The 72,089-nt window shown below is 42.5% G+C and overlaps 2 protein-coding genes across 3 annotated transcripts in view; both read left to right on the top strand.

The window, feature by feature from the left end:
* The first annotated feature begins 12,144 nt into the window (after window positions 1–12,144).
* On the top strand, window positions 12,145–53,764 carry LOC310794604 (serine/threonine-protein kinase 38). Of its 2 annotated transcripts, none has more exons than XM_083656591.1 (14): window positions 12,145–12,173; window positions 13,745–13,877; window positions 17,608–17,659; window positions 23,100–23,222; window positions 25,320–25,403; window positions 25,906–26,029; window positions 33,805–33,959; window positions 36,283–36,394; window positions 36,599–36,660; window positions 40,455–40,572; window positions 43,086–43,209; window positions 46,572–46,667; window positions 48,029–48,123; window positions 48,224–53,764. In XM_083656591.1, the coding sequence occupies exons 2-14, from the start codon at window positions 13,747–13,749 to the stop codon at window positions 48,361–48,363; spliced, it is 1,416 nt and encodes a 471-aa protein (XP_083512717.1). In that variant the 5' UTR covers window positions 12,145–12,173; window positions 13,745–13,746; the 3' UTR covers window positions 48,364–53,764. The 2 variants fall into 2 exon arrangements, with proteins under 2 accessions (XP_083512717.1, XP_083512718.1); XM_083656592.1 differs by having other exon boundaries at window positions 36,283–36,385.
* Window positions 53,765–58,442: 4,678 nt separating this feature from the next.
* The window catches only part of LOC310795011 (DNA damage-regulated autophagy modulator protein 2-like), a gene marked incomplete at its 5' end in the record, with an annotated part of 17,232 nt that continues 3,585 nt past the window's right edge, over window positions 58,443–72,089 (top strand). Inside the window, 5 exons of the mRNA XM_083657033.1 lie at window positions 58,443–58,573; window positions 60,276–60,343; window positions 61,564–61,706; window positions 70,700–70,877; window positions 71,599–71,648. Coding sequence (XP_083513159.1) covers window positions 58,443–58,573; window positions 60,276–60,343; window positions 61,564–61,706; window positions 70,700–70,877; window positions 71,599–71,648 — 570 coding nt within the window. The remainder of the gene's footprint in view (window positions 58,574–60,275; window positions 60,344–61,563; window positions 61,707–70,699; window positions 70,878–71,598; window positions 71,649–72,089) is intronic.

Below are 72,089 nucleotides of genomic sequence, written 5' to 3' on the forward strand. Positions count from 1 at the left end.
AGGGATACACACACAAATGCTGCATCAGGTATCAATGGGTTAAAGGTTGCCGCTAAAGCTTTGATTGGCTGAATGGGAAGGATGTGGCCAGCTGTGATTGGATTAGCAAAACCTCCTACCTACGCGCCCTTAATCAGGTAGATGCATAACACCTGAAGGCGAGAGGGAAATGTGTAAGTGAGAACATTACAGTGACTCTTCCTGAAATTACATTTAAACTTCACGTGCATGACGTCACAAAACAGACATTTGACATCTTGGCATATAAACCAAAGGAGGCACAAGCAATTCTCAGCCCACCAAAAATGTTAATGTCTGCACAAATAACCAAGCAAATATTAAAAGAAAAAAATCTATATCTTAGTTTAATGTAGATGCAAAGGAACATGCAATCAGCCTGCCACAAAACGCATCCCAGTTAAAGACCTAAATACCAACCTAAATTGACATGAAAAACAAATTGCCATGCGCTGTGTTTGCATCCCTATACTTGCTCAGTTCTTTGTACTGTTTCATTTCTCAAGCACATTTGACAATGTGCCTGTAATATGTGTTTCCCCCTCTATACATTAGTTGGTCTGTTTGTCTTTGCTTGGCTGCAGAAGCCCAGAGATTACTCCAGACCTAAGCCCCTTTTACACAACCTGTGAAAGCCGCAATGACTGTGGCATCGTTACGCCTCGCCTCCTGTGTAAAAGTCACAGGAACGGAATGGAGTGTCATTTTGTTACGCCTTTCGTTCCGCCAGTGGAGGTAGTCATAGCCCCGAATCGACGTCGGGGAAGACAGATCGAAGCTCAGCTCATTCATTAAAAAAGAAAAGAGGAAACCACCTCACACAGCAAGGGGAAAGGCATAAGTGAAAGTAAAAAAGTAGCCTATACGATCCATGACTGCAACAGTGCCTACAGTTTATGAGTAAGTAGGTTAGGCTATTCACAATCTGGGACTCTGGGACAGCTGTACCTTTTTTTAGGCTTCCTGTACAGCGTGAATCTTCCGCCCGGGACTTCTGCCTCCGCGCAGTGCCCTTTTGGGTAACACTTTACAATAACGTACACAAATAATGTAGTAGTTACTAGTAAACTAATCATTAACTAATAGTTAGTTAATGAGTAGCTAATGAATAATTTGTCATTAGTCAATCACTAGTTAATTAATGAGTAGGTAGTCATTAGTTAATGATTAGTATCTAAGTTCCTGAGTAGAGTAGTTTATCATTACTTAGAACATGGCTCTCTTGAATACTCGATTCTGATTGGTCAATCAACAAGATTCACCGGTCATTATTTCTCGACAACCGACCGCTGCTCTGCCACACCTGGATTAATCAGTTGATAAGAGCATTTTGTCTGCAGACACTACTAATTAGGCCAACCAGTTGCAGCTGTGGTGTCTTGTGTGCCAATTACGAATGAAACCGCTTTGTCGTTGAAAACGCTATTAAAAAATCTATTTGAATAATTATTTTTGTCAGATTACTGAAATAATTTAGTTGTAGGCCGTGTTCTAAGCGGGATAATGTATAGTGAGCCGGTGATTACTGGAAATAATGACCGACAGGTGAATGATTAAGCCCTCCGCTGCGCGTCGGGCTCAATCATTCACCTGTCGGTCATTATTTCGCCAGTAATCACCGGCTCACAATACATTATCCCTTACTTAATGATTACTAAATGTCAGCTCGTGAATATAGTAGTTAATCATTAGTTACTGATTATTCGGTCAGTTCCATGAGTAGAGTAGTTAATCATTCGTTAATGATTAATAAATGTCAGTTCATGAATATATTAGTTAATCATTAGTTACTGATTAGTCGGTCAATTCCTGAATAGATGGTTAATGATTAGTAAATGTGAGTTTGTGAATATAGTAGAGTAGTTAATCATTACTTAATGATTAGTTGATGATTATTTTGTAGGTATATCAAAGCTGTTCACTCCAAAGAGTGACTCATTCGTTATTACTTAACACCACTTACCTTTATCGTTCCCCCCTCAAGTGCTGCTCCAGAGTTGTTACTGCATGAGTACTGAATCATTACTTAATTATTACCTGACCATTAGTTATTCTTTTTGTGTACCCTATTGTAAAGTGATGCATCATACTAAGTAGTTAATGAATACGGAATCATTACATATTACTTACTTGACCATTAGTTACTCTTTTTGTGTACCCTATTGTAAAGTGGTGCATCATACTCAGTAGTATTGAATCATTACTTAATTATTACCTGTACATTTGTTGCTCTTTTCGTGTACCCTAATATAAAGTGAAAGATCATGTCCTTATCAAATAAACACTTCAACACAGACTTGAACCCTCAGCCCCAAGATTGTTAAGTTGTAAGTCTGGTTCTCTACCATCTGAGCTAACCAGACTGTTGTTTGGTAGACCCATACTATGGATCTGTAGAGTCGGAGACTAAGTATTATGTTCTAGCCACATACTACTTTCTGTTCAAGTACTTATAGTTTTGAAGATATATTCCACCCAAATACTACCTTCTCTCCAAATACTTATAGTTTTAAAGGTATATTCCATCCAAATACTACTTCATGTCCAAGTACCTAGGTATGTTTCAGCCAAATACTACTTCTGTCTAAGTACTTGTGTTTTAAAGCACAGAATATACCTGCAAACCTATAAGTACTTGGACAGAAAGTAGTATTTGGGTGGACTATACCTTCAAAACTATAATACTTGGTCTCCGGCTCTACAGATTCATAGTATGGCGAAGCCCTAACCCCTCCCACTTTCCCCTGATGTCGCGGAAGTCTTTGTTTAAGCTGTAATTCCTCAAATGCCCACTTGAGGCAGGACTCAGTAGTCCCGTTGTTCCTGTTAAAATGCCCCACTTTGTAACAGTAATTAAACATCTTTACAGCCTGGCCCGAAACACGGTTTTGGTCTATATAGCTAATTTCACCTTTTCATAACATCTGTGGGGGTAACATATATTTTATAACTCGCCCGTTTACATTTGATAGGGGTTTAAAGTTATGCATAATTAAGGGCATGTCCGGGTGAGTGACTGGCAATGCTCTGCTGCGGCCACAGCCCAGCCTGTTTGCTGTGTACTGTGGCTATGCTAACGTTAGGCTAATTGTCTGACCTGGCGGTCGCGTTTGTGGTGTTGCGGTCTTTTTGTCAATATTGGACAGTAAATATGTTTTCTTGCGATACAGTTGGTTGTATTAAACGAATGATCCGGCGACATTGCCGTGGACATTGTGTTAAAGGAAATTAATTCCTGAATTCTTAGCAGCAATTTGTTTTCAAATCGACCAAACATTGGCGGAAAAAAATGCATTCTGAAAAAAAAAACAATTTTTCACATGAGTGGGGCACGCGCAAAATAATACCACCGTGACGTCACGATGTACCAAATCTCCCATTCATTTGAGGACACACAAAAAAGCACGTTTGAACCCATAGAGGGAACTTATGCTGCTGAAAATTATACAAATGGTAACAGTTTGGTCTCAAATGTGGAAATGTTGACCAGAATTCTTCACACACCACCCCCAAAGTCATATATATACTGTAGGTTAAAAGCTGAAAAAAAGTGTTTTGGGGGTAAGTTACACAAGTACCTGAATCGGAACAAAAAAAACGACCCAGAGGTGTGAATACGCCCTAAGACTCAGGACTTCCTTTGGTGGAGAGTGCATGTGTTACACACACATAAGCCGTTTTCCCACATGCGCTTTGTACCGCTAAATGACCGGAACGTGGTCTAATGCCTGCATGTGTGAAAGTTGTTGTGCCGGTATAAGCGTGACCCCGTCGTCGCGGACATTTCACCAGTTTCGAGCCAGTCAGAAGAGCGGTATGCGCGATAAGGAACACAAGTATAGAACGGGTCCAGTCATTTGCCGCGACACCGGTCCTTGGGCGAGGTGTACACACGTTGCTTAACGTTCACTTCCAGCGTGCATCATCTAATCATTCGCACACATCAAAGCAAACTACTTCCACATTTCGCTTCGTGCATTTGCTTTCTCTACATACATACAAGCGTTAGGCAGCTTGCAAGCCTCTGCCATTCTCGCTGTGTCTGTCCTGTGTGGCTGCTGCGAAGTGCGGAGGACTGAGTGAAGGACTGGCCTCTCTCGAGCAGAGAGGGGAGGGGCGAAATCGTCTGTGTTTATTACGCTGGCTTGACGCTGCTCTTAAGTCAAACGAGTCAGCAATATTATCAAAAGAGTGGACGCCGGCTCCATGTTTGTTTTTTTGTTTTTTTCTGACTGGCCTCAGTGGCCTGCAGCACAGTTTATACGTCATGACCCCAGGCCACTCTCCTCCGCCCCCTGTCCCCCGCCCGCTCCGCCCTACCCCACCCCCCAACATACCGGCTATTTGACGATTAGATTCCCACATGCGAGCGCTCAGGTGTGAAGGGAAATGTCCGATATTGACTTACAGGTAATTTTCCGGTACGCATGTGGAAAAACGGCTATACACACACACACACACACACACACACAGACACACACACACACACACACACACACACACACACACACACACACACACACACACACACACACACACACACACACACACACGCTCACAGAAAGAGAGATAGAGACATTTTGTGACAGCCTGGCCACATCCTGCAGTATTTTAGATAGATCTCTAAGTCAGGCTTCAGGACTCATCACTGCACACTGTACAATCTAGTAAGTAAGTAAAACTGTATTTATATAGCGCCCTTCACAGCACAAATGCACAGAGTGCTTTACATAGGTAAGAAAAGCAAGGCAAGGAAAACAATACAGTGCAATAAGACAATAGATTAAAAAAAACCAGCGAGGTACAATAAAAGCATAGGATAAAACAACAGATACAAGTAAAAAAGCAGTGATTGATTATCGATTGCCAAAGGCCTGTCTGTATAAGTGAGTTTTGAGTTGTTTTTTAAAAAGGCTTTGTGATGGGACGGTTCGCAGGGCCAGGGGGAGGGGCCAGGGGGAGGGCATTCCAGAGCCTTGGGGCCGTCACCCCAAAGGCTCGGTCCCCTTTAGTTTTGAGTTTGGTCCTGGGGACCAGGAGCACCTGGTCGGATGACCTCAGTGACCGGCTGTATGGGAGGATGAGGTCTGAGATGTAGGAGGGGGTGTGGCCATGGAGAGCTCTGTGAGTGAGAATGAGGAGTTTGAAGTCTATTCTGAAATGTACAGTGCAGGGCGGCAAGGATGGGGGTGATGTGACATGATTTGTTTGACTTAGTGAGCAGTCTGGCAGCGGCGTTTTGAATTAACTGGAGTTGGTTGACAGATGATTTGTTGAGACAGGAGAACAGTGAGTTACAGTAATCGAGTCTGGATGAGATGAAGGCATGTACATTTCCAGTTCAGTATGTGATATGATGGACCAGAGTTTTGCACTATTTCTGAGGTGAAAGAAACAGGTGCGGGTGAGGGATTTGACATCTCTGGAGGCGATGTTGTCGGCGGCTATGATTAGCACCTCGGACTTTGCAGCGTTAAGTTGGAGGAAATTTCTCCCCATCCAGTTTTCGATGGCAGAGAGACATTCTAGTAAAATTGGGAGTTTCTCTAAATTGCCGGGCTTGAAGGAGCAATACAGCTGGACAGGCCCGTATCTAGCCTGCCACACTAGGGTGGGCTGGTAGGGGGCAACTTTGGCGGTAGGTTGCCAGAGGTTGTGGGTTCGGGGATGGGGATTAAATTGCATTATATTCAGTGGCGCTGGAAGTAGGGGAGGTCCGGGACGAATGAAGCACTTTTTGTTTTTTTTGTCATTGTGTAAAGATTGTTTCAGCTGGAGTTAGAATATTTTTATGTAAGCAACCTACACATGTCCTCTGGCAATACCAACCGTAGTTTCGTTCCATGGGTCAATACATCAGACGTCATCAGATGGCAACCAGAAGCTGCGCAATGCTTAATTTGTCCCACAGTGAAGGGACAAATAAAGCACAGGCAGGGGACTAATGTAGCAGTTGTGAAAAAGGCACAAAAACAGCCAGGTAACAATTTTTTTCTGGCATTAATTCCTTCATCTTTTGGTCATCTAAGAAACTAAGTATTATGAAATACATTTTAGTATGTTATATGTTGCAAATTAATATAATTATAACTTCTATCTATATATTTTGCTGATGTGATGTGATCAATATTTTACCTCCCTTAAATGGCTTATCCAAAGAAATATTTGAATGTGTGCATTTTTTTGCCCTCTGTCCGTGGTCCTCTTCCTTATGCGAGGCATTGTCCTGCAAGCACAGATACATGCATAGCCTATTCAAGGCAATTGGAGCAAAGTGCTTTATTTGTCCCCCGCGCGTCTCCCTGGATGAAAGCTAAGCTAACACAAAGGATATGCTAACATTACACACAAAACAATCATTGAGCTGTAGTCTACCAATAGGTCTAACAGATGAATAGCGTTAGCAGCATTAAATAAATAAATTCCAACACGCTAATAGAAAAATACACAGTTTGCAATATTTTACTCCCGTTTGAAAATAAGATGAAAAGGCAACGTTTTTGCGGATATCTCCGCCATCCACTGACTGGCCGAGCTGAAATTTCACAGGAAGTGAGGTACCAGGAAGTGTAACATGGGGGAAAAAAATCGTCTTCCTGAATTTCGTCAAAGATAGTATATGAGGACAAGCTCACTCCGTCCCCCTGCTTAATTCGTCCCGGACCTCCCCTACTTTTAGGTAGGAATGGACTCTCGGTGCTGCCTGCAAGGGCAGCGCCGAAGAAAATTTGAAGTTTTTTGGACTTTCATCCAAGAATATTTAATTTTAAATTAACATTAGGATTATACTGTTGTGATGTCATTATTCAGTATCTTCTCCTTTTCTCACTCACTTTCATGTAACCACCTGCTCTCCCTTTAGTCGTTTTACACTACAACAGACAGCAACACAGGCATAAACACTGAACCAAATTGTTCCAGTAGGAGTCACCATTCTGTTTTGGGTCCCCAAACTGTAAGTAGGAACTTTCACTCAGGTGACAGGCCAGTGTTTACATTATTATTGTCAAAACTATTAGCAAACTATGTACAAACTAACTATTTACAAAACTATTGCTATTATTTCCAAGACGTTTAGTCTTATTCAAATTCAAACTGAAAAGTGACAAAGAAAACTACTTTGAAAGCAGGTTGACTTACCCTAAAAATAAATAAAAATACTTCATCCAGTTTAAAATAATCAACTCCATAACATTTCTTTTCATTGGATGATCTTATTTCTCAAATCAAATTAAAGACTAGTGCAGTGAGACTTAACCATAGCTAAAAACTATTTGCCATTTAGCCTTCAAACCTATATTTACAAGACTTTTAGTCTTATTCAAACTCAAACTGAAATTAAAACTTTGAAAGCAGATTGACTTTGTTACCCTAACAAATAAATAACAATCCTTCATCCATAGTTTAAAATAATCAACTCCATAATATTCTTTGCATTGGATGAGCTTATTTCTCAAATCAAATTAAAGCTATAACTACTGTTAGGTGCCCTAAACTAACTAACCCAGTGGTCTCCAACCTTCGGGTCGCACCCTAAGTCAGAGTCCTGCACCGGGTCGGGGTTCCGCGGGGCCCCGCCGGGTACCCGCAAAAAAACGCGGGGGGCGGGTATAAAATACACTTCTGTAAATTGGTGGGTCGGGCGGCGGGTAAAAATTAATAAATGCGGACGGGCGGCGGGTGGAACAACGACAACGTATGAGCCTTGTATGTTTTTCTGTTGCACTCAGATGGAGGCAGGGGGTGTGTCTGGCAGGGGGGGTGTCTGGCAGCTGGTCTGACTCGAACAGGAGAAAAGTTTCTGATGCACGTTTTCGCAGTTTGTTTACATAACCGGCATCGTTTCAAGTATGCGCATACTGTGCAATGTGTGACGCTATATGGACTGCACAAAACATTCAAAACTCAGCTGCGGTCAAGGTGATTGATTGGAGACAATACGAGTCGGACAGATAATATAGTAGGCTAACGTTAGCTTCCAGTCAAACATACACACTGGCTGTTTTCATAGCAACAGGCAAGAACATGTCATGGATGGATAGCGTGAAAGTGGAGAGGTCTCATCCCAACGTGGATTTACGTTCCTCCAACAGCAATCATAAAGGCAGTATGGATTATACCGGACATATTGGAAATAGCTGGTAAGTCACTTTGCTTGCTGTAACTGTCTGTGTGTCTGATAGCAGAGCTATCCAGCTGGTTAGTGAGCTAGCAGCTGCTAAAAGCTAATTAACGTACATCAGCTGACGAGTCTCGGCCAGAAAGACTGCTGTTCGCCTCTCGTGTGAAACGGTGGCAGTTTCATTAGGTTCACTACAAAATGTTTGCACTGCAGATTAACGGTTATTATATATATGCGGTTCCGGGTCGGGGGGCGGGTCTCATGTCTGCGGGGCGGGGTGGGTTGCGGTACTGATTGATCATATGTGCGGGTTCGCGGAGCGGGGTCGGTACTGCACGTCGCGGGGCCGGGCGGAACCGGGTCTTGAAAATCAGACCCGCGCAGGACTCTGCCCTAAGTGCGGTCGCCTGGAATTCAAAAAGGGAGATACAAAAAAAAAAAAAAAAAAAAAAATTTGGGGGTGGGCAAGATTAATTTTTGCCCTGCCCCCCCCTAGAATCGGCCCTGCAGCTGGATGTCCTCTGCGTAGCAGTGGTAGGAGATACCTGGGAATTTGCTGATGAGAAAGGCCAGGGGGAGCATGTATAAAGCAAAGAAAAATGGCGCAAGGACGGCACCTTGAGGCACGCCACATGAAAGGGCTGAGGGGACGGACTTAAAAGGGCCCACAGCCACAGAGAAGCTTCTCTCTCTGAGGTAGGAGGCACACCAGATATGCCCACCCACTCCCTGAGTCTGTCCAGCACGATGGCATGATCGACCGTGTTGAACGCTGTGCTGAGGTCCAATAGGACTAAGATGGAACATTCCCCATTGTCAGCTGACATCAGGAGGTCATTTGAGACTATGGTCGGATGGTTCTCCCTGGCTATACGCAGGATGCAGCATTGGTGTATTTTAATGTCCATTATTACAATTTTGGGTTGGTTTCCTTTGTATATGTATCGATACATGGTGTGGTGGGTAGACTGTGCACTTCTTTTCCAGGTTATGTTCACGCCCCCTTAGGAGACTGTCAAGCCAATGAGGTTTCGTAACATTGACAGAGAGCCAATCACAAGCTGACATTTAGGGGACCGGACGAGTGCCATTTCATACTATTGGTGGATAAAGAAAGATAAGCACAGCACTCCAAGTTAAAATAATTTATTGCCACACGGACGTTTCGGGCCAGCCGCCCTTCTTCAGCGTGTAATGGCAAAAAAACACAGGTGATTCACCTTCACCCTAATTAAGGATCCAAGAGTCAGCAGGGGGAGTCAACAATGTAGATATACAGAATCAAGACACATGAGAATGCTTTGTGAACATCAAAGTTGAAAGTAAATGGATATACTTTACAAAAAATATATACTTTACAAAAAAATAAGAGAATTAGTATGCTTTACAAAAAACAAGTAAATGATATCTCCTCATTCAATCCATTAGGAATGAGGGTATGGAGGGAATGAATCCAATAAGTTTCCCTCTGAAGGAGGATTTTGTCTCTATTGCCCCCTCTCCGTGGCATATTAACTGTTTGCCCATGTAGTGCAAGTCGCTCAAACTGTGTTTTAAGCTGTTAAAGTGTCTAGCAACTGATGACTTCTCATCATGGTTGCGTATAAAACATTTATGTTCACAGATTCTTGTTTTTAACTCACGTTTTGTTTTACCAACATAGTATATAGATTACATAGACATTTTAACAAATAAACCACATATCTCGTGTTACATGTGATCCTGCCTCTCACCTTAATGTCAGCACCAGACTTAGGATGAGTGAAATGATTTCCCTTGAGCATGGCATAACAATGTACACAATTATGACAAGGAAAATTACCACTAGACAAGTTAGAAAGAGAAAGAAAATTACTTTTACTTTTGGGCAGATCTGACTTAACTAAAATACTATTGGTGGAGCCTGGAATGAGCTATCTCTATTCATTCTGCCCTGTTTCTTCTCTGTCTTTCTTTAATCGTTGTTGTCGTGCATTAAAACTAAAGTTACGGGCTTGTTTTGAAAATGTAAGGAGTAGAAAGTACAGATACTTGTGTTAAAATGTAGGGAGTAAAAGTAGAAAGTCGTCAGAAAAATACATACTCCGTAAAGTACAGATACACGAAAAATCTACTCAAGTACAGTAACGAAGTATTTGTACTTCGTTACTTCCCATCTCTGTCCGTCGGGCACGTTGTGGGATTAACGTGGGCAAAATGGCCGAGAGCTTTAGATTAGCTAAGCTAACGCTAAGTTACATTACATTACATACATTACATTACATACAAGTTACTGATGTTATCAGACATGATAGACATTAAAAATATAAATCAGGGTTAGGGTTAGGGTTTGGGTTAGACCCATGGGTTAGACCCTGTTGTGGACCCCGAGCCGAGCACTTTCGTTAGGCCGAGCAGATTCTGTAAGGCGAGCAGATTCTGTAGGGCGAGCAGATTCTGTAGGGTGAGCAGAATCGGTACCTACATCGTAATGGAACGTCAATAGGTGTTTTCACCATCAGGTGGCTCTCTTACTCACCTTGTGAAATATTACAGCACGTCCAGAGTCTACAGTGCGCGTGCATCGGCGTTGTGCTCTGCCTATCAGAAGCTCCTTTAAAATTGACACTTTTTACCTAATTGTATGTTACATTTTTACGCTACACTTTTAGATCCTGATTGTCTATCTCTCCTTTTTAGTATAATAAAATAATTTTAATGATCGGACACCTGGATCATGAGTTTTAGTAGGCTAGATATCAGTCACCTCTGTGGAGACACTGGTATAGGTCGATTTTATGAATACTGCACTATTTATTTGATTCTTGCTCTTTTCCTACTGTCTGTAGGGTTTATTTTTATTGTTGCATGTGACTTTTTATAATCGACCCTGAGTCTGGAATAAAGTTTTGATTGATTGATTTGATTGATTGGTTGATTGCATTTATATAGTGCGTTCTCCACAAATCAGGGGAGAACTCAACACATCTGCCACCGATGTGTAGCACTGCAGTACCCTGGGCACAGTAAGCAGTAAACTAATGCTTACAAAATGAAGAACACTCAGAACAAGGTACAGGATTCAAACCTGTTATCAATGAAGAATGAAGAGATCAGCACAGGGTTGCACCAGCTGGGCATGAGTTCAAAATGACCCTAGTTTCAAGAAGTTAACACACATAACAAAGGTTATCTGTCAGTCATAACTAACTTAAACTGAGGGAACTAGATCAGTTTTTACTGAAACAATATATTTTGTTGTTTCAGTGAAAACTGAGCTGAAAGTCTCCAACTGAGCTGCTTGTGTAATGTGTAAACCTGATAAGAATAAAGCACTTCTGCCATCTAGTGGGGGAACTCTGCAACTGCAGCCTGTTTCCGGAATCCACCGTCTACGGGTTTCACTGTTCAAATAGAATTTTGAATCAAATATTAGTCTACTCTAAACTCTAAATTATATGGCACAGTAGGCAATTTTTTCTGCCCAAAGCAACAGAGTTTTTCTACAACGTTGTGTGATGATTGCTTACATAGGGAGAACTCAAATGAAATTCAAAGCAAGGGTGGCAGAACACACATTTGCCAGTCGTATACCTGTAATCCGATATGCATTTACAAAGAAGACAGACATGGCAAATAAAGTTGAGTAAAGGTGGACTTTAACATACATTTTCCTACCACGTTCTCAAAGAGGGGGAGATAGAGTATGGCCTACTGAAAGACAGGAATTCAGGAATTTTATATTAAGACAATGAATTTATCAAGTGGCATTAACCAAACAGGATTAAAATAAAATGTATGACCATACTCCGAAGCAGAAGGTGGCGGTAATGCACTATCTGTCAACGTTGGTTGATAACCGCCCTTAGGAGGAGAAGAAGAAGAAGAAGAAGAAGAAGAAGAAGAAGAAGAAGAAGAAGAAGAAGAAGAAGAAGAAGAAGAAGAAGAAGAAGAAGAAGAAGAAGAAGAAGAAGAAGAAGAAGAAGAAGAAGAAGAAGAAGAAGAAGAAGAAGAAGAAGAAGAAGAGTAAAACAGAGGAAGACACGCACCTAAGGTAACGTAACGTTAAGTGAACAGAAAACAACTTTAAACACAGTAGGTACGGAGTTGAATGGAAAAACAACGTCTCGAATGTATTCGTGGATTAATTAGTCCAATTAATGAATTGTACACCATTCTTTTCAAGACGATTTAACGCTGTTTTGACAGGTCAGTAGTTAGCTGACTAGCGTTAGTTACCTAGCGTTAGCTAACTTTCCCCTTAACGCTAGCTGTTTGGTCAGGGAACTTGACTTGACGCAGCCATGAACTTTGATAGCTAACGTTAGCAGGGTAACGCATTCGGTTCTGCTGCTGTATAAGTTCGTACAAGCAAAATAAAAATCTCGTGAACCTTTATTGTGAGGTTTTTAATTGAGTTGCTTTGTTATAGTTTGAATAACTATCTTTAGCTAACGTCACTACACACGTCTACGCTGCTAGCCAGGTAATGCTAAGCCAGGAAGTTGTTTGCTGGTGCCCTGACAGACAGGCTGAGGAGGTTTTGGCTGATACTTGCTGGTGCCGTCTGTTACTTGGAACAATCATTGAATAGCTCCACACGTTTTGTTTATTCTAGTAACGTTATGACAGAACGTCACGACAATCACTGCTCAGACATAATGGCCATTCAATGTTGCCTTGTTTATCGGCGAACGTACTGTACATAAGGCATAACGTTAGAACATAACGCTGGTGTTTTTTTGCGTATAGGATGCACTCTTCAATTCGGCATAACGTTACCATTATGACAGCCTGGGAACCTGACGAATCTGCAAGTTCATGTTTTATTTGCTCACTTTTGTGAATTGGTCTGGCGAATCGGCGATGACACTTAGCTATTTCGTTTTCAAATCAAATCACTTGTTCCACCAAAGTACACCATGGTGGCTTTCCGGCAGACTAGATGCCTTGCAGCACATTGCTTTCTCTCACATTTGGATGGTCTCAACTCTAGACCTGGTTCTTCTTCTTCTTCTTCTTTTAAGTTTCTGGTGTTTGTATTAGTCATGATATGCCAATGCCACTTATACATTTACATCACTGATGACAGCACAGTTTCTCAAGTGACATCACTGATGACATCACTGATGAAACACAATCGTGACAGACACCGCCACCAACCGCAAAAACACCGCCACCCACTTAGCCAATTTGAACTAAAGTTGATAAGTATGATAATTTAATATGTATACTTTCCCCCTGTTCAACTTATTTTATATCAATTGACCAATATGAAACGTGAATAGTGGAGCATAATCGAACCAAGCAGGAACCACAACATGTGAGTGAAAATATTGTTTCCGTCATCGTGCTGCGCAGCATCGCAAGTTTGGCCATTAATCTGCGCAGGCCTCGCTCACAGAGTTGGCATGCAGCCTCTCCTCTCTCCCCAGAGGGGTTTCATAGTCCACTTCCCTGGCTGATTTCAACCCTGCTCAGGTGTGCTCCTCCACTCTGGAGTTCTCCATCGAGCTGAACCTGTGTTGAGCCATTTTGGCCACTAATTAGCATTTTTTTCCCATTTAGTTGGCCCTAATGATCTAATTCAAAAACATTCTCCTCTGGCCCCTCCTCCTCCTGTAGGCATGGCGATGACAGGCCAGAGCTCGTTCTCCTCCATGAGTAACCACACCAAAGAGCGAGTGACCATGGCCAAAGTGACCCTGGAGAACTTCTACAGCAACCTCATTGCCCAGCACGAGGAGAGAGAGATGAGGTAAGAAGAACTTTTACAGTAACTTCATCGTCCAGCACGAGGAGAGAGATGAGGTAAGAAGTTCTACAGTATCATCATCCAGCACGAGGAGAGAGAGATGAGGTAAGAACTTTTACAGTAACTTCATCGTCCAGCACGAGGAGAGAGAGATGAGGTAAGAAGAACTTTTACAGTAACTTCATCGTCCAGCACGAGGAGAGAGATGAGGTAAGAAGTTCCACAGTATCATCGTCCAGCACGAGGAGAGAGATGAGGTAAGAAGTTCTACAGTAACATCACCCAGCACGAGGAGAGAGAGTTGAGTTAAGAAGTTCTACAGTAACATCACCCAGCACGAGGAGAGAGAGATGAGGTAAGAAGTTCTACAGTAACATCACTCAGCACGAGGAGAGAGAGATGAGGTAAGAAGTTCTACAGTAACATCACCCAGCACGAGGAGAGAGAGATGAGGTAAGAAGTTCTACAGTAACATCACTCAGCACGAGGAGAGAGAGATGAGGTAAGAAGTTCCACAGTATCATCGTCCAGCACGAGGAGAGAGATGAGGTAAGAAGTTCTACAGTAATATCACCCAGCACGAGGAGAGAGAGATGAGTTAAGAAGTTCTACAGTAACATCACCCAGCACGAGGAGAGAGAGATGAGGTAAGAACTTTTACAGTAACATCACCCAGCACGAGGAGAGAGAGATGAGTTAAGAAGTTCTACAGTAACATCACCCAGCACGAGGAGAGAGAGATGAGTTAAGAAGTTCTACAGTAACATCACCCAGCACGAGGAGAGAGATGAGGTAAGAAGTTCTACAGTAACATCACCCAGCACGAGGAGAGAGAGATGAGGTAAGAAGTTCTACAGTAACATCACCCAGCACGAGGAGAGAGAGATGAGGTAAGAAGTTCTACAGTAACATCGTCCAGCACGAGGAGAGAGAGATGAGGTAAGAACTTCTACAGTAACATCACTCAGCACGAGGAGAGAGAGATGAGGTAAGAACTTCTACAGTAACATCACTCAGCACGAGGAGAGAGAGATGAGGTAAGAACTTCTACAGTAACATCACCCAGCACGAGGAGAGAGAGATGAGGTAAGAACTTCTACAGTAACATCACCCAGCACGAGGAGAGAGAGATGAGGTAAGAACTTCTACAGTAACATCACTCAGCACGAGGAGAGAGAGATGAGGTAAGAACTTCTACAGTAACATCACTCAGCACGAGGAGAGAGAGATGAGGTAAGAACTTCTACAGTAACATCACCCAGCACGAGGAGAGAGAGATGAGGTAAGAACTTCTACAGTAACATCACCCAGCACGAGGAGAGAGAGATGAGGTAAGAACTTCTACAGTAACATCACTCAGCACGAGGAGAGAGAGATGAGGTAAGAACTTCTACAGTAACATCACTCAGCACGAGGAGAGAGAGATGAGGTAAGAACTTCTACAGTAACATCACTCAGCACGAGGAGAGAGAGATGAGGTAAGAACTTCTACAGTAACATCACCCAGCACGAGGAGAGAGAGATGAGGTAACAGTCCCACACTGCATATGTATTCAGGAAATGCGTCTGATTGGATAGTAACTTTGAAAAGTCATTTTGCCAGACTCATTCTGATGACCATGATGAGATCTTGGTTAGGGGCTTGCTCATAGTACATAGATGACCATCACTTAAACTAGTCACCACTTTCAGGACTCTATCACCTTAATTCAACTTTAATTTATCTTTTGTAAAGTTTAAAAAATGTCAGTCTAAGTCTTATACTTTTTTCAACCTTTATAATTCGACCCTATGGAGCCAGCCTTGAGTATACTTTTGACTAAATTCACACATTTTAAAACTGCGACAGTTCACACAATTTTAACACTATACATATACATTAGACTAGACTCTTTAGCTACTTCTGTTCTCACTCACAATGTCAAAATATAAGTGATGTAATGTAGTTTTTGTGATATATAGATATAGCTATAGTTTCTGCTAGAGTGGCGTCCGGAAGTACTTTTTTGTTGTTGTGATGTCACACTGATTCATCCTATATCCCATCATCATCATCATCATAAAGGAAGGAAGTGGGCTCTGTGTGTCTGTTTAAATTTTTTCTCCCACATTGCATGATGTCATCAGTGATGGTCACTCGAGCAATTGTGATGTCACTGATGATGTCACAATGTCTATGACATGCAAAGTTGAGCAATTGTGCGCTGAGTGATGTCAATCGAGCACTCCATGATGTGATGGTCACTTGAGCAATTGTGATGTCATCAGGGAGTGATGTCATCAGTGGTGCGCTGCGCATGCCAATAGAGCAGACAAGGCCACAGCAGCTGAGCTGCGGGCGTGGCCGAAGTTGAGCAATTGTGCGCTAAGTGACATCACTTGAGCCCATGATGTGATCAGTGATGGTCAATCGAGCAATTGTAGATCTTAAGCTTCACACCGAGATATTTATTTTTCGCTCTGTCGCTTGATTCAACCCTTTGGAATCGCTCTGTCGCTGTGTTTAAATCGCTCGTCAACAGGCACACGAATTGACGGACATCTGGGCTATAACGTTACGCAATGTCATGATGTTTGTCCACTACGAGCCACCGTAGTTGTTTACAAGCTAAGCCTATCAGCGTGCTCCTAAGGCGAGCTCTATACCGGTTGTACAGACTTCACTTCATGTCAGCTGTCAGCCTGTCAATCAGCTGTCAATGCGGTTTGTTGCCACACAATAAACCAGCGGTTTGTTCCAAGCCAGTGTGATCCTTGACTCACTCTCACACGGCAGCCAATCAGCGTTGAACAACGAGCGACTGATGCCAGCGTAATTTCGCTCAAGTTGGGATATTTCATCTCGGGCGACGAGCGTATTTTCGCCCTATCGCTCTGTCGCTGTCGCACGGACGCCCAGCGATTTTTCTCCCGGGCGAATATACGCTCAATCGCTCGTTTGCATTGACTTTGTATGTAAACCCGATGCCAGCGAAAAACTTTTAATAGGTCAGTGTGAACGCAGCTTTATCAGTGATGCGAAGTTGAGCAATTGTGCGCTGCGTACGCCAATAGAGCAGGCGGGGCCACGCAGCACCCGTACTGCGGGCGAGAGCTGCGTATGCGACAGGGCGGGTGATAGCACCCCATGCAGCGGGCGAGGCTAGGAATCGATTTCTAGTATTCAAAAAGGGAGGATTTCTGCCCAAACTCTAAAAAGCAGGCTGTTCAACCCTTGTAATATGGGAAAAGCAACATAAACCACCAGGAAAGAAAAACATTTTATCGGTCATATCATCATACATCAAATGATGTTTTGGCCAGGAAAAAAACTATTTCAAAGGGGGCCCATGACCACTCAGCTCAATTGATCTGAATGAAAATGGGTTCATTGGGTACGCACAAGCCTCCCCTTTACAGATAAGGGAGCATTTTTCACAGCCTAATATAAATAGCATTAATAGCTTGTGGATTGATTTTTTCCCCCCTGTTGCTCATCACTATGTCTCTACAGATTTGTTATGCACGCAAATAGCGGAGTGGAGTAAGGGGGAGAAATTGTTGGTGGATTATTAATTTGCTGTATGCCCAAGATCACATGCTTATATCCCTGTTGTTTGTTTGACCTTGGGTTTTATGAAAGGTGCTATATAAATTAAAGTTATTATATATATATATATATATATATATATATATATATATTAATAATAAACATGCTGGCTGTTTTGATTGTTGCACTCTCCACTTGTTACAGGCAGCAGAAGCTGGAGAAAGTGATGGATCAAGAGGGCTTGGCTGATGAAGAGGTGAGTTTTATTTATATTGCCCTTTTTGTCTCAAACGATTCTACAATGAGCCAAACTAGGCCAAACTCGTCGGCAGTCACGGTTGAGGCGTTGGAGCTTTTGTATGGATTTTGAAAGCTTATAGGGATACGTTGTTGCTTACATTGTTGTTTTACAAAGATTTGAAGGATCTTCAGTATTTTGTTCTCATACTGTGAACTAGCCATGTACCCGGCGTTGCCCGGGTTAAATAGGCACAAAGCAATACAACTGTGCCACTTGTTGGGTTGGACATGACGGTGGTGTCCAGGACTTTCCAGTTTTCCAGGACTTTACAACCTGGCCATGACCTAACCCCAGATCATAACCACCACCATGCAAATCTTCTGCCCCATCCAACCTGGGGTGTGGGCGTGCATTGAAGATACACATGCACACAAACACGCACATATCAATTTTATTATTAGATTTTTTTTCTCTCGCTTTACCATGTATTTAATTTGGTACCAAATTAAAGGGAAAGTTGTGTTTTCTTAAAGCAGCTACGAGCAAGATTTTCGATTGTTATTAAACAGTCTAAATTTAATATCGATGCCTCACATCTTACCTCTAATAGTAGACGAGACCGAGAGTAGAAAGCCCTTTGATGTAGCGAGGAAAGCCATCCTTCTTGTTTTGGGTCTGTTGCTAGGCAGAGCGAAACGGTTTACGGCAGCTGTAAACAGTGGCTAGGCAGAGCGAAACGGTTTACGGCCGTAGCAGCAGACCAAAAACAGCTGTCCTCGCTAATTTCTGCTCTCGCAAACATCTCTTGTCTAAGTTTGTTTGAAAGTAATTTTGTAATTTTGTGGTTATGGCCGAAGTGGCTGCCGCAAACCGTTTCATTTCACTTCCTGATGACACCGGCCCGCAGACAGACTAATCATCAAGACAACACTCGCCGATTCACTCGGCTTTCAAGCGAGACTACTCTGCGTTGGTCTCGTCTAATATTAGAGGTAAGATGTGAGGCATCGATATTAAATTTAGACTGTTTCATAACAATAGAAAATCTTGCTCGGAGCTGCTTTAAGGGGGTGGGTTTTGTTTTTTTGTTTTTTACCGCAGCCATACTACGTGGTGTACGTGGTCAAGGCAAGGCAAATTCAGGTGAGTCAATCCGGGACGCTTATGACCCATTTCCACTGCTGGTATTTGGCGCGGCTCCCCCCGGCTCGAATCGCTTTTTTGTAGCTTTCCACAAAATGGGGATCGAACCATCGACCTTCCGATTAGTGGATGACCCCCACCTACTGAGCCCCAGTCGAGCCAAATGATGTCACGCAATTGCCGACTGTGATGTCATCAGGCAGTTGTGATGTCATCAGTGATGTCACTCGTGCAAATGTTGAATGCATTTTGGAATTGCGCAACTGTGATATCACCCGAGATTTGGATCTAGGTTTGTAGTGATTGAGAGCAGGTCTGAGAGCAGGTCACGTGGAGGCTGGGTTTACCCAGGCTACAGCTATGTATCCTGTGTGTATGCACAGCTATGTATCATGTGTGTATGCACAGCTATGTATCATGTGTGTATGCACAGCTATGTATCATGTGTGTATGCACAGCTATGTATCCTGTGTGTATGCACAGCTATGTATCCTGTGTGTATGCACAGCTATGTATCCTGTGTGTATGCACAGCTATGTATCATGTGTGTATGCACAGCTATGTATCATGTGTGTATGCACAGCTATGTATCCTGTGTGTATGCACAGCTATGTATCATGTGTGTATGCACAGCTATGTATCATGTGTGTATGCACAGCTATGTATCATGTGTGTATGCACAGCTATGTATCATGTGTGTATGCACAGCTATGTATCCTGTGTGTATGCACAGCTATGTATCCTGTGTGTAGGCACAGCTATGTATCATGTGTGTATGCACAGCTATGTATCATGTGTGTATGCACAGCTATATATCATGTGTGTATGCACAGCAATGTATCCTGTGTGTAGGCACAGCTATGTATCATGTGTGTATGCACAGCTATATATCATGTGTGTATGCACAGCAATGTATCCTGTGTGTAGGCACAGCTATGTATCATGTGTGTATGCACAGCTATGTATCATGTGTGTATGCACAGCTATGTATCCTGTGTGTATGCACAGCTATGTATCCTGTGTGTAGGCACAGCTATGTATCATGTGTGTATGCACAGCTATATATCATGTGTGTATGCACAGCTATGTATCATGTGTGTATGCACAGCTATGTATCATGTGTGTATGCACAGCAATGTATCATGTGTGTATGCACAGCTGTGTATCATGTGTGTATGCACAGCAATGTATCATGTGTGTATGCACAGCTATGTATCCTGTGTGTATGCACAGCTATGTATCATGTGTGTATGCACAGCAATGTATCCTGTGTCTATGCACAGCTATATATCATGTGTGTATGCACAGCTATGTATCATGTGTGTATGCACAGCAATGTATCATGTGTGTATGCACAGCTATGTATCCTGTGTGTATGCACAGCTATGTATCATGTGTGTATGCACAGCTATGTATCCTGTGTGTATGCACAGCTATGTATCCTGTGTGTATGCACAGCTATGTATCCTGTGTGTATGCACAGCTATGTATCATGTGTGTATGCACAGCTATGTATCATGTGTGTATGCACAGCTATGTATCATGTGTGTATGCACAGCAATGTATCATGTGTGTATGCACAGCTATGTATCCTGTGTGTATGCACAGCTATGTATCATGTGTGTATGCACAGCTATGTATCATGTGTGTATGCACAGCTATGTATCATGTGTGTATGCACAGCTATGTATCATGTGTGTATGCACAGCAATGTATCATGTGTGTATGCACAGCTATGTATCCTGTGTGTATGCACAGCAATGTATCATGTGTGTATGCACAGCTATGTATCATGTGTGTATGCACAGCTATGTATCATGTGTGTATGCACAGCTATGTATCATGTGTGTATGCACAGCTATGTATCATGTGTGTATGCACAGCAATGTATCATGTGTGTATGCACAGCTATGTATCCTGTGTGTATGCACAGCTATGTATCCTGTGTGTATGCACAGCTATGTATCCTCTGTGTATGCACAGCTATGTATCCTGTGTGTATGCACAGCTATGTATCCTGTGTCTATGCACAGCTATGTATCCTGTGTCTATGCACAGCTATGTATCATGTGTGTATGCACAGCTATGTATCATGTGTGTATGCACAGCTATGTATCATGTGTGTATGCACAGCAATGTATCATGTGTGTATGCACAGCAATGTATCATGTGTGTATGCACAGCTATGTATCATGTGTGTATGCACAGCTATGTATCATGTGTGTATGCACAGCTATGTATCATGTGTGTATGCACAGCTATGTATCATGTGTGTATGCACAGCTATGTATCATGTGTGTATGCACAGCTATGTATCATGTGTGTATGCACAGCAATGTATCATGTGTGTATGCACAGCTATGTATCCTGTGTGTATGCACAGCTATGTATCCTGTGTGTATGCACAGCAATGTATCATGTGTGTATGCACAGCTATGTATCCTGTGTGTATGCACAGCTATGTATCCTGTGTGTATGCACAGCTATGTATCATGTGTGTATGCACAGCTATGTATCATGTGTGTATGCACAGCAATGTATCATGTGTGTATGCACAGCTATGTATCCTGTGTGTATGCACAGCTATGTATCCTGTGTGTATGCACAGCAATGTATCCTGTGTGTATGCACAGCTATGTATCCTGTGTGTATGCACAGCAATGTATCCTGTGTGTATGCACAGCTATGTATCCTGTGTGTATGCACAGCTATGTATCCTGTGTGTATGCACAGCTATGTATCCTGTGTGTATGCACAGCTATGTATCCTGTGTGTATGCACAGCTATGTATCCTGTGTGTATGCACAGCTATGTATCCTGTGTGTATGCACAGCTATGTATCCTGTGTGTATGCACAGCTATGTATCCTGTGTGTATGCACAGCTATGTATCCTGTGTCTATGCACAGCTATGTATCCTGTGTGTATGCACAGCTATGTATCCTGTGTGTATGCACAGCTATGTATCCTGTGTGTATGCACAGCTATGTATCCTGTGTGTATGCACAGCTATGTATCCTGTGTGTATGCACAGCTATGTATCATGTGTGTGTATGCACAGCTATGTATCATGTGTGTATGCACAGCTATGTATCCTGTGTGTATGCACAGCTATGTATCATGTGTGTGTATGCACAGCTATGTATCATGTGTGTGTATGCACAGCTATGTATCATGTGTGTATGCACAGCTATGTATCATGTGTGTGTATGCACAGCTATGTATCATGTGTGTATGCACAGCTATGTATCCTGTGTGTATGCACAGCTATGTATCCTGTGTGTATGCACAGCTATGTATCCTGTGTGTATGCACAGCTATGTATCATGTGTGTATGCACAGCTATGTATCCTGTGTGTATGCACAGCTATGTATCCTGTGTGTATGCACAGCTATGTATCCTGTGTGTATGTACAGCTATGTATCCTGTGTGTATGCACAGCTATGTATCCTGTGTGTATGCACAGCTATGTATCCTGTGTGTATGCACAGCTATGTATCATGTGTGTATGCACAGCTATGTATGTATCATGTGTGTATGCACAGCTATGTATCCTGTGTGTATGTACAGCTATGTATCCTGTGTGTATGCACAGCTATGTATCATGTGTGTATGCACAGCTATGTATCCTGTGTGTATGCACAGCTATGTATCATGTGTGTGTATGCACAGCTATGTATCATGTGTGTATGCACAGCTATGTATCATGTGTGTATGCACAGCTATGTATCATGTGTGTATGTACAGCTATGTATCCTGTGTGTATGCACAGCTATGTATCCTGTGTCTATGCACAGCTATGTATCCTGTGTGTATGCACAGCTATGTATCATGTGTGTATGCACAGCTATGTATCCTGTGTGTATGTACAGCTATGTATCATGTGTGTATGCACAGCTATGTATCCTGTGTGTATGTACAGCTATGTATCATGTGTGTATGCACAGCTATGTATCCTGTGTGTATGCACAGCTATGTATGTATCCTGTGTGTATGCACAGCTATGTATCCTGTGTGTATGCACAGCTATGTATCATGTGTGTATGCACAGCTATGTATCATGTGTGTATGCACAGCTATGTATCATGTGTGTATGCACAGCTATGTATCATGTGTGTATGCACAGCTATGTATCCTGTGTGTATGTACAGCTATGTATCCTGTGTGTATGTACAGCTATGTATCATGTGTGTATGCACAGCTATGTATCATGTGTGTATGCACAGCTATGTATCCTGTGTGTATGCACAGCTATGTATCATGTGTGTATGCACAGCAATATGTGTGAGCAGGTTGTGTCTCTGCTTTATAGAAATGTGTCCGACGTTCTCAACATGCCAGGAAAGAGACAGAGTTTCTTCGTCTGAAACGTACTCGACTGGGCCTGGAGGACTTTGAATCCCTCAAGGTGATTGGCCGAGGAGCTTTTGGAGAGGTAAACTGTTTTACATAAATACTTTGAGAGTGGTGCCATTTATTGAAATGAAAACTGCTACAAAATGTCAGTATTCTTTGTCAGTACTGAAATAATAAGGTAAAATTACGAGACATTGTAATTTACGAAGAAAATAACAGCCGGAACTTCCGATTTTCATTTTCTTACCTGATTAGTATCACACATTACCCCTATTACCATGTTGTTACTGAGCTGTAATGTAAGGTGCTACCACCAAGGGTAAAGAAGCTAAAGACTCAAACCAATGATGCGGTCATGGTCGGATCACCTGCCGGTTTTACAGTGAGCTTAGTCTCCCTTGCCAGACTGTCCCAGCAAAGGGGCTGGGAGAGTCTGGCTGGGAACGCTTTCTATTGTGGACTAGAGGGGAAAAAGGCTGTTTACAGCCATCCACCAAACGTACCATGCAGGCTGCTTCATTGCATAATCCACATCAATCGTTTTCAGCGTGTAGCAACGAGCTACCGACTAGCTGCTGCTGTTGTTATTGTTTCAAAGGCAGCGGTGCAGGCATTTGAGCTCAGCAGATTCAACACGTACAGCAGCAGAGACATACAGATTCCACACGTACAGCAGCAGAGACATACAGATTCAACACGTACAGCAGCAGAGACATACAGATTCAACACGTACAGCAGCAGAGACATACAGATTCAACACGTACAGCAGCAGAGACATACAGATTCAACACGTACAGCAGCAGAGACATACAGATTCAACACGTACAGCAGCAGAGACATACAGATTCAACACGTACAGCAGCAGAGGCATACAGATTCAACACGGGGGGCGTGGAAAGGAAATCCAAATATGGTCGCAGCCGCAGTCCGTGCGGGTCGGAGCCAATGCAGAGCTTACAGGGAGCGGAATGGGATTTCGATCCAGCACCGACTGAAATGGTCGGCACCAATGCAGACCTAAGTCCACCATGCTGCTTCCACTCAGTCAGAAAACCAAGTTGCGAGGTGACGTACTGTAAGGGTCCCACGCAAGACCGAACCCCCTCTCAAAACACCCCAATTTCAAATGCAGTCATTTCTCTAGGCCTATTTTACAATGATGAAATCATCTACGGTAGGTTACTACAATAATTAGGTCTACTTTAGATTTTTACCTTTATCAATTTCAGCCAAATTATGGAAAAGGTTTACGACACTCCAATACCACCCGCTTCAAGGACAGCTTTTCCCCCACAGCCAGACGAACCCTGAACATCAACACTTTAGATCAGTGGTTCTCAAATGGGGGTCCGGGGACCCCCAGGGGTCCGTGGCACTTTGCCAGGGGGTCCGCGAAAAGTCTTCAGAAAAATAAAAATAAAAACTTTTGTTGTTGTGGCAAAAGCTTCATAGTTCAATGAAAATGTTACGCTTTAAATCTAAAATGGTTAATGGTTTACATTCTAATTTAACAAAACCTATCAATTTAAAAGTCAAGCACGTTACCGTGAAAACAATTAAGTTTAGCCCAACATCACAAATCAGAATGAGGGGGTCCCCGGTATATTTTCTATCTTGTGTAAGGGGTCCTTGGCTGAAAAACATTTGAGAACCTCTGATTTAGATGATCGTGGACAAGGTTTTGTAGCTGCAGCTTGTCCTGTCACTTGGGAATAACAATCCATCTTCACTACATAGCTGGGGGGGGGATCATTATATATGCGCGAATATATATCGTCAATCACCGGTTGATGGGCTGACGGTGTTCCGGTTGGAAAATGTTGACGTACTGTATCGCCCAACCCTAGTGTGAGTGTGTGTCTGAGAGTCTGTGGGGCTGGGACGCGGGGCGGAGCATTAATATCTGCGGTCTGGCTGATTTGACAAATTGAAAAGTCAATTTGACGAACGGTCCTCCAGATATGTGAAGGACAACATACACACGTTCTCACACACACAGACACTTCTGCCTTTATTAGATAGATAATATTATGAACAGCCAAACAAAATCCTGGGCTCTGAGCAACACATGAGAATTTAGCAGTGAGCTTTGTGGTGAGAACGTAGCTGAAGTGCCCCAGCACGTTTTTACCTCGGGTTTGTCAGGAGTGACGGCATCAGTGTTGTTCCCTTCCAGGTGCGCCTGGTGCAGAAGAAAGACACCGGCCACGTCTACGCCATGAAGATCCTCCGCAAAGCTGACATGCTGGAGAAAGAACAGGTGAGGCAAAGCTCAGTACAAAAGCTTTGGGATGCTACTGGTGCTTACCTTTTGGTATTGGCATTCATCTGGAGTTCACAGTGCCCTGCTACCCTACCAGCCTGCTACTGTCAGTTGCTTTAAAAGCATCCGTTTATTGTAACCTGCCCTATGCAAAGGATGCGTCATTGGCTCATTTTAACACACATTTCAGAAAAATCACCCTTCACGATGTCAATAGAGAAATGACCTTTGTGCCCTAAAAAAAATTGCGATGAACACTGTCTTCTTTTTTGGGTGTCATGCTTTTTCTGAACTTGCTTGGCGCCCCCTCGTGGTGGGCAATGTTTTGAGCAAAGAATGAGAAATGTCGGGTAATAAGTTAATATGCTTGATATCTTGATCTGCGACCCATAATATGGACTAAATTAGGGAATCACTGTTTTAAAACTCCAGGTGTGTGTGTGTGTGCGTGCGTGCGTGTGTGCGCGCGCGTGTGTGTGTGTGTGTGTGTGTGTTTTAGGTGGGTCATATTCGTGCTGAGAGGGACATCCTGGTGGAGGCGGACAGCCTGTGGGTGGTCAAGATGTTCTACAGCTTCCAGGACAAGATGAACCTCTACCTCATCATGGAGTTCCTCCCAGGAGGTAACGTATATGCTCGTCACTGCAAACACTACAACAGGCTCTTAAAGGGATAGTTAGGAGGATTTCATGTGGGCTTGTATGAGGTACTTGCAGACAGTCAGTGGACTACATGCAGTAGAATGCAGCCCGGCGCGGTCCCAGTTTGCAGAAATGGAGACGAGAAGAGCTGTCTCCTGAGTGTGATGGGGGGCCATATATTACATGTTCACTCAGCATGTGACGTGTATGAATTCCACGGGCGATGACCGGTTTGGAGCGATCTTAATTGTGTACCGTTTTGCTACCTCCTCGGGGCCCATTTCCCCCCGGGTGGGTGAGTGTTGACTTGACGGCCCTCGGGGTGTCTCACTCCAGGAACATGCCATGCCATGCCATGCACGTAGCCTGGGTAAACCCATCCCCCACGTGACCTGCTCTCAGACCTGTTCTCAGTCACTATGTAATAATAAGTAATAATAATAATGCAACGGCATGAGATGCGCATCTCTGGCGCGTGTCTTGCGAGGCGCATGATCTAGAGCAGTGATTCCCAACCAGGGGTACGTGTACCCCTAGGGCTTGGAAAGATATGGGATTACAATGTATTTTCCAAAATGATACATACAAGCACTATTCACTACACACAGTACATAGGCTACAACGTGGCGTAGTTCCTCCCCACACACACACACAAATCAATACTGCATTATCAAGTGAGCCCAAGTGATCTTCAGTTATAATCATCATCATTGTATTGTTTATATATAATTTAATAAAAGGTGCTATGAAGACATTAGCTGATCACCACAGTTTCTGGTAGTTTAGTCTAAGGCTAGGTTGCTAGCTAGCTAGCTAGCTTGCCTGCCTTGGCAAAACACAATGCCGCCCCAGAAGCGTATATTTTCATTATGTTAAACCAGCATCTATCTTCCATAATGCATTACATCAACATCACAATGCTATGAAGACATTACCTTGTTTGGCTATGGATCTAAGATCCCCCAGCTTTGCGAAGCTTGGTCTGAAGGCAGTCTCCCCTTTCGCACCATTCCCCCTGTTGATGAATAATAAGACACTCAATAATATAATCTCCATGTGGATTTAGAGCCTCAAACATTCATAACGTTAATCTAAAACATTCATAACGCTAATCTGTAGATCTTGAAATACAATTAGTTTGTCTTTACCATTTGTGGGTTACGTGTCCCTCGTCGATAACAATCCCGACCAAGTTCTGACGGTAGACCACCGATGCCAGCATACTTCGCCACTGTTTCTTCAGCAAGACCTCTGGACTTGCATACACAAGCTCGCAGCGTCCATGTATTAAGTCCTCGTCTGTATCATTCACCCCACCGATCTGCAACGCCTTGATTCCCAGATTAGAAGCCTCGCGTATCTGGTCCTCCATTAGCGCATTTAACGGCGAGACGACAATAACAATAGGGTTTCTCGTGGGAAAAATCGTCTTAATCACCAATGGAGCCAGTTGATAGATCAAACTTTTCCCAAACCCAGTCGGGAGAACGGCGAATACATCTTTCCCCCCGAGAAACGCCACTAGTGCACGCTCTTGTTCTGGTTTAATTGCAGTGACTGAGTCTATTTTTGCTAGAACTGAACTGATCGCTGCTCTAACTTGATTTTCATCAACGAAGCTGAAGCTGCTGCTGTTCATAGCCATAGCCATAGCTAGTAGCTAGCTCGGGAGCTATGCTTTGAAATGACGAAAAGCTAATGGCTACCAGTGCTTTAGCCGCAGCAGCTGTTACACGTCATTGACAAAGACGCACTCTCTGATTGGCCGATCACGGCAGGACTGATGTTGGCAGTCACGCCGTCACTCATTGGCTGCGGGGTGGCTGCGGGTCTGCGGGAGTCTTTCAACCGCCGCGGAAATCGATTTGAATGGCCCGTTCGCTAGACGATAGTGACTGGGAACTGAGAGAGCAGGTCACGTGGTGGCTGGGTTTACCTAGGCTACCATGCACGTACCTTAGGCTGGTCAGCCTTCTCAAGTGAAGGCGTGACCTCCACAGCCTCATACCATATGGTCATGATTTGCCCCTGGATAATATGAGCTGTGGTGGCTCTGCGTTGAGTGTCGCAGTGAGCGAAGCCCAAGAGAGGGCTGAAGCTGATTTGAAATCAAACAAAACATTTAAAAGTAATCTCTAGTTAAGTAATCAGCGAGGTCCTCTCGGCGTGCGGCTCACTGCTCCACTAGGTGAAGAATCCTTAGGAGCTGATTGTTGGGCGCAGCGTCCTTTTATTGAGGGTGCCGGCGTAGCCTAGGGGCGTGGCCATAGGGTACATGGCGCCAAAGAGGAAAAGTCTTCAGTTGGTACACTCACGTGAGGGATTGCATCCAATGAGTAAAGCCCAAGAGAGGACCTCTCTGATTTCATAAAACTAGAGATTACTTTTAAATCTTTTGTTTGAGTTGGGCTGTACTGTTGTGCTGACAGGAGACTAGAGATGCACCGATTGCCATTTTCTTGGCCGGTTTCCGATTTTTGAATAGTCTGACTTGCCGATACCGATTTTGGCCGATTCCGATTTTCTCTCTAAGAACAATAATTGACGGGTTATTTTTTGACGTTTTCTTTTTTTTTTACTTTGCTTTAATAGAAAATTAACATTCATGTCACATTTCTTATCATTTGCCTGAGGTAGGACGATCTCACTCAAAAACATCTAAAAATAAAAGTGTTCCAGGTTACTGGAAAGAGCTTTTCTTTTTTGTGTAAATACAATGAATATAAAACAACCAGTATATCCCACAGCTATCATGCATTTACTTTTCCAAAAGAAAAAAGGTGCAACAGAAAAGGGGCTCCAGATGGAAAGTAGCCTATGGCTAAATCTGTTACAAAGCATATCTTCCCCTATGGTGTTTAATGTTTTTTTTGTATGTCCCTGCCAAATAAACTAATAAAATAAAATGAATAAACATCAAAATGTTATCCATGGACAAGGAGTTTATAGCCTATAGGTCTGGAGCCCAGAGACCTTCGAAGCCATGCCCACTCTACAGTTGTGGATTTGGCTGTTATTAGGCTCTTTCACACCGGCCTTGAAAGCCGAAAAATGCACGGAAAATAGGATCCGCGCCTCCGATGTGAAAGTCGTGAACGCGCGTTGGTGGATAATTGTTGTACGCCTTTTGTCCTGCGACTAGACCTTGTCACAGCGCCGGTTTAGCAGGCAACCCGCCTCCACTTGAAAGCGTCGTCGCAGCGAGCCGGAAAAGATGGTCAGCCCATTCATAAAAAAATTACAACTACACACTACATGTGTGTAGTGGCTGCTTTTGTTTTGGCTGCAACTCATCCGTCTCGGTCTCGCTGCTTTCGGGTGCGCGCACGTCACGTGAAAATAGGCTCACAGAATCGGCTATTTAGAGTGACCGGCGCAGATCACGGGTCGAGGCCGATCAGGTGGAAATCGGCCATTTCCGGTCACGTGCCGATCGATCGGTGCATCCCTACAGGAGACATGATGACCTTGTGTTGACCTTGTTGTTTGAGTTGGGCTGTACTGTTGTGCTGACACGAGACATGATAATACGAATAATAATAATACCTTTATTTATATAGCGCTTTTCAAAACAACTTACAAAGCACTTTACATACAGATTAAAAAAGGCAAAAGGCAGACAATACATAAAATTGCATACAATTAAAAGACACTAGGTAGTAGTGATGCGCGGGTCAGGGTTTTTTAAGGCCCGCCCCAACCCAACCCGTCATTGGAGCCAGCCCGCCTCGCCCAGCCCGTTAAAATATCTGAAAATTCCTAACCCAGCCCAACCCAGCAGCCCGCAACGGCCAATTTAATGTAATATGTCTCCGGACTCAGGAGGAGGAGCACAGCAGAGCTTCCAAGGTGTGCAAAGTAACTAATAACTCTGTCTCTCTCCCCCCTCTCTCTCTCACACACACACACACACACACACACACAGACACTCACATGCTGCCGTGCGCGACAACAGTTGTAGCCTACTGCTCTGGATGAGTTGTGCGGCTGCGTTCATGTCGGTCTTTCTTCAATTAATCCATGGTCTTCAGATAGCGCGACTACGCTTCCCCAAAGTGCGGATGGCGTGACCGCAGTGTTTCAAATGGAGGTAGCAGGTAGAGGTAGGCACTAGGCAGGCTACAGAAACAGTTCTTATTCTTCCCCATTTCTTTTAATTACCTCATGCGCTCTCAATTGGCCATGTTGCAGTAGTAGGCTACTAAACGTAGTAGTGCAGCAGGTGCGCACACGGCTTGCAGATACGGCTAGACTCGCTGTCTGATTTCTTTTAATTACCTCATGCGCTCTCAATTGTTCACAGCCTACTCACGTTGCAGTAAAGTTGACAAATAGATCACAGTCGAGTCCACAACAGAAAATCTGCGGTGGCATTAGTTTTATGGACACTTCAAATAATAATTACAGCGAATAATCCTTCCAAAATGTTTGTTTTGAGAGCACATAGGCTACCTCATTGAAGCGTTTCTTTACTCCATGTAGGCTATAGAGAGTGCAGCAGGAGTCTGTCTGATTGTGTGTACCTACGTGTGAGAGAGAGTTCACGTCTTTAAGGTTAATTACTCTGCGTGTTTCACTGCTCTAAATTATTTAATAATGTTGCTTTGTCACGTTCTGAGCCTGCCCTGCCCGCACCCGCGATATTTTCATAATTTGCCGGCCCAGCCCGCGGGACCCGGCTGGTTCTGGGTGACCCGCGCATCACTACTAGGTAGACATAAAATATACATGTAAAAGTGTAATAATGAAAAACAAGGAGAATAAAACAATAAAATCACAATAAGATCAATAAAAAGCAAGTCTAAAATAGTGAGTTTTTAGACGTGACTTAAAAGAAGACAGTGTGGTCGCTTCCCTGATCTCCTCTGGGAGGTCATTCCATAGCCGGGGAGCCTGAACAGAGAAAGCCCGCTCACCTTTAGTTATAAGTCTGGATGGAGGAATGGTCAGGAGTGACCTCCCAGAGGATCTCAGGTCAGGAGTGACCTCCCAGAAGATCTCAGGTCAGGAGTGACCTCCCAGAAGATCTCAGGCCAGGAGTGACCTCCCAGAAGATCTCAGGCCAGGAGTGACCTCCCAGAAGATCTCAGGTCAGGAGTGACCTCCCAGAGGATCTCAGGTCAGGAGTGACCTCCCAGAGGATCTCAGGTCAGGAGTGACCTCCCAGAAGATCTCAGGTCAGGAGTGACCTCCCAGAGGATCTCAGGTCAGGAGTGACCTCCCAGAGGATCTCAGGTCAGGAGTGACCTCCCAGAGGATCTCAGGTCAGGAGTGACCTCCCAGAGGATCTCAGGTCAGGAGTGACCTCCCAGAGGATCTCAGGTTGCGGTTTGGCTCGTAGGGGTTCAGGAGGTCAGCTATATATTCTGGAGCCAGTCCTCTACAAGCCTTAAAAGTGATCATTACAATTTTAAAATCAATTCTAAAATGAACTGGGAGCCAATGAAGTGATTTTAAGACCGGTGAGATATGTTCTCTCCTGTTGGACCTGGATATGAGTCTAGCTGTTCTCTCCTGTTGGACCTGGATATGAGTCTAGCTGTTCTCTCCTGTTGGACCTGGATATGAGTCTAGCTGCGGCATTTTGAATGAACTGAAGTTTATTGATGTTTTGTTGTGTGAGACAGGAGAAAAGTGAATTGCAGTAATGATGACGTTGTTGTTTGAGTTGGGCTGTACTGTTGTGCTGACAGGAGACATGATGACGTTGTTGATGAAGAAGGACACTCTGACAGAAGAGGCCACCCAGGAGTGACCTCCCAGAGGATCTCAGGTCAGGAGTGACCCTCCCAGAGGATCTCAGGTCAGGAGTGACCTCCCAGAGGATCTCAGGTCAGGAGTGACCTCCCAGAAGATCTCAGGTCAGGAGTGACCTCCCAGAGGATCTCAGGTCAGGAGTGACCTCCCAGAAGATCTCAGGTCAGGAGTGACCTCCCAGAGGATCTCAGGTCAGGAGTGACCTCCCAGAGGATCTCAGGCCAGGAGTGACCTCCCAGAAGATCTCAGGTCAGGAGTGACCTCCCAGAAGATCTCAGGTCAGGAGTGACCTCCCAGAAGATCTCAGGCCAGGAGTGACCTCCCAGAAGATCTCAGGCCAGGAGTGACCTCCCAGAAGATCTCAGGTCAGGAGTGACCTCCCAGAGGATCTCAGGTCAGGAGTGACCTCCCAGAGGATCTCAGGTCAGGAGTGACCTCCCAGAAGATCTCAGGTCAGGAGTGACCTCCCAGAGGATCTCAGGTCAGGAGTGACCTCCCAGAGGATCTCAGGTCAGGAGTGACCTCCCAGAGGATCTCAGGTCAGGAGTGACCTCCCAGAGGATCTCAGGTCAGGAGTGACCTCCCAGAGGATCTCAGGTTGCGGTTTGGCTCGTAGGGGTTCAGGAGGTCAGCTATATATTCTGGAGCCAGTCCTCTACAAGCCTTAAAAGTGATCATTACAATTTTAAAATCAATTCTAAAATGAACTGGGAGCCAATGAAGTGATTTTAAGACCGGTGAGATATGTTCTCTCCTGTTGGACCTGGATATGAGTCTAGCTGTTCTCTCCTGTTGGACCTGGATATGAGTCTAGCTGTTCTCTCCTGTTGGACCTGGATATGAGTCTAGCTGCGGCATTTTGAATGAACTGAAGTTTATTGATGTTTTGTTGTGTGAGACAGGAGAAAAGTGAATTGCAGTAATGATGACGTTGTTGTTTGAGTTGGGCTGTACTGTTGTGCTGACAGGAGACATGATGACGTTGTTGATGAAGAAGGACACTCTGACAGAAGAGGCCACCCAGGAGTGACCTCCCAGAGGATCTCAGGTCAGGAGTGACCCTCCCAGAGGATCTCAGGTCAGGAGTGACCTCCCAGAGGATCTCAGGTCAGGAGTGACCTCCCAGAAGATCTCAGGTCAGGAGTGACCTCCCAGAGGATCTCAGGTCAGGAGTGACCTCCCAGAAGATCTCAGGTCAGGAGTGACCTCCCAGAGGATCTCAGGTCAGGAGTGACCTCCCAGAGGATCTCAGGCCAGGAGTGACCTCCCAGAAGATCTCAGGTCAGGAGTGACCTCCCAGAAGATCTCAGGTCAGGAGTGACCTCCCAGAAGATCTCAGGCCAGGAGTGACCTCCCAGAAGATCTCAGGCCAGGAGTGACCTCCCAGAAGATCTCAGGTCAGGAGTGACCTCCCAGAGGATCTCAGGTCAGGAGTGACCTCCCAGAGGATCTCAGGTCAGGAGTGACCTCCCAGAAGATCTCAGGTCAGGAGTGACCTCCCAGAGGATCTCAGGTCAGGAGTGACCTCCCAGAGGATCTCAGGTCAGGAGTGACCTCCCAGAGGATCTCAGGTCAGGAGTGACCTCCCAGAGGATCTCAGGTCAGGAGTGACCTCCCAGAGGATCTCAGGTTGCGGTTTGGCTCGTAGGGGTTCAGGAGGTCAGCTATATATTCTGGAGCCAGTCCTCTACAAGCCTTAAAAGTGATCATTACAATTTTAAAATCAATTCTAAAATGAACTGGGAGCCAATGAAGTGATTTTAAGACCGGTGAGATATGTTCTCTCCTGTTGGACCTGGATATGAGTCTAGCTGTTCTCTCCTGTTGGACCTGGATATGAGTCTAGCTGTTCTCTCCTGTTGGACCTGGATATGAGTCTAGCTGCGGCATTTTGAATGAACTGAAGTTTATTGATGTTTTGTTGTGTGAGACAGGAGAAAAGTGAATTGCAGTAATGATGACGTTGTTGTTTGAGTTGGGCTGTACTGTTGTGCTGACAGGAGACATGATGACGTTGTTGATGAAGAAGGACACTCTGACAGAAGAGGCCACCCAGTTCTACATAGCTGAGACGGTGCTGGCCATCGACTCCATCCACCAGCTGGGCTTCATCCATAGAGACATCAAGCCAGACAACCTGCTGCTAGATTCCAGGGTGAGATTAACACTAAACATGTTCATGTCTTGGTTGGTTCATGTCAGTGGATTTTATTATTTACTCTCTCCTCTTGTTGTTTTCTTTCTTTTTTCACAATTTACCTAAATGCCATTCTAATTGTCGGAAAATGGTGAAAAATGCCGTTCGGTGTTTCCCAAAGCCCAAGATGATGGTTGAACCAAAGACGATGGGATTTCAAGCAAGATGGTCCATCTTCATTTCATGTCACTGCCTATATTTGTGTCACATGGGTTACCACAGCCATGGCCACTTAACTCATTCTCTGCCAGGGTCATTTCGGTCTGTGTGCTCCCAGTGCCAGGATTTTGAGCATATTTCCTGATCTTCCAGGACCCACAGAATATTCTGTGCTAGGAATAAAATTACACAACATATCTCACAATAAAGCAGAGACTCTCTTCTTACCCCTTGTAAAAAACTGAAACTCGACCATGTTTCCTTGTTTAGTTACAAGCAGTGGAAGTTAGCTTGTTTTCACTGAAAATGCCCTCCTTTGTAACAGAAATAGGAGAAAAAGAGGTTTTTAGTGAACGACACCGTTTCAAGCAGAACTCTCTTTTGAGCCTTTTATTTTTTGCCTCAGTGACACATCAGACATATACAGTATTTGTTTTCCCAAAAAAATAAAAATAAAAAAAAGTTTTTACTGACTTTTACTTCCTGGAACTTACCAGATAGTCCAAGACTGGACGGACCAAATGAACCCTTATGCTCGCTCGCTCGCTCGCTCTCTCTCTCTCTCTCTCTCTCTCTCTCTCTCTCTCTCTCTCTCTCTCTCTCTCTCTCGTCTCACACACACGCACACAGGAATCACAGGCAGCTGCTCAATGGCCGCAAATGCTGCTCAATGCACAAATGGCCGCTCATGATCGTCACTCACTAACGGACTCTGTTTACTGCTAAATGGGTGACTATACTATAAATACTAAACGTGATTTAGCGGGTTCCTTTCATCAGTTTGACTTGAAACAATGTCACAGGCTGGGAAAGGGTCTGATCTAATGTAAACAAGCAAAACATGAAAGTACGTCCGAGTACGTCCTTGGCACAGAACGCCATTGTAAAAAGTACGTCCGAGTACGTCTTTGGCAGAGAATGAGTTAAGGAGCTTTCACACCGAGATATTTATTTTTCACTCTGTCGCTCAAGTCAACCCTTTGGAATCGCTCTGTCGCTCTGTTTAAATCGCTCATCAACAGGCACACGAAATGACAGACATGTGGGGGATATAACGTTACGCAATGTCATGCTGTTTGTCCACTACGAGCCACCGTCATTGTTTACAAGCTAAGCCTATCAGCGTGCTCCTAATGCAAGCTGCATACCGGTAGTACAGACTTCACTTCATGTCAGCTGTCAGCCTGTCAATGCGGTTTGTTGCCACACAATAAACCAGCGGTTTGTTCCAAGCCAGAGTGATCCTTGACTCGCTCTCACACGGCAGCCAATCAGCATTGAACAGCGAGCGACTGATGCCAGCGTATTTTCGCTCGAGTTGGAATATTTCATCTTGAGCGACGAGCGTATTTTCTCCCTATCGCTCTGTCTCTGCCGCTCGGACGCCCAGCGATTATTCTCCCAGGCGAATATACGCTCAATCGCTCGTTTGCATTGACTTTGTATGTAAACTCGACGCCAGCGACAAACTTTAATAGGTCACTTTAGAGGAGACTTTCAGCAGGTCTGAGTGTATTGAGTCAATGGGAGAGGTGAACGTGATCTCAGATTATGACAGATTCTTTGCCCCCCCCGCCCCCATATTCATTAAAGTAAATATTCTGCCCATTTTCCGAAGCCATATATCTTCTGAACATCTAAACATCTAAAATGGCATTTTTCAGACAGACAGATCAGGAGAAAATTAAACTTGTTCAAGACCTGTCTGTCTCAGCAACACACTCTCGTGAGATTTGGCAACAGGAACTCATGTTGGCAGGGAGCGATTAGCTAAAGCTGAAGTTTGTTGATGTAGTAGCTAAATCTGTGGTTGGAACAAATATATTCTTAATGGAATATCTTAGTCTCAACTGTATTGAGCTAACAATGGCTTTGTGTTTATATGTGTGGTTTGTGCAGAGTTTGGGGAACTCACGATCTCTATTTCAAGTTAGCTTGCTAGGTCAGCACTAACCCCGCGTCGCCAGGCACAGTCCTCTCTTCAGGGGAGAGGTCAGGTGACCATTTAGGAGACTTGCTGCTACATTTGTTAGAATTGGCAGAGCCTGCGGTGACCCATCTCTCTATATGTACTATCTCTGGTTGAACTGCACAGTGGACAGTGTTTGTGTTGTGCTTCCAGGGTCATGTGAAGCTGTCTGACTTTGGTCTGTGCACCGGTCTGAAGAGAGCTCACCGCACGGAGTTCTACAAGAACCTCAACCACAGCCTCCCCAGTGACCTCAGTAAGCAAAGTCAGGCAACCCTTTCCTCCTTTCTCCTCACACTCACATTTATATTGACCCGTAACCTTCATTAAGTCAAACTGTTAGCTTGAGTAGCTGCAATACAATGCTGGAATGTTTCCATGTTGGTGAAGATGCAGGATCTGTGTAGATGAATGCATGTGTGCGAGGACAACATGCTGACATGTGATTGGCCGGTCTGTGTCTCCACAGCCTTCCAGAACATGAACTCCAAGAGGAAAGCAGAGACCTGGAAGAGGAACCGGAGGCAGCTGGTAGGTCTGACGTCTGCAGGAAGAGCTGGAGATACAGCATAGGCCCTTTTCACAGCAACCGTTTTGAGGTGGTAAAGCAGGAATTGAAGGCAGGTGTAACCAATAGCATTAATGAGGGCCCTGGCACTGGAACACCTTAAATGGAATAGAACCATCATTAATGGTATTGGTTTATTTATTTATTTATTTATTTATTTATTTCAGGGACAGTGCAACATTAATGAACATTTTCATGTAAATGTGCCGGATTATAGCCTTAGCTAATTTCCATACACCTGTTTTCCTTCCTGCTTTACCACTTCAAAACGGTTGCACATGACACAATAGCTGGGTGTCCACCCAAAGTATTTTTATGCTAATTATGTATTGTTTTTAAGTTGAATAGGGGTGTAACGATTAATCCATGTATCGATTAAGTATTCCTAGGTATCGCTCTAAATGAGCCACTATCGTATCGTAACTATGTATCGTGATGCTCGTATCGTTGAAACTAGGGGTGCACCGATCACGTTTTTTGCCACCGATCACCGATTGCCGATCACCTATGAGAAATATCTGCCCAACCGATCATCGACCGATCACCGATTACCGATCACCGATATATATATATATATATATATATATTTATTTATTTTGTTTATAGCAGTCTATTATAGAACAGTTTCCATTTTACATATAAAATGCGGCTTATATAACGGTGCGGCTTATCTATGGATTTTTACAGCTAACGGCCACTAGGGGACCTCCTAAATCTATGGATTTTGGTACGAGAGACAGAACGAGAGTAAGACAGACATTACGAGAGCGAGACCCTGATTGGATGATGTTGCAAAAAATGTGCCTCGCGACCTGATTGGAGCACTGTGCCACTACGCTCTCTCAGCCACTACAGTAAAACACCCTCCCTCCTCCCTCGCTCCGGGGGGAAAAAGGCAGCGATTGAGCCTGAAAGACAGTCTGAATGAAATTGAATGTAACGTTCCCAATTCTATGTATTACATTCTAAAAACTTAACGGCAACATTTTGGAAGGCTAAGCCACACAACTAGCTCGTTGTAATCTAACATCATGCTTCAAAAGATGGAGAACTGGCTGTGTTACGACGATGAGGATGCAAAACATGTAATTTGCATGTTTCGTTCCACCCATGTTTCGTCCGCGCTGCCAAATTCAATGGAATGAAATGAATCTTGTAGCCTATGTTGGACGTAGTGAAGTGTTTTTGATTGATTTGTTCATCGGACTCAAAACGGTCTCCGCTGATAAGACACGGAGATCTCTGTTACAGGCAGGCGCTACGCCTCCTCCTGACCAGTTTTAAACATTAAAACACCTGCGGCTTAGTCCAGTGCGGCTTGTAACAATCATTCAATTTAGCTGCTGCGCCTTATAGTACGGAAAGTACGGCTGACGAAAGCAAAGCGTGTGCTTTGCAACACAATGATATAAACGTTAGAGCACAATATTAAAGTTAAACGATGGACATTGAAGACATGAAAATGGGCTGCCTCATGTTTCTCACGCGCAGCATGATCGGCTATGCGATCGGCGACAATAAAGAAATATCTGCAGCAGCAGATCACATATTTGAGGTCAAAATCGGCCGATACAGATTGCGTGCCGATCGATCGATGCACCCCTAGTTGAAACGTAACATACAGTACGTATCGATATTTTTTCCATGTTGCCGAGGTCATGTCCCGCCCTACTCTGCCTTTGATTGTCCTACCCTGATATTTTCCCCTAACCCTAACCAATTACCTTAACCATCATACCTAAACCCAGCCAATCATCACTCCTCATGCTTACAGTAACCCAACCTCCCCGTGCCTAAACCCCACCCAATCAGAGGCAGAGTAGGGTGGGACATGCCTTCACCGTCCAATCAGTAACGACTAGTTGCCATCAGATGACACGGGAGGCGCAGGCCATTTTTCAAACTGCTCTCTCATCGGTGCTATGATCTGTCACTCATTCAATTTCAACCCGCCTTCAAAAACCAGCAGTGGCTGTGAAGTGGCACAGACTCACTCATGTAGTATGCGGAGTGCAGCGATTCAACATAATATTTAAGTCTGGGGAGAGACTACCCGCAACCTAGCAACCTTTTCTTGTACATGGCAATGCAACAGACGATGTTTGCTACTGTATGTGTTGATATATGAGAAATATATCCACAAAAGCATCATAACATCATGTGGTGTCTTATTACTGGCTATTGTAAAGTCACAGTAGAATAGTAATATCATGCTTTTCAGTGTTTTACCTACTGCATAGAAATTAGGCATTTTCTTTTTGAAAGTTGTTACCAATGGTTACAGGCAGCCACTGGAAGAAATACTATAGAACTACACAAACATTCCATGCAAGGCCTCTATTTTTGGCAATAAAAAGTTACTCAATTGATTTAAAGTCATTGAATCGTATCGTATTGTATCACTCTAAATGAGCCAATATCGTCCGTGTATGGTCTCACAACATTGTACAGTATCGTGATACATATCGTATCATTGTTCAAACATATCGTTACACCGCTAAAGCTGAATGTAAACAGCACATTTCTTTCAAATTTCCTCTATCGCAGGTTTTTACAAGCACTTGAGTTGAAAATGTTGATAGAGAAATTAGCGACAAAATGGATTGAAGTGCATTTGATTCATAAATGATGACACAGCAGCCTGATAAATGATTGCATTGGAGGTTGTGAAATGTCTGTAATATATATGTCCACCATGACGTCCAGACAGCAGTGTTGGGGTCGTTACTCAAAAAAGTAATCTATTACACATGGCTTAAAAAAGTAAGCCCTTACTTTACTTAATTACTCCCTGGAGAAAGTAATTTGCGGCTCCACTCCTCGTTAGATTACTTGTGTGTGACTCCGCAACATCGCCTGTGATGTGAAGTCGTGCACATCTCCACCCCTCAAAAGTTGTAGACCACACTGCCGTTTTCCCCCCATCTGCCTCGAACTCATAGGAAAGTTGGTGGTACAATGGATCGGCCGAAGGGATGACTCTGCCTCTGATTGGCCTGAACCAACGAAACGTCACTCCTCATGCCTAAACCTAACCAATCATCACTCCCCGTCCCTCCAGCCCATCCATTCTAGCAATTAACGGCTTTTTACAGTCAGCTGTTGTTGTGTTGTTGCGCAATCGTGCATGAAAAAGCACAGCACGTTTGATGTTTTTTCCATAATCCAGCAGATTCAATCCAGATCCTGCTGATACTTGACACATTTATGTAACGCAAGTAATGACAGTGTTTGATTTCGTAACTGTAATGTGATTACTGGCTTTAGGAACCGTAATGCCTTACACTACTCGTTACAGACAAATGTAATGTGATTACAGTAATGCATTAGCCCAACACCACAAATGCCATGTTATTTGTAACACATAAGCCTCCATCATGTTTGTATTGGCTCTTAGTTGGGACCATTTTGGTGTTCATATCTGAAAGCATGAGATATGGCCAACAGTGGCTGACACTAAAGAACAATAACAGCTGCCAATGCTTATAAATTCTTGAAAGATTAATAAAAAAAAATCTGGTAAAGCATTTCGTCCCCCCCCCTTCCCCAGGAAGACTATTTGCCTCAGCATACCCATTGGATATGCCCCTAATAGGCATTTTATTCTTCATTACAATTCACAGATTTTCCCAGAATGTATTTGACAGTTAAACATTGACAATGTCACTGTGTTTTGTAGTTTTACCTCTAATACTAATACTTAGCTTTCTGTTCCCCAATGTGTCTCCATCCTCCCCTCTGCTTCTGTTGAAACCAGGCCTTCTCTACAGTGGGAACACCTGATTACATCGCTCCAGAAGTCTTCATGCAGAACGGATACAACAAGCTCTGTGATTGGTGGAGCCTGGGCGTCATCATGTATGAGATGCTGATAGGTAGGATCAGTGCTTAATTTGTAAATGAGCACCAGGGGGCTCGGTGCTCTCACTAGCCAGTCTGTGTGGAGGGAAAAGCTTCCGGAACATTAAGATCTCAAGCAGCCAGACAGCTTACTGAATGACCTTACACCTCCCACTACGCTGACCTATAACCTAACAGCCTAAACATGACTGAATGACCTTACAGCTCCCACTACGCTGACCTATAACCTAACAGCCTAAACATGACTGAATGACCTTACACCTCCCACTACGCTGACCTATAACCTAACAGCCTAAACATGACTGAATGACCTTACACCTCCCACTACGCTGACCTATAACCTATAACAGCCTAAACATGACTGAATGACCTTACACCTCCCACTATGCTGACCTATAACCTATAACAGCCTAAACATGACTGAATGACCTTACACCTCCCACTATGCTGACCTATAACCTATAACAGCCTAAACATGACTGAATGACCTTACACCTCCCACTATGCTGACCTATAACCTATAACAGCCTAAACATGACTGAATGACCTTACACCTCCCACTACACTGACCTATAACCTAACAGCCTAAACATGACTGAATGACCTTACACCTCCCACTATGCTGACCTATAACCTATAACAGCCTAAACATGACTGAATGACCTTACACCTCCCACTATGCTGACCTATAACCTAACAGCCTAAACATGACTGAATGACCTTACAGCTCCGACTATGCTGACCTATAACAATATTTTATTACTGCATAGGCTACATAATGCAAATTTTTACAAACCGGCGCTTCAAGTAGTAGCATAAGCGTTACACCGGGATTCCACTGAGTGCATTTGCATTGCGTTGCGGCTGTGCTCCGGTTTTGCTCCGTGTTCCGTGCTTCGCCAACACTAACCGGCTGCGTGCAGAGCACGTCACGGCGGCGCTCCGCCAGACAGCTTGAGTGACGAGACCGACAAGTTCTCGCGGTGAAATCGCGCGCATTCACTTGCTCGGTGTTGTCCTTGTAAAAAGGATGTGTCGTGTCATATATTATTTTGTGGTTTTCCACTTCAATAATGAACTTTTCCTCATCCATGTTTGTCCTCTGGCTTGATCTTGAATGCTGTAAGCACCTCTGACCTGTTGACTCCAGGCCTGGCTCCGCCCATTGTGACGTTATGTTGATGTGATTATGTGAAATACGATCTGGGGTCAACACGGAGCGTTTTATTCTGAAAACCACCGGATGTTTTATTTTGTTTCTGTGTCGTACTTCCTGTCACGCTCTACCCTTATCTGTGCGAACTTGCTGCGGCTTTGCTCCGACATCCGGTAAAAATAGAAGCCTTGCATATCTGCTTCGGAGAGCTCCGGATCGTCAGAGCTGGGACGGAGTAGACACGCAACGCAGCGGAGTTGGTGGAAGTTGACACAATGATTAGAGTGGAAACGTATCTGCTCCGAAGCCGTACCGGAGCGCAGCCGGACCGAACCCGGACTCAGTGGAATTTGCGCGTTAGCCTAAAGATATAACTGCACTGTGAACAACATAGACATGTCCACATAGGCTACTATGAGACATCCTAATCATACACAAAGGAAACTGCAATGGCTACAACAGATTCTGGTTTGAGTATTTACATGTCAATATTTGATACAAATAATTTGATAGGATATCGATTTTGAATGCAGGAAACGATGTCAGTGATTAATGCAATGAAACGCGTCCCTGGTGCAGCTAGGAGTAAGCCTTATATGCAACACTCAGCTGGAGCGCGCTGGTTTTGATGTGGCTTACACTCACTCACTCATGTTATTACCAATTATTTCTGGACACTCAACATAACGTGCACAATTGCGTACATATTTAACTGTGGGACTTACATGTGGTCTGCTGTACAGAAAAATGTCAACATTTATTTGGCAAGTATCAAAAGAAGTGAAGTCCGCACACTGCATCCACTTAACTCACAGTTTATTTGTTATAATGACCTTCATCAGATGATGAAGGTCTCATGACCGAAACGTCATTATAACAAATAAACTGAGTTAAGTGGATGCAGTGTGCGGACTTCACTTCTTTTGATACTTGTTACTGCCATTGTTGTCCTGCACCTGCAGCTCCGAGTGGATGTGCGCGCTTTTCCTTTTGAACATTTATTTGGCAGTCATCATCTATGCAAATATGAATTTTGATTGTCCCAGCAGAGACCTAATTTAATCCGCTATTTTTTTTAAGCGTTGGTCTGAGTTAAATGTTGTATGGTCTCTCCTCAGTCTAAATATAGCTGAATCGCTTGGTTTGACCAAGTAAAACTATTTTCATAAGCTTTTTACGAAATGTCTATGGAAAATAAAATGGCTTTGGATCTCTATTAGAGTATTTTTTGCCTTGGTATAAAAAATTGTATAAAAAAAATGTTTGTATCAAAATGTAGTATCAAAGTTCAGCATCTGGGTTTTATGACAACCCTCATCTGTGTTCACCTTGTTCTTTTGACATGCTTGCCGTGGTGTTTGGTGTCTCCAGGCTACCCCCCGTTTTGCTCGGAGACGCCCCAGGAAACCTACAGGAAGGTGATGAACTGGAGGGAAACGCTGACCTTTCCACCAGAAGTGCCTATCTCAGAGAGGGCCAAAGATCTCATCCTCAGGTAGGACTTCAGGTTTAAAAGACATGCTACAGCATGCGCTGGGACGCGTCATCAGTGATGTTAGCTGGGGTTATAAGGTGTTTTATAGCTATATGTATTATTCTTTGTTACAACAGGGTCTGTAAGCTGTCATATTTATTGATGGTCTGTCTATTTAACAGCTAGCATCTATGCCTATGGTGCTATGATGCCCCGAGCCACCCATGCTACTCCTGCTCCTCAATAATTATTAATAACAGCCGCCTGTCTGCGTGTCACCGGCCAGGTGCGTCTTGTTATCAATCACATAGCTCCCGCCACAAATACAACCGGCAGAAAGCCACCAGGAATTATGGGAGATGTAGTTCTTTGTCTCACGCTGCATAATCTCTCGAGACAGACTTTCGACTTGCATCGAAAATCTCTCAGGTTGCTCCGTGAAAAGGTGTGCAACAGCGCTCGCCGGGTGCAGGCTCGCATGCTGCGCTTTACCCGATCAAAATGGAGTGAACCTGACCGGTGTCTAGTCAAAACATACCGTTTTCAGCGTGTAGCAGGTTGCTACTTGCTACTAACAACGAGCTAGAGTTGTTATTGTTGTTTCATAGCAACGGAAAGATTTGAGAGCGACACGCAGGGAACGGAAAGGAAATCCATAAATGGTCAGAGCCGGTCGGTTGGAGCCAATAGCAGAGCTTGCAGAGAGCGGGAGCCTCTTGAGTTCCGTTTGCACCCACATGAAACGACCCTGCCCCCAGAGGTTAGACATTTTTTTGTTTGTTTGTTTGTTTGTTTGTTTAACCGATGGGTTCCCAGATTGCACGCTGCATGACCACAACTTGTTTTCATTGATCATAATGGAGACCAGAGTCACCAGAGGTAAGTTGGTCGAGTTCAAACTGCTGATGCAATCATGCAAAAATCCCCTAAAGTTTATCCATGCAAATGCTAGTTTCATAAGTTGCCAAAACAGGATCTGAAAAATAAATATGTTGTTTTTAACACGTTGAGTGCCATAGCCGAGATATCTCGTCTTACATAATCCAACGGTTAAGTGCCATAGACGAGCTATCTCGTCTTACATAAACAATTTTTTTTTTTGACGGTGGGACATCAATCAACTCCTTTTACGTCTTCTATATCACTATTGGGAGGAAGAGAATGTGTATAATCTATTTTACCGACCACTAAGTGGCGACAGTTCTCTCCCAAGACAGAGAGAAGCCACAGCCAGCCACAGCCAGAGCAGCCAGCCAGCGCGCTGGAGAAAGCCACAGTGTAATTTTCAAGGAAGCAGCTCGGCGAAAACTCCCTCGATCACACACACACACACACACACACACACACACACACACACACGCGCGCGCACACACACACACTCGAGCACCCCCGCGCATAAATAAGACCAGAATCGCAAAAGCTTACTCAAACCTCAAGAAACAGTTTTTACAGTCCAGACGGCCGCGGAGAATCCTTCCCCCGCAGCACAGACGGAGGGAGGAGCCCGGAGACACACACACACTCTCTCCCTCTCTCTCCCCCTCCCCCCAGTCCCGAGAGAGAGAGAGAGAGAGAGAGAGAGAGAGAGAGAGAGAGAGAGAGAGAGAGAGAGAGAGAGAGAGAGAGAGAGAGAGAGAGAGAGAGAGAGAGAGAGAGAGAGAGAACACAGAGCGGGAGACAGACACGCCGCGGGGGCAAAGAACGGACAGAGATCCCCTCCCCCCAGAGCCGCGGAGCAACGCGCGAACACACACACACACACACACACACACACAATACAGTATACAGTCTCGCCCAAGGGCACCCACAATCACAGGCAGGTGACTGTTCTGCTGTTTGATTGAATTTCACAAAACTGCGATTATCTCAGCTTGCTGTCTCATACGCTAAAACCATGCTGTACTCAACGGCTAATATCTACATAACTACTAACTCTGCAAACTAACTCTTTTAGACAGAGAAAGCACACATTCTATTAGTTATTTTTAGATGATTGGTGTTCACGAAGTCTTAACAGAAAAGAATCCTCGGCTGTTGTAAAATGAGCCAGAATCCTCAAAAAAAAACCTGGCACAACTTACCTACAGGATTGAAAAAATGGCTGGCACTCAATGTGTTAACCGAGAAAAATGCTCGTTCTTCAGGCCATTAACACATTCACTGCCAGCCGTTTTTTCAATACTGTAGGTAGGTTCTGCCAAGGATTTTTTTTTTGAGGATTCTGGCTCATCTTTCAAGAGCCGAGGATTCTTTTCTGCTAAGATTTTGTGAACACAAATGATCTCAAAAGAACTAATAGAATGTGTGCTTTCTCTGTCTAAAAGAGTTAGTTTGTAGAGTTAGTAGTTATGTAGGCATTAGCAGTAGAATACAGCATGGTTTCAGCGTCTGAAAATTTATTCTGAGATAAATGGCTTTTTGTGAAATTCGATAGAACAGTCACTTTAACCATTTATTTTTGGCGTAAGACATCAGACATCTAAACAATAGTTTTGAACAGTAATTTCCTCCATAGCAGCAGGAAACCCCCCTCTCCTTCAAACTCCTCCCTCCGTGGGTGTGTCTCTAGTGGCTTTGCAGCGTTTGTCACAAGCGAGGCTCTGCCTGTCTGTGCTGCCTGGCTGCTGGCGGCTGCTCTTTGGGCGAGTCTGCATGAGTCGTTTCGGTTGTACAATGAAGCTGCGTGCGATTGTGGGCTTTCTGCGGTGTTTCAAAGTGTGTTGCACGCATAATCTATTATGCAAATTTGCAATCCCCCACCGCCAGCTCCCAGCGCGATAATGCGCGAAAGCCAAAGCGTTTTCGCCAATCCATTTTACAGTATGATAATGGTTTCCTCGCGCGTTCCCCTGCAGTTTTGGCTCGGCTTTTTCTAGTCTGGAGAGCACTGTCGCCACTTAGTGGGTCGGTGGAATGGGTTGTACACGTTCGGTGGCTCCAATATTTTTATAGGAGACGTGGGGGGCGTTGATCCACGTCCCACCGTCGACTCAACTCGTCATTGGCAGTCAACCGTTGGATTTTTTTTGACGACTCAACTCGTCATTGGCAGTGAACGTGTTAAGGACAGAGCAGCTGACTACTGCAGCTGGTTTATCCAAAAATTCACACTGTTTCCTGCAGTTGTGTCGGATCATGTTCTCACCACAAATGAACCGCACCAGAGTTCGTTTGGAAGCGGACCGAGACCACCCTTTCTTGGCGATCTCGGTCCGCTTGTTTTGTCCCGCATCCGGGTGCGATTGTTGTGTTCACACTCCCCCAAACGAACCGCACCAAGGGGGAAAACACTCCCTGTTTCGGAGAACTCCAAACGAGACATGTGTGAATACACCCTTATAATGTATATCCTAGCCAGTGACCTGAGGTTATGTGCTGTGTAGATTCTGCTGTGAGGAGGAGCACAGGATCGGTGCCACCAGCGTGGAGGAGATCAAATCCAACGCCTTCTTTGAGGGGGTGGACTATGACCATATCAGGTGAGGGGGTGGACTATGACCATATCAGGTGAGGCGGTCATAAGGGGCTGGACTATGACCATATCAGGTGATGGAGTGGACTATGACCATTAGGGCTGGGTTAAAAAAATCGATTCTCCGATTTTTAATTGATTTTTATTTTAATCCTTGATTATCGATTCATATGTCCAGAGATCGATTTAAAAATAAATAAATAATAATAATAAAAAATAATAATTAATAAACAGGCTAAAATATTATGCTGTGTGTGTGGTAGTTGAAACATAGTTTCAAGTTGATGTTTATTTATGTTTGTAGTTGAAACAAAAACATAAATACTGTAGGCTACATGAATGGAAATGTTTGATCATTAATATCTACTTTTAGAAATTATATAGGCTGAAATCAAATCACTGTGCATAATTGTGAAAGTGTCTTTATTGACAGATGAAAAGGCTGTTACCCTTTGTCACCACCTGGTGAGTAAATATATGTGTAACTAAAACCATTAAAATAGGGTACTAACAGGTCTGCAACTTTTTTTCCCCGTGTATCTACTTGGCTGGTTGGGAACCCCTGTGTTACATAACTGGACATGTAATTCAGGGTACAGATCAAAAAACATTTTGAAACATATTGAGATCGATCGAATCGGAATCAAATCGAATCGAAATTAATCGATTCGCAACCTTGTGAATCGGAATAGAATCGATTCTTGAAATTTGAACCAATACCCAGCTCTAATGACCATATCAGGTGAGGGGGTCATAAGGGGCTGGACTATGACCATATCAGGTGAGGGGGTGGACTATGACCATATCAGGTGAGGGGCTGGACTATGACCATATCAGGTGAGGGGCTGGACTATGACCATATCAGGTGTGGATGATGCATCACTTATTCAACTTAATGATAAGCTCTCACTATTTCTCACAAAAGCATTGAGATCCCTCACAACCAAAATTAACTGATGAATCATGCAGGGCTGCAACCAACGATTATTTTCATTGTCAATTATTTTCTCCACTAATCGATTAGTTGTTTGGTCTATAAAATGTGGATTAGTGTTTCATAAAGCCCAATATGACATCCTCAAATCTCTTGTTTTGTCCACAATCCAAAGATATTCAGTTTACCGTCAGAGGAGTAAAGAAACCAGAAAACATTCACATTTTAGAAGCTGGAATCAGAGAAGTTTGACTTCTCTGACTGAACTGTCTTCAGTCAGGAAAAAGGCTGGTTTTGGCAACTTTTTGTCTCAATTTTGGTTGATTTGGTCTTAAATTGGTTGGCTTTCTGAAATGTGAAGATGCAGAAGAATCATTGTTGACTTACCAACCTGTCTGAAGCTTTCCTCTAACTCTACTCCCCTGTTCTGCCAGAGAGAGACCTGCTGCCATTCCCATAGAGATCAAAAGCATCGACGATACGTCCAACTTTGATGAGTTTCCTGATTCAGATATCCTCCAACCAACAGGTATGCAGCCTTTTTTTTCATTCATCAGTCAGCAGATGTCAGTTCATATTTTACCATCATCTTGTCCTGTGATTTTAACAATGACATCATTCCTTTCTAGCTGCCCCGGTAGTGTCGAACCAGACCGAGGTGGACTTGAAGAACAAGGACTGGGTCTTCATCAACTACACCTACAAGCGCTTTGAAGGCCTCACGGCTCGAGGGGCCATCCCGTCCTACATGAAGTCGGGGAAGAGATGAGGAATCACCGTGACCCCTGACCCCTCACCGTGACCCCTGAAGACGCCCTCCTCCAAACCCCGCCTCTCTGGAGAACTTCACCACTAAATGGGTAGCAATGAGTAGATGCCCCACTCCATCCTACAAAATGGAGATTTGTGCCTGTTCTCTATCCTGCTGAAGTGGCTTCTTGTCACAGAGGCCATGTGGAGATTCCTTCCCCCAGGCATTTACAAAGCAAGTGAAGAACAGGGCTCCATTTTTTCTTATGTTGCAATCTCCATCACATCACAGCATTTAGAGTTTGTGTGAATCAAGAGGGGAATCCACCACCAGCAAAGAGGAATGCTGCCTTGGTTTCTAGCAGCTCTTCAGTCAGACTCCTCTAAGGTTGACTCTACACTCTATGGTCTAACTTGTCCAAACTTATGAATTAAGTGATTGTGCTTCTTCATACCCGTCTTTGACACCAGTGGACCACGTTAGGATTTTCTTAACTTTGACTCCAAATACCAGCATCTGTCACCCTTCCTCTCCATAAACCACCAGTTTGACACGAGGCGGCTGGACCAGCAAACATCTAGAACCCAGCATGGCTTGCTGTTTTACAAAGGGCTCTTCTTCCAACCAGGACCACATTGTTCTTCACTCAATTGATACATGATGTTGGTATTGAGTTCTCTTCAGGGATCCTGTCCAAATGTTTTGAATGTTCTTTCCTACAAGAGCACCTCTTAAATGCTGTTGGTTTGGCCCGAGTTTGCCTGTTTTTATCAGGCTAGCTCCGAACCAAAGACGATGTGAGCCAGCCTGTGCCCAGCCCTCCCCGGCCTGTTTTTACATTCATTATTCCTCCCATTCGCTTGTTTTTCATTGGTTTTAATTGTTTTGATCAGATGTGCAGCCATTGACTTCAATGCGGCCTGCTGCACATCGACAGAGCTAGATCGGAGCCGCCACTTTGGAAATACGCACGGCTTCAATTTTTAACTATGCATCCGTCTTTTAGCCATATAAATGTACATATAAATGCCAAGAATTTGCTTGCTGCAGCCGTTGAACACCATTTCAGTTCACCAAATAGAGGATACATGAACCAATGTGGCTTAAATACATGTTGGAGATGAGATGAGGTTATCTATAGATAGGAACTGAGAAGGCGGAGTACACCTACACTCTCAGAAATAATGACATCAGTACCTATATAGCAGTGGTTCTCAACTGGTCTAGCCTCACGGCCCACATTTTTCCTTCATTAAGTCATGACCCAATTTTCAGAATTTAGCCTAACTTTGTAGCATAATTTAGCCCCCTTTGCAACAAGCTAGCATGGCATGTTGGTACCAATGGATGCCTTAAGGTCTTCTAGTGTCATCTTGTACCAGTACCTTCACTCTGGCTTTAGAAATTAGCCCCCTACAGCCTCTGAAAGACAGTAATTTCGGCTGCGCACGCCAGCATCCTCGATAAGTAGAACTTTTTTCCACATGCACACATCCGCGACCCACTCAAAACGGCCCTGCGACCCACTTTTGTGTCCCGACCCACCAGTTGAGAAACACTGCTATATGGTACATCAATGTTTCTCACGGTACAACTTGACTTGTTTATGGAACAATAGAGCTTGACCGTCATGTGACACCTTGGTTCCGGAAGAGTATTTCCCCGTTCATATTCTGCAATGACATTTTTATTATTACCCTTAATGTCATAAGCACCCATGCTAGACTTAGCATGGACAAGCTAGTTGTGAAACAATGGTATGTTCCTGTAGAAGCCACAAATCTGTATGATGATATCCTTGTTTATTTTTAAACATTTTTTATTCAATGTCATGGAGAAATATGCTACTACACTACCCGCAATTCTAAAGTGGAATATCGACGTCTTTGATTGGTGGAGCTCGCTGTATGACCGTGGTGGGGTTAGGGTTAGGGCACTATTGAAATATCTCTGACTAGGCTAGTACGAACGTAGGTCACAGCTTGCTGAGTAAAGGGCTCAAACCGCCACTGAGTGACTGAAAATATATTAACGTATGAGTCACGCTGCACCCGTTTTAAAAATCTGTTGCCCGATTCGTTCACATCAGTGCACGGAAACGCGTCTATCTACGTAGATGTTAGCCATGGAGCTAATAGCTGTAATGGCCCCGTTTAGGTCCGCTGGTCCCGCCCACTGCTGCTCAGAGAGCTGTCCCATTGGCTGAAATGCTTTGTCGCTCAATCATCCACTAAATCTGATTGGCCAGAAATGCCGGAATGGATTATGGGATGAGTAGTTTCTTCACTCTTACGATATAATATGTACACACTCTTCTACCCAGCGCAACCCCATCCCCCCCCCCCCTCCTAATTTTTCAAATCAAATGCTTTGTTTGTTTTTGATTTTCCAAAAAAGTGATGGAGAAAAATGAATGGTGAAATTCTCTTCTGGAACCCAAGATGACATCACAATGTCACGTGACGTGACTGTTGAGCTCTATAAACAAAACTACAAAACTGTGTTCGCGTACCCAGAGGGAAAATGTAGATAAGCACAAGGCAACGGGCAGACCGGGGACAGAACACTGATGGTGGGGTAGCATGTTATACTGCCCCCTGCTGGGCTGCAGTCATTTTGGATTATGCAAATGTTCCGCGTGCTTTGTAGTTCAGGGCTTTTTCTGACGTTGAGACGGATGCATGGGCAGTGTTGGTCAGGTGATGGTATTATTGCAAAGTGCTCATTGCCTCACATTTTACTATTTATTTATTTTCCTTTTTTTTGTAGAGAAAATATTTTTTGTGTTGATCACTGCACAAACAAGAAAGTATGTATTTACCATTTCTATGTCATGTGGAGCTCATCCACAGAGATGCCGGAGTCTGCTCCTTTGTGAATGTAGGATCTGCCTCCACTTCTCTTCCAGCAGGCAGGTTCAGGGCTCCCAAACACAAGTCAACAACGTCCAGTCAAAATATTGTCCTCTCAAGTTGGGTTTCCATCCAAATGTATCACAAATTTTAGACGAATTTTCAGAAAATCGGAAAAAGAAAATGCAATGATCAACAATGATTTAGAATTTAGATCATGACACCCCTAATTAACATGCAAAAACAAACGATTCTGAGGATGTTTCTACCATTTGTCTCTGTGTAAGGTCATTTCTTATATAACATTTAATAGTTGAGTAGTTTTATAGATTGATTTGTGCAGATCTGTGTTAATTGCAAGAGAATCACCATTTGAGAATGACCCATTGTGGAACAGGTGACCTTTTAGACACCAGAAATTTAAATTATTCCTTTTAATTTGATAATGGCCCACTTCTTTTAGGATACCTCTAGCACCTGTTGCAGAGGGGGAAATAAATAATAATAATAAACTCCACAATGAAAGTGGAGCTAATGAAATTCTTAAGTCAGGGTGACCCACCCGAATATATCCAATGGCAGGGTTGAATTCTGGGATATAATAGACCTTAAAATGAACAATAAGAAGAAAAAATAACCTTGATTCAACAATTTAATAATAAATAAAATGTCACTGCAGCGTTTACTGATTGCCGACATCTGACATTTAATAAATAGCCAATATCAATGATTGGTTTGCATATGTCTGTATGCATATCTACTCTAACCATTTTTAGTTGGAGTTTTCATCTGATTCTCGGAGACAAAAGCAGCCTCATGGAGGAAGCGAGTATATAAGCAGACAAGAACATTGATGTAAGCATGAGAGGAAAAGCATGAACAGCTGTTCTCTGCTACCTTGTCTTAAAGGTCTGCTAGTTAAACACCTGCTGTTACAAAGAAAGAAAACCATAGACAAGTGCAACCTTCAGAGCAGCTTTTGATTTCCAGAGGTCAGAGGTCAAGGGCTTTCTGTTGGTGTCTTCACTCAGTATCAGCTGGAGTGAGTCCTGATTTGCTTCGTTTGTCCAAAATTCCACTTGTAGGTTCTGTGTCTGTCACTCAGAATGTCCCTTTTCCAGGAGATCCTCAGTACATTAACTTAGTGTTTCCTGTGGGATGGAGTGAAAGCAGCGGAGGTGAAGCATGCGTGCTTTCAAAACGTTTTTTTTTCTCACGTTTTGTCTTAAAGCGCCCCCAGCAGGGGAGGTTTCCATGTCTCTGCCAGCACCAGAAGGGCTCTGCAGGCCTAAGTACTATAGGGATGTACCACTTTCTAGCCTGCCAAGCCGGCTTTTCAAAATAACTTTTTCTTTTTTTTCATATTGACAGTCCAGCGGAAAATGTTTCAATGCAGAGGCAAAATAACACAATTTAGTGCTTGATTTTTTTTAGGGGAACCCTTTAAGCAACTTTTAATATTGGAGCCTCCAATTTGCCTCCCAACGTGTCCCATGATGTGCCCCAGGCGTGCTCCCTACACCTGTGTGTTGTCAGGTAAGCGCAAAGTCTCTGGTTTATGTTTTAGCTGGAAGTGATCGTAGTGCAAAAATAATGTCACGTTAAAGTCTCTTCTCGCCGCTCATAAAAATACATAAATTCAGCAGCAGAGGTCATATTTCATAATACCGGTATGCATATAGGGGAAACACTGCATTAACCACAGTGCCCAGCTTTTCCAGCAAACACAATATCCCAAATGCTGACATTAAAATGAATGTAAATGGAGGTCTATAGAGAATGTTTTTTTTTTTTTTATGCCACAATAATTCCAAAATGCTGTTTGAATGTAGCCTGGACCAGCCTGGCAGGTGCTGTTCTTTTCTGACACCTATATGTCTGAAGGCTTTTCTTTATTATAGGGGGTCTGTCTGTGTACAATAACAGCTGGTGTGTAGATGTTTCTGATGCACAAGGCGAGGAAGGAGTTTTCTGTGGCACCTTTTTGGATTGGACTTGATGTTGAAGTCATCCTGCTGATTGCTTTGATCAAGTTCCAGAGGAGGACGACTACCTGGTCTACCTTTTCTTTGTTAATCTCTGTCTGTAGAACTGCTGCTGAGGAGCAATCATGCTTAGTAAACATGATGTAAAGTCAGATTGTTTGATAGCCTGTACACTGCTCCAAGATGGTTTTTAATACAAGTGTCACCCCCATTGTGTCTGTATGCGCTATGCTTGTGTCCCATGTACCATTATGGTACATACATACATTATCTATCTATACATTATCTAGGAACCGACATTGAAAAGGGCATTGAGTTAATGTGGGCTATTTAACATTTTGCGGCGGGTGACTTGTTTTTTCTGCTTTGACAATGAATAAGTGCACGTGTGTTGTGTCCACATGTAGAACTTTTGAGCGAATGGTAGCTCAGCTTCTTAAGGTTCATAAGAGAACTGTATGTGGATGTTCAAGTCTTTTCCATCTTGTCACCTGTACAAGACCACTTTCTCTGCTACCATGGTTCTGAGTTTGGCTGCTCGCTGTGACTGCTGACTGTTTTCACTCTTCTTCATAATGAAGCTCTTTTGAAGTTGGCAAGCTGAGTGGTGAGTTATTTACTGTAGCTTGTCCTGATTGTTAGGTGAGTTATTTACTGTAGCTTGTCCTGAATGTTAGGTGAGTTATTTACTGTAGCTTGTCCTGATTGTTAGGTGAGTTATTTACTGTAGCTTGTCCTGATTGTTAGGTGAGTTATTTACTGTAGCTTGTCCTGAATGTTAGGTGAGTTATTTACTGTAGCTTGTCCTGAATGTTAGCTGAGTTATTTACTGTAGCTTGTCCTGAATGTTAGGTGAGTTATTTACTGTAGCTTGTCCTGAATGTTAGGTGAGTTATTTACTGTAGCTTGTCCTGAATGTTAGGTGAGTTATTTACTGTAGCTTGTCCTGAATGTTAGGTGAGTTATTTACTGTAGCTTGTCCTGAATGTTAGGTGAGTTATTTACTGTAGCTTGTCCTGAATGTTAGGTGAGTTATTTACTGTAGCTTGTCCTGAATGTTAGGTGAGTTATTTACTGTAGCTTGTCCTGAATGTTAGGTGAGTTATTTACTGTAGCTTGTCCTGAATGTTAGGTGAGTTATTTACTGTAGCTTGTCCTGAATGTTAGGTGAGTTATTTACTGTAGCTTGTCCTGAATGTTAGGTGAGTTATTTACTGTAGCTTGTCCTGAATGTTAGGTGAGTTATTTACTGTAGCTTGTCCTGAATGTTAGGTGAGTTATTTACTGTAGCTTGTCCTGAATGTTAGGTGAGTTATTTACTGTAGCTTGTCCTGAATGTTAGGTGAGTTATTTACTGTAGCTTGTCCTGAATGTTAGGTGACAACACTAGTTCTTACCTACAAATAAACTTGACTTGACTCACCTCCACAAGACTGAGGGCTTCCAGCCTAGCAGACCCAACCGGTTCTCACACACACACACACACACACACACACACACACACACACACACACACACACACACACACACACACACACACAGCTCATTATGGAGAGGTTAGGGCATGTGGCCAGATGTAAAACCAATAAGAGCCACACCTAAAGCCACATAAGAGCCTGGGCCCCGGCCGTGACACAACATGTGACTAACACCGCCCGCCCGTCCATCTATTTTATTATAGGATTAATATGCACACATGTAAACATTTGACCTTTGTGTTGGTCTGTCTGTGATTTTGCTGAAATGTATAATGTGACCTTTACCATCCACTGTCTCTTTAAGAAGACTTGGTTGTATCTGAGAATACATTGACTGCCCCTCCCAGTCACCTGTGAGTCAACCACTCTGAAGTCCTATATAGGTCAGTCACTCAGACAGAAAAATAGTAGGGTCGGGATTCAAGGGGTGAGATCAGGTGTGCAATAGACCCTTTTCACGGGGGCCAGTTTGTGTAGAAAAGGCAGAATAAACACAGGCAGGGCCGTAGCCAGGGATTTCTGGCCCCATGAAAGGATATCACATCGGGCCCACGGATGCCGCTGGAAAATTTTGGCCATTTGGGGCCCCTGCCAGTCAAGGGCCCTTGGAATCGTCCACACTCTCCCCCCCCCCCCCCCCCCCCCTGGCTACGGCCCTGAACACAGGTGCAAGCAACACACTAATGAGGGTTTCCAACTTCCTGCCTTTTCGACACAAAATGGCCCCTGTGAGAAGGGTCTATAGTGAAACCCCTTTTAACTCGTAAGAAGTACAGCACAAGTGCATGGTTTGCCACGCACAAGGTTCTGTGCATGTTTCAGGGTAGGATGCTCAAGATCCAAATAGGCTTAACTACGGTTTGACCATCACAAAAATTGCCCTTCACACATACAGTGTGTATCATATCACACATACAGTGTGTATCATACAGTGTGTATATCATACAGTGTGTATCATACAGTGTGTATATCACAGATACAGTGTGTATCATACAGTGTGTATCATCACACATACAGTGTGTATCATAGTGTGTATCATCACACATACAGTGTGTATCATACAGTGTGTATATCATACAGTGTGTATATCATACAGTGTGTATCATACAGTGTGTATCATCACACATACAGTGTGTATCATACAGTGTGTATCATCACACATACAGTGTGTATATCATACAGTGTGTATCATACAGTGTGTATATCACAGATACAGTGTGTATCATACAGTGTGTATATCACACATACAGTGTGTATATCATACAGTGTGTATCATACAGTGTGTATATCACAGATACAGTGTGTATCATATCACACATACAGTGTGTATATCATACAGTGTGTATATCATACAGTGTGTATATCACAGATACAGTGTGTATCATATCACACATACAGTGTGTATATCATACAGTGTGTATATCATACAGTGTGTATATCACAGATACAGTGTGTATCATCTATTTCTGAATCTCTACATGCCAATGAACAAAGGCTCAATGGGTGTTCTGACCCAGCATGACCCGTATTGTCATAAAAGGTGTTTTCTTGGCATGGCCTGAAAGGGTTAATATGAATTAATTTGGAATCAAATACATCACCTCCTCTATGAATAAACATGGGAGAAAACCAATGTTGATGCATTTGAATTGAGTATTTTGTATGAGATTTCATAAAACATAAATAATACAATATTTTTTCTGAGATTGTGGCATCTGAAAATGCTCAAGGGATATCAGCGGGCAGTCGGGCACCCTCCTGTATTTTGAATAGGTACCCCCAAACTACAAGAATCAGCAGGGAAAGAAAAAAAGTATATGTCAAAAAGAGGTTCAACCCCACCGCTCCTAGACTAGGAAGCATGTGCTAGTCTAGAACTCTACCCAGATCAGCAGAGGGGGTGGAGCAAAGGCCGGGACAGCAGGGTGGAGCTGGTGGAGGACAACATGTTTTCCATTTACTGTTTATTTTTGAAGCATTTTTTTCTTTTCTTATCACAGAGGGAGATCTGTGTCTATCCGTGTCTGTGTGTGTGCGTGTGTGTGTGTGCGTGTGTGTGTGTGCGCGCGCGTGTGTGTGCGTGCGTGTGTGTGTGTGTACGCGCGCGTGTGTGTGCGTGCGTGCGTCTGTGTGTGTGTGTGTGTTTGTGCGTGCGTGCATACTTTGTGGTTGAAGCCTGCCTGAACTGGGCCAATGAAAGGTAAATGATGTGTAATTTAAGTCATCTGAGAGGAGTCACAGGCTTTGGATTAAGCTGAGGGCCAGGGGTGTGTGTGTGTGTGGGGGGGCGGGGGGGTGTGTGTGTGGGGGGGGGGGGGGGGGCGGGGGGTGTGTGTGTGGGGGGGGGGGCGGGGGTGTGTGTGTGTGTAGAGGTAGAGACACTAAGCTGAAAAACAGTCACACCCACATGCCTCAAATGTGTCTGAAGACACTATGAGCTGTTTTCATGTGGTAAGTGACTTTTGTATTTTTATGATCTCCACCAGGGGAATGCCTGGAGGCAAAGTGGGTGGAAAGGTACAAAAAACATTGTACATTGTTGACATTTTTTCACCCAGCTTTGCACACGAAGATGGCACAAATGCGAGTCCCGCCTTTCTTTAACTGACCACGGCTGCACTTTTGGACAAATAAAGGCCGGTTTACATTAGAAGCTGGGTGCCATTTTCAGCTTTCATCAAGGTAAGCTACCGCTATTTTGATACGTACATTCATTCATTCATTCATTTATTCAAACCAGTTGCTTGTCCCACTTGATGACAAAGGCATTTCATAGGCTGGCTGACATTTTTGCAAGTTTGGATGTTTGCTTGAATTCCTAGAAAGCACTAAGTACCTTGGTATATATATATATATATATATATATATATATATATATATATATATATATATATATATATAATGATATATATATATTTATATATATATATATATACATATATATATATATATATATATAATTATATTTATATATTTATATATATATATATATATATACATATATATATATATATATATATATATATATATATATATATATATATATATATGTATATAATGATTGTCTACCTACAGGGCCGCGAGAAGTACGGGTGCTGCAGCACCCCCTAGTGGCGAGATTATTTTTTTCAACAACAGAATTTATTTATTTATTTATTTTACAAATGTAATTAAAAATATTTTGCAGTGCACTATGTTCCTTTCTTGTTTGGGAATGTTTCGGGAAATGATTGCATTATTGATATACTGAAAATGTAGCCTATTTAAATTTAAAAATTATCAACAATAACAATCAAGGAAGTTACATGCTTGTAGGCTAGAGAAGAAGAAGAAGAAGCGTGCATGCGCGCACATGTTGTGTTGAACCAACCGAGGTTTTTTTGTCTCATGAGAGACAAAGATGTAGCCGCACACACTATAGCCAAAGTGCCAATATTTATTGAGGACACAGAGAAAAGAAAACCAACGTTTCGGCAGCAAGCTGCCTTCTTCAGGGAGAAGGCAGCTTGCTGCCGAAACGTTGGTTTTCTTTTCTCTGTGTCCTCAATAAATATTGGCACTTTGGCTATAGTGTGTGCGGCTACATCTTTGTCTCTCATGAGACAAAAAAAACTCAGTTTGTTCTCCCGTGGACCAGCACCACTACAAGGACTTGGTGTGCGTAGCACTCTTCTGCACAGTGTTGAACCAACCAACAACCAATGACTGCTTGCTTCTTACTGCCTGCAGGTTGTCTGTGTTTTACAGGGAGTTTTTTCTGCATCCTTAACTCTCGAGGAAAGATGTGGTGGTTTCAGAGGGGAGTTTGTTTCCTCCCTGTAACATTGGTTGTCTGGTCGTTGGCCGCCTTCATCCTGAACTATGTGATTGCTGTGCTGCTGGGCCACATTGACCCTGTGATACCCTACATCAGGTAAAATCAGCCTTGACCCTGTGATACCCTACATCAGGTAAATCAGCCTTGACACTGTGATACCCTACATCAGGTAAAATCAGCCTTGACCCTGTGATACTCTACATCAGGTAAAATCAGCCTTGACCCTGTGATACCCTACATCAGGTAAAATCAGCCTTGACCCTGTAATACCCTACATCAGGTCAAATCAGCCTTGACCCTGTGATACCCTACATCAGGTAAAATCAGCCTTGACCCTGTGATACCCTACATCAGGTAAATCAGCCTTGACCCTGTGATACCCTACATCAGGTAAAATCAGCCTTGACACTGTGATACCCTACATCAGGTAAAATCAGCCTTGACCCTGTGATACTCTACATCAGGTAAAATCAGCCTTGACCCTGTGATACCCTACATCAGGTAAATCAGCCTTGACCCTGTGATACCCTACATCAGGTAAATCAGCCTTGACCCTGTGATACCCTACATCAGGTAAATCAGCCTTGACACTGTGATACCCTACATCAGGTAAAATCAGCCTTGACCCTGTGATACCCTACATCAGGTAAATCAGCCTTGACACTGTGATACTCTACATCAGGTAAAATCAGCCTTGACCCTGTGATACCCTACATCAGGTAAATCAGCCTTGACCCTGTGATACCCTACATCAGGTAAATCAGCCTTGACACTGTGATACCCTACATCAGGTAAATCAGCCCCCTGTAATACCCTACATCAGGTAAAATCAGCCTTGACCCTGTGATACCCTACATCAGGTAAAATCAGTCTTGACACTGTGATACCCTACATCAGGTAAATCAGCCTTGACCCTGTGATACCCTACATCAGGTAAATCAGCCTTGACCCTGTGATACCCTACATCAGGTAAATCAGCCTTGACCCTGTGATACCCTACATCAGGTAAATCAGCCTTGACCCTGTGATACCCTACATCAGGTAAAATCAGCCTTGACCCTGTGATACCCTACATCAGGTAAAATCAGCCTTGACACTGTGATACCCTACATCAGGTAAAATCAGCCTTGACCCTGTGATACCCTACATCAGGTAAATCAGCCTTGACACTGTGATACTCTACATCAGGTAAATCAGCCTTGACACTGTGATACCCTACATCAGGTAAATCAGCCCCCTGTGATACCCTACATCAGGTAAATCAGCCTTGACACTGTGATACCCTACATCAGGTAAATCAGCCTTGACACTGTGATACCCTACATCAGGTAAATCAGCCCCCTGTGATACCCTACATCAGGTAAAATCAGCCTTGACCCTGTGATACCCTACATCAGGTCAAATCAGCCTTGACCCTGTGATACCCTACATCAGGTAAAATCAGCCTTGACCCTGTGATACCCTACATCAGGTAAATCAGCCTCCTGTGATACCCTACATCAGGTAAATCAGCCTTGACCCTGTCAAAAGCTGACCCTGATATTTGGATGTTCAATCAGTCTCACTTGCTAGGCCCCTCCTTTTCCATACATATAGCAATCACAAAACTTATTTTGTGACTGCTATAACAACAGTGCCACTGTCAACTAAATGTGAATGATCTTAAAGTCTGATTAGAACTGTCACTAGAACATTGTCAACAGCTTTTGTCAATATTTCATGTCATTTTAGCAATGATTGAATTCTTCTAGTTTGATCAGATTCTGAGAGATTGTGTCTTCTTACTATGTGTTCACAGTGATACGAGCTCTGAGCTCCCAGAGAGCTGTCTCTTTGGCTTCATGCTAAGCATCGCCTCCTTCTTCGGTAAGACTGCCTGTTGTGCCAACATCCTCCTCGGCTTTCTTCTTCTTCTGTGGTGTTTTATGGCAGTTGGCATCCTTTATGTTGCATTACCACCTCCTTCTGGATTTATCCATCCACTGTTTCCCTACATTCTGTCCCTCGCACCGACTCTCCTCTGATAACTCCTCACCCCTCTTCTCCCTACATATACCCCTCCTCTGCTTTGATACAATATTCTTCTATAACAGTGCTGTCTTTCAATGACTACAACATTACAGTAAACTGCTAGAAAACTGTAGAACCAAATTAGTCACAATGAAATAAATAGATGTCTCGGCGAATTAAATAATTATGCAAGTAAATACAGAAATATATCAAATAATCAGTAAATACATTAATAATTCATTGTTTGTTTCTTTCATTTCAAAATGATTAAATAGGATTATTTCATAGTTATTGCTTTCATAACATGATTATATTCAATTTAAATTGTATTTCTTTTTTTAATGGATTTTATTTTCAATTACACAATGATATTCAGAATGAACATTTATAAAGTGGTTTTCAGTGGCTTTCATTTGCTCCTCTTTTTATTGTTTCATGGCATTTTTCATAATGCCATAATGGCAAATAATGGTGGGATATACTGTATCTGCTGATTGGGTAATAATAGTATGGGATATACATACTGTATCTGCTGATTGGGTAATAATAGTATGGGATATACATACTGTATCTGCTGATTGGGTAATACTTTGCATTCCATTGTTTTTTCCTGGCTCCATGGGTGGTCTCGCCCCATGGGCAAAATGGCACTAACAAAAAAAGCCAGAATAGCTATTTGAAATAACAATAAATACAGTATAGCAGTGTTGTAGTTAAGTCACTATATCTCGAGTCCGAGTGGAGTCTCGCGTCCCCATTATCCGAGTCCGAGTCCAAGTCATCAAAGTTGAGTCTGCAGGCTTGGAATTTGATCATTCTAGGGGCAAGGCAGAGCAAGGCTTATTTTATTTTATTTTTTTGCATTTTCAATTTTAACAATATATTTGAACAAAAACATATTAAGGCTTATTAAGTATTAACTAACCGTTAATGTGCGGTATGAACAGGTGTGGCTTTGTGTGTAGGTCTCCCACTGTCGTGCGGTATAAACCTGTGTGTGTGTGTGTGTGTGTGTGTGTGCATGCGTGCGTGCGTGCGTGTGTGTGTGCGTGTGCATGTGTGTGTGTACTGTGTAGGTCTCTCCACTGTCTACGTGAGGTATAAACAGGTGGAAGCCCTGGCTATAGGAGGTGAAGCCAGGCTACACAGACTCAATTCTGCTGCTCTGATCCTGGGCTGGCTCACCTCACTGGGCATGTGCTTTGTTGCAAATTTTCAGGTAAACAAGTTTGACAGTTATTTCTTCATTCAGAATGCTATATGTTGTAGGGTTTGACTGATATGGGTTATTTCTTCATTCAGAATGCTATATGTTGTAGGGTTTGACTGATATGGGTTATTTCTTCATTCAGAATGCTATATGTTGTAGGGTTTGACTGATATGGGTTATTTCTTCATTTAGAATGCTATATGTTGTAGGGTTTGACTGATATGGGTTATTTCTTCATTCAGAATGCTATATGTTGTAGGGTTTGACTGATATGGGTTATTTCTTCATTCAGAATGCTATATGTTGTAGGGTTTGACTGATATGGGTTATTTCTTCATTCAGAATGCTATATGTTGTAGGGTTTGACTGATATGGGTTATTTCTTCATTCAGAATGCTATATGTTGTAGGGTTTGTCTGATATGGGTTATTTCTTCATTCAGAATGCTATATGTTGTAGGGTTTGACTGATATGGGTTATTTCTTCATTCAGAATGCTATATGTTGTAGGGTTTGACTGATATGGGTTATTTCTTCATTCAGAATGCTATATGTTGTAGGGTTTGTCTGATATGGGTTATTTCTTCATTCAGAATGCTATATGTTGTAGGGTTTGACTGATATGGGTTATTTCTTCATTCAGAATGCTATATGTTGTAGGGTTTGACTGATATGGGTTATTTCTTCATTCAGAATGCTATATGTTGTAGGGTTTGACTGATATGGGTTATTTCTTCATTCAGAATGCTATATGTTGTAGGGTTTGACTGATATGGGTTATTTCTTCATTCAGAATGCTATATGTTGTAGGGTTTGTCTGATATGGGTTATTTCTTCATTCAGAATGCTATATGTTGTAGGGTTTGTCTGATATGGGTTATTTCTTCATTCAGAATGCTATATGTTGTAGGGTTTGTCTGATATGGGTTATTTCTTCATTCAGAATGCTATATGTTGTAGGGTTTGACTGATATGGGTTATTTCTTCATTCAGAATGCTATATGTTGTAGGGTTTGTCTGATATGGGTTATTTCTTCATTCAGAATGCTATATGTTGTAGGGTTTGACTGATATGGGTTATTTCTTCATTCAGAATGTTATATGTTGTAGGGTTTGACTGATATGGGTTATTTCTTCATTCAGAATGCTATATGTTGTAGGGTTTGTCTGATATGGGTTATTTCTTCATTCAGAATGCTATATGTTGTAGGGTTTGACTGATATGGGTTATTTCTTCATTCAGAATGCTATATGTTGTAGGGTTTGTCTGATATGGGTTATTTCTTCATTCAGAATGCTATATGTTGTAGGGTTTGACTGATATGGGTTATTTCTTCATTCAGAATGCTATATGTTGTAGGGTTTGTCTGATATGGGTTATTTCTTCATTCAGAATGCTATATGTTGTAGGGTTTGACTGATATGGGTTATTTCTTCATTCAGAATGTTATATGTTGTAGGGTTTGACTGATATGGGTTATTTCTTCATTCAGAATGCTATATGTTGTAGGGTTTGACTGATATGGGTTATTTCTTCATTCAGAATGCTATATGTTGTAGGGTTTGACTGATATGGGTTATTTCTTCATTCAGAATGCTATATGTTGTAGGGTTTGACTGATATGGGTTATTTCTTCATTCAGAATGCTATATGTTGTAGCGTTTGACTGATATGGGTTATTTCTTCATTCAGAATGCTATATGTTGTAGGGTTTGACTGATATGGGTTATTTCTTCATTCAGAATGCTATATGTTGTAGGGTTTGTCTGATATGGGTTATTTCTTCATTCAGAATGCTATATGTTGTAGGGTTTGACTGATATGGGTTATTTCTTCATTCAGAATGCTATATGTTGTAGGGTTTGACTGATATGGGTTATTTCTTCATTCAGAATGCTATATGTTGTAGGGTTTGTCTGATATGGGTTATTTCTTCATTCAGAATGCTATATGTTGTAGGGTTTGTCTGATATGGGTTATTTCTTCATTCAGAATGCTATATGTTGTAGGGTTTGTCTGATATGGGTTATTTCTTCATTCAGAATGCTATATGTTGTAGGGTTTGACTGATATGGGTTATTTCTTCATTCAGAATGTTATTATGTTGTAGGGTTTGACTGATATGGGTTATTTCTTCATTCAGAATGCTATATGTTGTAGGGTTTGACTGATATGGGTTATTTCTTCATTCAGAATGCTATATGTTGTAGGGTTTGACTGATATGGGTTATTTCTTCATTCAGAATGCTATATGTTGTAGGGTTTGACTGATATGGGTTATTTCTTCATTCAGAATGTTATATGTTGTAGGGTTTGTCTGATATGGGTTATTTCTTCATTCAGAATGCTATATGTTGTAGGGTTTGACTGATATGGGTTATTTCTTCATTCAGAATGCTATATGTTGTAGGGTTTGACTGATATGGGTTATTTCTTCATTCAGAATGCTATATGTTGTAGGGTTTGACTGATATGGGTTATTTCTTCATTCAGAATGCTATATGTTGTAGGGTTTGACTGATATGGGTTATTTCTTCATTCAGAATGCTATATGTTGTAGGGTTTGTCTGATATGGGTTATTTCTTCATTCAGAATGCTATATGTTGTAGGGTTTGACTGATATGGGTTATTTCTTCATTCAGAATGCTATATGTTGTAGGGTTTGACTGATATGGGTTATTTCTTCATTCAGAATGCTATATGTTGTAGGGTTTGACTGATATGGGTTATTTCTTCATTCAGAATGCTATATGTTGTAGGGTTTGACTGATATGGGTTATTTCTTCATTCAGAATGCTATATGTTGTAGGGTTTGTTTGATATGGGTTATTTCTTCATTCAGAATGCTATATGTTGTAGGGTTTGACTGATATGGGTTATTTCTTCATTCAGAATGCTATATGTTGTAGGGTTTGACTGATATGGGTTATTTCTTCATTCAGAATGCTATATGTTGTAGGGTTTGACTGATATGGGTTATTTCTTCATTCAGAATGCTATATGTTGTAGGGTTTGACTGATATGGGTTATTTCTTCATTCAGAATGCTATATGTTGTAGGGTTTGACTCATATGGGTTATTTCTTCATTCAGAATGCTATATGTTGTAGGGTTTGTCTGATATGGGTTATTTCTTCATTCAGAATGCTATATGTTGTAGGGTTTGACTGATATGGGTTATTTCTTCATTCAGAATGCTATATGTTGTAGGGTTTGTCTGATATGGGTTATTTCTTCATTCAGAATGCTATATGTTGTAGGGTTTGACTGATATGGGTTATTTCTTCATTCAGAATGCTATATGTTGTAGGGTTTGTCTGATATGGGTTATTTCTTCATTCAGAATGCTATATGTTGTAGGGTTGGACTCATATGGGTTATTTCTTCATTCAGAATGCTATATGTTGTAGGGTTTGTCTGATATGGGTTATTTCTTCATTCAGAATGCTATATGTTGTAGGGTTTGACTGATATGCGTTATTTCTTCATTCAGAATGCTATATGTTGTAGGGTTTGTCTGATATGGGTTATTTCTTCATTCAGAATGCTATATGTTGTAGGGTTTGACTGATATGGGTTATTTATTCATTCAGAATGCTATATGTTGTAGGGTTTGACTGATATGGGTTATTTCTTCATTCAGAATGCTATATGTTGTAGGGTTTGACTGATATGGGTTATTTCTTCATTCAGAATGCTATATGTTGTAGGGTTTGACTGATATGGGTTATTTCTTCATTCAGAATGCTATATGTTGTAGGGTTTGTCTGATATGGGTTATTTCTTCATTCAGAATGCTATATGTTGTAGGGTTTGACTGATATGGGTTATTTCTTCATTCAGAATGCTATATGTTGTAGGGTTTGACTGATATGGGTTATTTCTTCATTCAGAATGCTATATGTTGTAGGGTTTGACTGATATGGGTTATTTCTTCATTCAGAATGCTATATGTTGTAGGGTTTGACTGATATGGGTTATTTCTTCATTCAGAATGCTATATGTTGTAGGGTTTGACTGATATGGGTTATTTCTTCATTCAGAATGCTATATGTTGTAGGGTTTGTCTGATATGGGTTATTTCTTCATTCAGAATGCTATATGTTGTAGGGTTTGTCTGATATGGGTTATTTCTTCATTCAGAATGCTATATGTTGTAGGGTTTGACTGATATGGGTTATTTATTCATTCAGAATGCTATATGTTGTAGGGTTTGACTGATATGGGTTATTTATTCATTTAGAATGCTATATGTTGTAGGGTTTGACTGATATGGGTTATTTATTCATTCAGAATGCTATATGTTGTAGGGTTTGTCTGATATGGGTTATTTCTTCATTCAGAATGCTATATGTTGTAGGGTTTGACTGATATGGGTTATTTATTCATTCAGAATGCTATATGTTGTAGGGTTTGACTGATATGGGTTATTTCTTCATTCAGAATGCTATATGTTGTAGGGTTTGACTGATATGGGTTATTTCTTCATTCAGAATGCTATATGTTGTAGGGTTTGACTGATATGGGTTATTTCTTCATTCAGAATGCTATATGTTGTAGGGTTTGTCTGATATGGGTTATTTCTTCATTCAGAATGCTATATGTTGTAGGGTTTGACTGATATGGGTTATTTCTTCATTCAGAATGCTATATGTTGTAGGGTTTGACTGATATGGGTTATTTCTTCATTCAGAATGCTATATGTTGTAGGGTTTGACTGATATGGGTTATTTCTTCATTCAGAATGCTATATGTTGTAGGGTTTGACTGATATGGGTTATTTCTTCATTCAGAATGCTATATGTTGTAGGGTTTGACTGATATGGGTTATTTCTTCATTCAGAATGCTATATGTTGTAGGGTTTGTCTGATATGGGTTATTTCTTCATTCAGAATGCTATATGTTGTAGGGTTTGTCTGATATGGGTTATTTCTTCATTCAGAATGCTATATGTTGTAGGGTTTGTCTGATATGGGTTATTTCTTCATTCAGAATGCTATATGTTGTAGGGTTTGTCTGATATGGGTTATTTCTTCATTCAGAATGCTATATGTTGTAGGGTTTGACTGATATGGGTTATTTCTTCATTCAGAATGCTATATGTTGTAGGGTTTGACTGATATGGGTTATTTCTTCATTCAGAATGCTATATGTTGTAGGGTTTGACTGATATGGGTTATTTCTTCATTCAGAATGCTATATGTTGTAGGGTTTGACTGATATGGGTTATTTCTTCATTCAGAATGCTATATGTTGTAGGGTTTGACTGATATGGGTTATTTCTTCATTCAGAATGCTATATGTTGTAGGGTTTGACTGATATGGGTTATTTCTTCATTCAGAATGCTATATGTTGTAGGGTTTGTCTGATATGGGTTATTTCTTCATTCAGAATGCTATATGTTGTAGGGTTTGTCTGATATGGGTTATTTCTTCATTTAGAATGCTATATGTTGTAGGGTTTGACTGATATGGGTTATTTCTTAATTCAGAATGCTATATGTTGTAGGGTTTGACTGATATGGGTTATTTCTTCATTCAGAATGCTATATGTTGTAGGGTTTGACTGATATGGGTTATTTCTTCATTCAGAATGCTATATGTTGTAGGGTTTGACTGATATGGGTTATTTCTTCATTCAGAATGCTATATGTTGTAGGGTTTGTCTGATATGGGTTATTTCTTCATTCAGAATGCTATATGTTGTAGGGTTTGACTGATATGGGTTATTTCTTCATTCAGAATGCTATATGTTGTAGGGTTTGACTGATATGGGTTATTTCTTCATTCAGAATGCTATATGTTGTAGGGTTTGACTGATATGGGTTATTTCTTCATTCAGAATGCTATATGTTGTAGGGTTTGACTGATATGGGTTATTTCTTCATTCAGAATGCTATATGTTGTAGGGTTTGACTGATATGGGTTATTTCTTCATTCAGAATGCTATATGTTGTAGGGTTTGACTGATATGGGTTATTTCTTCATTCAGAATGCTATATGTTGTAGGGTTTGACTGATATGGGTTATTTCTTCATTCAGAATGCTACATGTTGTAGGGTTTGTCTGATATGGGTTATTTCTTCATTCAGAATGCTATATGTTGTAGGGTTTGTCTGATATGGGTTATTTCTTCATTCAGAATGCTATGTTGCTTCAATCAGAATGCTATATGTTGTAGGGTTTGACTGATATGGGTTATTTCTTCATTCAGAATGCTATATGTTGTAGGGTTTGACTGATATGAGTTATTCATTCATTCAGAATGCTATGTTGTAGGGTTTGTCTGATATGGGTTATTTCTTCATTCAGAATGCTATATGTTGTTTTATCCCCCACGCTCTTTGCCATTTTTGTTAACGATCTAGCCCTGGAGATAAAAAATTCTGGTTTAGGGATACAATTGGATGATGTTGTTTTAGAATGTTTACTTTATGCGGACGATATAATCCTCCTGGCAGAGTCAGGAAACACCCTGCAGAAGATGTTGAATATTGTTAATCTTTGGTGCTCTAAATGGAGGCTTATGATCAACCAGAGTAAAACTCAGATCATGCACTTCAGAAAAAAGGGTACTGAAAGATCTCTGCAGAATTTCTTATTTGGAACACTGCCTCTGGAATATACAGATTTTTATAAATACTTGGGCTTTACTCTGGATGAATTTATGTCCTATGATTCCGGGATTGGAATTTTGGCAGACTCTGCAGGAAGAGCTGTTGGCTCAATAATAGGTAAAGTGAAATTCTGTAAAGACATTGGCTATTCCACATACTCACAGCTTTATGAAGCATGTGTTTGTCCCATTTTTAGTTATGCAGCTGGAGTATGGGGTTGCAAGGATGCAAAAAAAGTAAATTCCATCCAGAATAGAGCCATAAGATGCTTCCTTGGGGTACATGCATTTGCCCCTATTCTTGCCATACAGGGTGATATGGGTTGGGAACCGGTGGAGATTAGACTAAAGGGAGAAATGATACGGCTATGGAACCGCTTCATTAATATGCCAGAGAGTAGGTTAACAAAGAAGGTCTTCAACTGGGACAAGGCTCATAGTCACCCCTGGATAAAGGAAATGTGTTCTACTCTTAGAGAGGCAGACCTGGCATATATTTTTCACAAAATGCTTTGCTGTAACGTTAATATGTTGAAACAAAAGTTATCTCTTAATTACAGAGAGGGATGGGCAAACGACATATGGTCTAAACCTAAGCTTAGATCATATGTTCAGATGAAGCAGTGTTTTGGTTCTGAGCCCTATGTCACTTCCTTTCTAACCAGAAACCAGAGGTCTTTATGTGCTCAGCTGAGAATTGGTATCCTGCCTCTTGCCATTGAAGTAGGGCGGTTCACAGCTATACCAGAAGAGAACAGCATATGCAATGTCTGTGATCTAAAGGATGTTGAAAATGAGTTTCATTTCATGTTTTATTGTACTTTATATGATGATTTGAGGATTTCCTTATTTGACGAAATGCAAAAGCAAAGACCTGAGCTCTTCTGGGCAGATGATGGCCAGAAGTTGGAGTGGTTGTTTAAGACTGAGGTATTTAAAACTGCTAACTTTATCTCTAGGGCATGACACTTAAATAAAGAAAATCAATCATGTAGGGTTTGTCTGATATGGGTTATTTCTTAATTCAGAATGCTATATGTTGTAGGGTTTGACTGATATGGGTTATTTCTTCATTCAGAATGCTATATGTTGTAGGGTTTGACTGATATGGGTTATTTCTTCATTCAGAATGCTATATGTTGTAGGGTTTGACTGATATGGGTTATTTCTTCATTCAGAATGCTATATGTTGTAGGGTTTGTCTGATATGGGTTATTTCTTCATTCAGAATGCTATATGTTGTAGGGTTTGTCTGATATGGGTTATTTCTTCATTTAGAATGCTATATGTTGTAGGGTTTGACTGATATGGGTTATTTCTTAATTCAGAATGCTATATGTTGTAGGGTTTGACTGATATGGGTTATTTCTTCATTTAGAATGCTATATGTTATAGGGTTTGACTGATATGGGTTATTTCTTCATTTAGAATGCTATATGTTGTAGGGTTTGACTGATATGGGTTATTTCTTAATTCAGAATGCTATATGTTGTAGGGTTTGTCTGATATGGGTTATTTCTTCATTCAGAATGCTATATGTTGTAGGGTTTGTCTGATATGGGTTATTTCTTCATTCAGAATGCTATATGTTGTAGGGTTTGACTGATATGGGTTATTTCTTCATTCAGAATGCTATATGTTGTAGGGTTTGACTGATATGGGTTATTTCTTCATTCAGAATGCTATATGTTGTAGGGTTTGACTGATATGGGTTATTTCTTCATTCAGAATGCTATATGTTGTAGGGTTTGACTGATATGGGTTATTTCTTCATTCAGAATGCTATATGTTGTAGGGTTTGGATACCAATCCTATAATAAGAATGCGAAGTGTCTGTGTGTGAGCAGAATTGTGCTCGGCCACAGCTCTGCCATTTTACATGCAATCGGGCTGAATATCATCATTGAATGCTCGAGTGACATCACTGGTGACATCAGCAATTCTATACATAAGTGATAACAATTGATTAGATTTATATAGTGCCTTTCAAGACACTCCAAGCGCTTCACATATCAGGGGACGGAACTCAACTCATCCACCACCGATGTGTAGCACCCACCTGGGTGACGCACGGCAGCCAGTTTGCGCCAGAACGCTCACCACACATCAGCTATCACCACACATCAGCTATCACCACACATCAGCTATCACCACACATCAGCTATCACGGTGGAGAGTTGAGGACTGAATGTGCCAATTAAGTATCGAGGGATGATTAGGTGGCCATGATTGAAGCAAGGCCCGTTTGGGAATTTAGCCAGGGCACCGAGGTTACACCCCTGGTCTCCTGGTATTCAGTCTTTCCTCTAGAATTATTTTGCTACTATTACTGCTACTACCACATTGGAGGACAGAATAACATGCGGTATCTTTGCAATTCCTCAGAGAAGTGCCATCACCTCTGTGCACCTGTTGGCGGCGACGGTGACCTTTGGCTCAGGAGTGCTCTACATCCTGCTCCAGACAGCCATGTCTTACTACATGCAGCCTCGCTTCCACAGAAAGGACATCCTGTGGGCTCGTACTGCTGTTGGCCTCTGGACCCTGGCTAGCGTCATCACAAGTGAGCACACATCCATAACATCTGGAAACATCTAGTGGGCACAACATCCAGAACATCTGGAAACATCTAGTGGGCACAACATCCAGAACATCTGGAAACATCTAGTGGGCACAACATCCAGAACATCTGGAAACATCTAGTGGGCACAACATCCAGAACATCTGGAAACATCTAGTGAACACATCCAGAACATCTGGAAACATCTAGTGGGCACAACATCCAGAACATCTGGAAACATCTAGTGGGCACAACATCCAGAACATCTGGAAACATCTAGTGGGCACAACATCCAGAACATCTGGAAACATCTAGTGAACACATCCAGAACATCTGGAAACATCTAGCGGGCACAACATTACATCCCTAATATCTGGAAACGTCTAGACTATCTACTGATTGTAAAGCGCTTTGGATAAAAGCGCTATATAAATGCAGGCCATTTACCATTTACCAAATAGTCTTCACTGTACACCCTCAACCATGTTGTTTTTCTCACCTTTCCTCTCTGTTTCACACTCACACACACACACACACACACACACGCTCGCACGTGTGCGCGCACACCCACACACACACACACACACACACACACACACACACACACACACACACACACACACACACACACACACACACACACACACACACACACACACACACACACACACACACACACACACAGTGTTTGTGTCATCAGTCATGCTGTATGATGACCTGCCAGGAGGTGGAGCTGATGTTAGCAGTAAGCTGAGCTGGAGCCCGGGGGGGCAGGTGAGCAGCTGCCACTCATTCAGTTTGTCCAGTTTTGTTTTGATTGATAGATTAGATTTTATTAAGCATGTAAAAAAGTGAAAACAGTGGATAGTGCTGGGAGAGTCCTCTCCCATCATGGGTTGTTGATCATACAATCGAAAAACATAAAACCGTCCTGAACGAATAAAATAAAAGTAAAAAAAAAAAAAAAAAACACAATCCAAAACAAAATGTTAGACCATCATTGGATAACAACAGTATTAAGCCCAATACTCCTGCTTTAGCTGCACCCTAAAAGCTTCAACAACGGAGTTAGGGACTTCCAAAATTTGGGACCTCTACATTTTCGATACAGAATTGGTGTTTGGATGTTGGACAGTGTATAAGGTGGATGGAAGTCCTCTTTACGACTGGTTGGGTATGAATGAAAGTCAGATGAGTGGCTATAAAGTTTACGGA

This window comes from Poromitra crassiceps, assembly GCF_964638095.1.
Source record: "Poromitra crassiceps genome assembly, chromosome: 20".
In the NCBI taxonomy this organism is placed as follows: domain Eukaryota; kingdom Metazoa; phylum Chordata; class Actinopteri; order Beryciformes; family Melamphaidae; genus Poromitra; species Poromitra crassiceps.

Bases quoted from the DNA above. Each gene is read 5' to 3' on its own strand.
- LOC310794604 (XM_083656591.1), top strand. From the start codon at position 13,747: ATGGCGATGACAGGCCAGAGCTCGTTCTCCTCCATGAGTAACCACACC. The intron at 23,223-25,319 runs GTAAACTGTTTT...GTTCCCTTCCAG, and splicing joins GCCGAGGAGCTTTTGGAGAG to GTGCGCCTGGTGCAGAAGAA. The intron at 36,395-36,598 runs GTCAGGCAACCC...GTGTCTCCACAG, and splicing joins CAGTGACCTCAGTAAGCAAA to CCTTCCAGAACATGAACTCC.